The 72,089-nt window shown below is 42.7% G+C and overlaps 1 protein-coding gene and 1 pseudogene across 2 annotated transcripts in view; one reads left to right on the top strand and one right to left on the bottom strand.

Annotated features, from left to right (window-relative positions):
• Nucleotides 1-19,747: 19,747 nt before the first annotated feature.
• Nucleotides 19,748-57,511, bottom strand: LOC148526818 (uncharacterized; annotated as a pseudogene).
• An 11,871-nt stretch (nt 57,512-69,382) lies between these two features.
• Nucleotides 69,383-72,089, top strand: part of SNTG1 (syntrophin gamma 1) — a 709,317-nt gene continuing 706,610 nt past the window's right edge. For both annotated transcript variants that reach the window (XM_088469763.1, XM_088469762.1), the window contains exon 1: nt 69,383-69,692. The gene's annotated coding sequence lies outside the window, so the exon portion shown is untranslated. The remainder of the gene's footprint in view (nt 69,693-72,089) is intronic.

Below are 72,089 nucleotides of genomic sequence, written 5' to 3'. Positions count from 1 at the left end.
TAAGACAGACACTCCAATGGCAATAAAACAAATGAAAGAAGTGTAATAAAAATACACTGCTACATATCTTGTTTCATATTTGTTCCAGAGTTCATTTTCTCATATGCCTTGTAAAAAAGTATAAGCTTCCCCTAGGAATCATTGACCCCCATATATTCCATTGCTCTACTTCTGTCTTTTTATCATGCATTGAGAGAACACAAAGTACACACATCTATTACTCTTCTGCACACATGTCCTAAGAGGAAAAACACATTGCACCAAAATAGGCATATAAATAGCAAACAATGAAGAAATCATTATACAAATGCTTGACACATTGTTGTGAATAAGTGAATACAATTAATGTAGTATTTTACATAAAACATTATGCTGTGGTTTCTTTAACATCATTAGTTAACATAATATTTGGTAGCTCTAGTTTAACAATCGACACATCTAATGCAGAGATAGAAGCAGTTGTCCATTTAATTAATACATCAATGACACTGCCCTTAAGCAATACATAATTTACATTGTGATGTATAAGTTGAGTACAGACCACTATTAAACTAACAGTCATAAATATTAGCCATAAATAGAAGTGTACCGTGATAATTAAAATGTGTAACTCATGGTAAGGTTTAATAGTACATGTAGATCATTGGATACCACACAAGAGGCTAATGAAATACTTGGCCTATATTTGTTGTTGTACTTCTATGGTCTGTAGATTCACGAGCCAGATTTACTATGGAACAAATACAAATATTTTGGAGGAATATCAGTTGACCCCCTTATTAATTACTGACCTACAGTACTAACATTCCTGCAGTAGATTATGTATAATAAATGCACTAACCTAGATTAACAAGCAATTAGTATCTACTGTATTTAATGCAATTTAGAGAGTAAAATCTACTGATATGTTTCTTATATACATACCTATTTACACTTACATAATAACTAACCTCAATGAGTTTTGCATCTTGCCTCATGGATGTAGGGGCTGGAATTGGGCTACAGTAGCTAATTTGGAAATGTCAAGGTAAAAACCAGATCTACATTAAAAAACAGTATATTACAGACATTTCTTAATTTCCATCGTTATTTGCTTTCTCTCTTGACAAATGGCTAAAATAAAGCTTTTATACCCCTCAAAATGTGTCTTCAGTTGCTATAGCAATGTTCCTGATTTGTTGTGTGAGAGTCATGTTATTACCTTCATATTTATTTTGGAGAATTTTATGGGTTTATCTGTTTGTCTATTAATATGATTGTGCCTCATATAGATGATTATCACAAGCTATTTATACACATAAGCACTTCGACATCCTATACTAATATGTACACACATAAGCTAATCATTTTTTTTATGGTCGCAGTGAGATCTAACCAGATTACATAATAATTATTATATTATATTTAAATTAGATCTTGGTGGCTAAACCATGGGAAGGCCCAGGGTTGCAGCACCATTAGCTTCCTGTATGTTTTAATCCATCGGACACAGCATATTACAATATAGTTTTCCAATATCCCTTTTAGGTGTAATATCTGCAACCAGGGAATCCAGTTTAGTTTCCTGGTATTTATACAAAGAAAAAAAAACACATATAATAGTGGCGCTATAGGTCTACACAATCCTGTTGAAATTTAAATTTGAAAAAATTAAAATTAAAAATAAAATAGTAAAAAACAGACCTTGTCCAAAACTAGAAAATTAACTAAAAAGAGCCGTGTAGATGTTTATCATTAAACATTAATGTTTTTAATTTATTAATCACATAAAATGTTAAAAATTGTTTGACTGACAGCGCATTCCCCCTGAGTGGGATCCATATACAACGCACACTCCGAGGACTTCCTCCGTGATACCAGCGTGATGTGAGTGTATTGAGACCAAATGGGCCAGCGACGGTCGGTGTTTCTCTGGGGCAAACACATTACCAGACATCATATTCCCCCTACAAGAACGGGACATCAGTACACATCAGTACACCTCCGGTTACATCCTCCGTGTTACATATACACTTCAAACTGTGGGTGAGTTGGAACATAAACCCCACCCGCTTGCACCCTTTCCTGGAGTGGGACATTACCATACTGCACTGCTTCACCTAAATCGGTGCTGAGAGAGACACTACCACATCACACTCCTTTTCATTAAGTGTGAGTTATATATCTTAACACACACCGCCAATCACATTTCCATCATCGCTGAGCCCATGTTGTCTTATTCACGGAGCTACATCTTGCAATAATATTTCCATTAAGAATATTGTCTGTAATTACCGTCTTGACAGATATAATTATTGGACTTGATGAGGCAAAAATTATATTGATTGTGTGTGTGGTCTCTGGTCATTTTTATTTTCAGCTACATAAGTAGTTAACATTGATTCTACCTGAATAGGAATTGTTACCAAGTATCAGGATTGTAGCATGTGCATGGATCTAAAAGTTGCAGAACACTGATAAATGTTTTGAAGTAATTCCAGCTGTACAAACATTTTTCCTATATTGTTGTCTATGATATATGTGTATTTGTAACATTTTATGTGATTAATAAATTAAAAATATTAATGTTTAATGATAAACATCTACATGGCTCTTTTTAGTTAGTTTTCTAGTTTTGGACAAGGTCTATTTTTTATATTTTATTTTATTTAAAAAAAATGTATTTAAATTTCAACAGGATTGTGTAGACTTTATAGCGCCACTATTATATGTGTTTTTTTCGTGTAAGTACCAAACAAGAGACTATCTGGTTTTCTTAGGCTGCTCATAGGTATCTATTGCACACTTCTTGTTGTAATATCTGTGTGTATAGATCTACTCACCGCTAAAGTGCCCACATCTGTGCCCCCTATACCCATATTTCCTGGTATTTATACATTCTTAAGCTGCATACACAATGGCCAATACTGTGATCGATTACGATATTGTTCTCGTTCAATCATTCACAATATTGTCCAGTGTGTATGCAAGATATCATTAACGATGCTCCTGCGTATCATTAATGATATCTTTCATCACCAGAACATGCAATCCAACCTGACGATATCGTCAGGTTGTGCATGTTCAGGGATGCTGCCGGTGATGTCGGTGAATGATATCATTAACGACATCGTTCAGTGTATAGGCTCAATGTCATTAACGAGATTGAGTCTGGCAAATAACGATTCGCTCCATGCACCTATAGATTAGTCTTGTCTTGCTGCATTTCAGACTGAGGGCATGTAATAAAGCCACACAAACTAAATTGTATTGGATTAATTAGAAGTTTAAGTACAGTGTTTTCCCATAATTTAGTGTACATTTTTAAAATGTACTAAATTGCATTTTCCTCTTTTCATTTCCTCATTAAATTGTTTAGTACATAGGCGTCTTCATAATGGGTGCAAGGTGTGCGGTGCACATGGGCCCCTGGGTCCAGGGGGGCCCACACCGCACACCCTGCACCCATAAGTAATTATACTTACCTCAACGCCGATCCTGATGTGCTGCTCAGCAGCGCCATACTGGCGCTGCTGAGCAGCAAACACTCACTGGGAAAATGGCACCGACCATTTTCCCAGTGATCTGCGCATGCGCAGAAAAGATGTCCCCTGGAAAGTAGGCGCAGGCGCCATTTTCCCAGAGACCCGTGCATGCACTGTAGATTCTGGCATGAAGCCAGAAACTACAGCGCTCCCTGCCGCTGAGCCGCTGACAGGAGGGGGCCCAAACAGAGGCTGAACATGGGCCCCCTCCTCTCTTAAAACACACCTGCTTTACTAACACTCCATGCTATAATATGAGGCAACCACTGTCGGACTAAAGGATGAAGGGCCCACTGGGTGAAGGAAATGGCAGGGTCTATGCTTACGCAGTGTGGCCAGCCACCACAGTGGCTTGGCCAACGTTTGCAGAGGATATGGCCTGCAGACAACATAGATACTAAAATGCATGGTCTTTTCATCCATGTTCCTACTCTGCCATGTAACTAACCTTCTAATAAAGTAACAATGTATATTTTGAGTGCACTGTCTGAAACTTGACATTACAATAAAAGGTTGTGCCCTCAGGCAGTGGGGTTTACCAGGGATTTCCCCTGTGCCCCTGTGGGCCAGTCTGGCCCTGGCAGCAACTGGTTATCGTGTTTGCTTGTATTATATGAGCATATATGAATGCTGAATATTGAAGTTCTAGCTGTTTTTGCACTTGAAAAAAACATCTGGGCAAGCCTGGTGTGTTACGGACTGGAATTTTTGTGGACCCAGGGTGGAACCAGGAGTGGAAGCAGGGACAGATTTAAATTGGAAAGTTGGTTGTTTAATATGGATATTAATATTATATACAGATAATAACTAGAGTCCCAATGTAAATAAACTTAGAACCGGGGTATGTGGATGAAAGGTAACTGTAGTGGGAGAGAACAAAGTCAATGTTCAGAAAAGTGACCGAGATGTTTGAAATGAAATCCAGAAATCATGTAAATATGGCTGCATGAGATATTCTAATATCATGTAGAATGGCTGAATGAAATATCCTGATATCCTGTAGAATGGCTGAATGAGATATCCAGATATCCTGTAGAATGGCTGGGCGAGGGGTAATGACAGGTTCAGAACTCAGGAGTGGGGAACCTGTGGGAGACTAAGCAGTCACCACCAGACTCAAAGCTGTGGGACTGGACAGAGCAGTGCTGGAAGATCTGTGATAGCTGATTTAGCTGACAGGAGGCAGAGGTAGCACCGGAGCAGGAACAAGGCTTAGGAGCACAGGGAACTCTCTCACAGCAAGCTGTGAAACACGTTGCACTGGCAACTACAAGGAGCTCCAAACCCCCTTAAGTACCCAGCAGCAGAGCATGAGTGGCTGGGAGAGATCACCTGATGCATTAGAAGAGGCTCACTATGTCACATGCCATGAGGAAAAATGGCTGCACCCAGACACCTGCAGCGTGCAGATGCTGATAGCCATACCCCTGCCAGCATGACCCACCGACATCAGACCCCCGCACGCACCCATCGCCAGTCTCCAAGTACCAGCTCCCCCACTGGAAGGACCACGCCACATCATCCGCACTGGTAAGCACCGCAGGCGCCTGGGGAGAGATACCCTGGTCGTGATATGGTGTAATTAGAGAGCTGTATAACACTGATCATGTTTGGTAACAAGTATCAGCATTATTTTTATTTCAGAACACAGTGACGCTGATGCAGTGCAATACTTATATGCGATGGTGAAGACTGTTGTATACAGCCATGGCCAAAAGTTTTGAGAATGACACAAGTATTGGTTTTCACAAAGTTTGCTGCTTCAATGTTTTAGACCTTTTTGTCAGATGCTACTATGGTAAACTGAAGTAAAATTACAAGACTTTCATAAGTGTCAAAGGCTTTTATTGACAATTACATTAAGTTTATGCAAAGAGTCAATATTTGCAGTGTTGACCCTTCTTATTCAAGACCTCTGCAATTTGCACTGGCATGCTGTCAATCAACTTCTAGGCCACATAATGACTGATGGCCACCCATTCTTGCCTAATCAATGCTTGGAGTTTGTCAGAATTTGTATGTTTTTATTTGTCCACCCACCTCTTGAGGATTAACCACAAGTTCTCAATGGGATTAAGGTCTGGGGAGTTTCCTGGCCATGGACCCAAAATGTCAATGTTTTATTCTCCAAGCCACTTAGTTACACTTTTGTCTTATGGCAAGGTGTGCCATCATGCTGGAAAAGGCATTGTTTGTCACCAAACTGTTTTTGGACGGTTGGGAGAAGTTGCTCTTGGAGGATGTTTAGGTACCATTCTTTATTCATGGCTGTGTTCTTAGGCAAAACAACTTTACCCCAGTTCTCAGCAGTCCAATCCTTGTACCTTTTGCAGAATATCAGTCTGTCCCTGAAGTTTCTTCTGGAGAATAGTGGCTTCTTTGCTGCCCTTCTTGTCACCAGGCCATCCTCCAAAAGTCTTAGTCCTGTATCATGCCAACAGTAAAGCATTCTGAGACCATTAATGTGTGGGGTTGCTTCTCAGCCAATGGAGTGGGATTACTCACAATTTTCCCTAAGAACATAGCCATGAATAAAGAATGGTGCCAAAACATCCTCCAAGAGCAACTTCTCCCAGCCATCCAAGAACAGTTTGGTGACAAACAATGCCTTTTCCAGCATGATGGAGCACCTTGTCATAAGGCAAAGGTGATAACTAAGTTGCTCGGGCTTTGTGGCTAAAAATCCTGCATTTGCCCCTGCCTGTGGACAAGGAAGGGGGATGGCAGGGGACACAGAAAATATGGCTAGGGAGACAGAAGGAGAATGGCTGGGGAGACAGAATGTAATTATTCAGAAAATATGGAGGGAGGGGGGTGCTAGTCCATTACTTTGCCAGGGGCGCACAGACCCCTAGATACACCCCTGTGAACAGGATTCGAAATGGAAGTTGAATTACCCAGTATAAGGCAAGCACTAAATTAGTGACAAAGTAATCATATATGTATTGTAAATAATTTCCACATGGAGGTGAATATAGCCATTAATGATGGCGTGTACTATATTTGTGGAACATTTTAATGTTTCAGACATGTATAACCGGACCACAAAAAACATCAAAGGAGGTTTATTTGCTCCTCTTTAAGAAACCACTGTGTCTCTAAGCTATGGCAAGTGTTTCTGCAGAGTTACAGAATCCATTCTAAATAGATACAGTAAGACAAATCTTATGTTTTTATTTAGCTATTTATATCCTGACATATGCAGATTAAGTCTAGGATTTGCAAGTCCATGGAAAACTCGATGTATTAGTAAAAGCACAAAGAATGTTTTGCAGATAAAAAGAAAAATATGAAAATGAATCTAATGTGTGACTTGTGTCTATAAGTCTCTATTTCTGTACTGCCACTCCATAATGTCCCTGGCAGAGAATAAATGATTACATTATATTATGAGCAAGTGGCAAAAACAAAACCCCAACCTGCTTCTACAGTAGTTTAAGAATGATGTAGGTATATGGAGTGCAGTCCTGTGTTATCTTCATGAAACTGAACTGAAGCATCAGTCTTTTACCAAGATGGCGCCCCATCAGTGCTATTGCACATGCACCATGCCATCTTATCACTGTGTTTAAACGCCACAGTACTACATGGACGTGTAGTACTTACCTCCAGTGAGACCCTACTGTTTATCCCATACTACCACTGCACACACAACCAGATGGTCGGCAGTCTGCTGGTGTTACAGTGAGCACCAGTGGTACCTGCAGTGGGCATTTCTGAGTACCTAGAAACCACCCCTGATGGATCATATTTGTTTCACTGAAACAGAGACAGCTTTGCCTATATCTCTGCAATGGTCGTGGGACACCTGCGGGCGTGATGGAGCTGCAGCTTCTCAGACAGAGAGCTCTGATTGGCAGAGATTTCTGCACAGGATATGGCCAAGGGAGCTGCTTCAGATGCCGAGCAGCAGCATCTCTACTCACATGGACTCTGGCGGCAAGCCTCCTACTAGGGTGTGTATGTATGTTACTGTATGTGTAAGTATGCTTGTGTGTGTGTATGCAAGTATGCTTGTGTGTGTATGTATTGATGTATGCTGTGTGTAAGTATGCTTGTGTGTGTGTGTGTGTGTGTATGCAACCAATCAGATTCTAGCTACAGCATTATCTTCTATAAGATGCTTTATGTGTATGTATTGATGTATGCGGTGTGTAAGAATGCTTATGTGTGTGTGTATACAACCATGCCTGGCAACAGAGGGGCCCAGGGGTACAACTGTACCAGGTCCCAAGGTCCTAGGGGGTTAGGAGTGTAACTGCTACCTGTGCTGCTGCTGCAGTGATCAGCAGGGTGCAGGCATGTATGGGTCCCCTGCTGATTACTGCAGCAATTCAGGTAGCAGTCCAGGGTTCGTCCAGTGGGGCCACAGCTTGTAGTTGCTGAAGATACTGCTGCCCAGCCACAAACAGATCAGAGTGGCCGGGCAGTCGCTGCGGCCGCTAAATCAGTCACGTGACACGGCCGTCCCTCCAAGCTGTGCTGCTGTCACAGTGTGCACAGTGTTTGTACACTGTGGTGGATGCCTTATTACTCATTGGTGGATGACACTGGCCATCCACCAATCACTGTTTTGGAAATATCTAAGCACTGATAGGTGGATGGCTGGAGCTATGCACCATTCAGAGGAAACTGAAAATGAACTGGGAGCGGAAAATCCAGAGGGCACATCACAGCACAACAGGAGTAGATGGCAGGACCCATAGATCTGAGATCTGAATTTAAATGGGTTCTTTTTTGCAGGGAGGTAAGGAAGGGGAGAGGTATGGGCAATCGTGGTTATAGCTGTATGAAGAGGGGGAGTAATTATGGAACAATTGTTTGAGAAGGTGGACAATTATCAGACATAATTGATGGAGGAGGGTGCAGTTATGGGACATAATTAGTATTGTTGGAAGGGGCAGTTATGGGACATTATTGAGTAAGGAGGGGCAATTGTAGGAAATAATTGTGAGGAGGGGCAGTTATGAGTTAATTGTGTGAGGAGGGGGGCATTTATGGGTCATTATTATAGTTTGAAGACTGGCCTGTATCTGCCAGGGACCCAGGGATGGGGGGCCCCTAACAAAAATGGGTATACCGGGTCCCATGATTTCTGTTGCTACCCCTGCATACAACCAATCAGATTCTAGCTATTATTTTCTATAAGATGCTAAATGTGTATGTATTGATGTATGCGGTATGCAAAGGTGTAACTAGGGTCTTTGGAGCCCAGGGCAAGTTGAAGAACGGGGCCCCCCCTCCAAACACACAAACAGAAAATCTAAATTTGCGTGCCTTTGGTGCACAGCAAAAATGGGTGTGGTCACATATCAAAGGGGTCTGGCCACTAAAAATGGGGCGTGCCACCATTTCTCGTCACTCTGGGAACATTCTTTTCCATTCCATATGCACCTTACCTATACGGTAGCTTCTCACATTGTGGAACCTCTGAAGAAATGTATCCTCTCTGGGAATATGTCATCTTCAGTCGGTATTCACTAGTCATGCAGGTCACATTGTCCGGAAGATGCCTGTGTGTGTAGGAATATTAAGAAGGTCATCATCATACAACAGCGGTTCACCCAGACTCATTCCCACTGAGTAACTTCCTTCCCCCTGTGTCTCTCAGGCACACCATCACCTCCCCCTGCATCATCTCTCAGCCACACCATAGCCTCCCCTCCTACGTCGTCTCTCAGCACACCATCACCTCCCCCCCCTGCATCAGCTCTCAGATACACACACTGACACAGAAACACACACTGACACAGATACACTGACACAGATACACACACACTGACACTGACACAGAAACACACACACTGACACAGATACACACACTGACAGTGACACAGATACACACACTGACAGTGATACAGATACACACACTGACATAGATACAAACACAGTCACTGACACACACACTGACAAGACTGTGGCTGTACCTCTGGACCTCATTCAGAGCTGCTTGCAAAAAGCGAGCGCTCGCTCTGAATGAGGGCGGTCACTTCTTTTTTAAGAGCCGGGCTCCAGGCCACTCGCTAAGCTGTGGGTGACCACCAACAGCTTCAGTGAGTGACCAGGTGATGGTCGAGACTATCGCGACCATCGGGGCTTGCGATGAGACCCTTGCGGTAGGGTCTCATCTACCGCAAGTTCCAGGCAGCTTCCTGCTCTAACAGAGCAGGAAGCTCCCTACTGACATCACTGGTGATATCAGTAGGGCCGCCTACAAACGGAAGGCATTCTATCAGGAATGCCTCAGTTTGTCCGGCCACCCCCCCACCACGCCTACAAAACGGGGCAAGCTGTCGATCAACATTGACAAATTCACTCGCTCCGGGGCTCGCTACAAAAGGGGTGGCTGTCGCAGACCCTCACCATCGACCAGCTTGCGAGCGCATAGCGCTTGCGAGCGGGTCTGAATGAGGTCCTCTGTGCACTGCAAAAAGCCTAAACTCCTCATTAGGTCTCACTGCCTAATCTGCCTCAAATACTGAATCTACTGGTGTCTACATTATTCAATTTGCCTATATCATAAATCGTACACACATATCACTCCGAGCGATGTTCGCACATCTGCGCATGCGTATGGGTCATAATGCGCATGCGCCAACCAGTCAGTGCGGTCGGAAATTGAGCGCTCGCAAAATAGCAAGTGCCTGCTAATTTGAGGGACAGGATGAGGCGTATGTGGGTGGTAACAGGGGAAGGTGCTTGAAAACCGGGAGTGGTGATCCGAATGCAGGCGTGCCAAATGGTCAAAACGGGCGTTTTAAGGGTGTGCATAATGAACAAAGCAGCGTCATCGGCCACGTCACTTGGTTGTCTCTTAGCCTGAACTGTTCGCATGATTGCGGTAGGAAAATCCAACCACAAGCACTGCGAGCAGTTCAGACGCCTTTCGATGTACTCGATTAATCTAATAAATAGCGGAGATGACGTAGGATGCGAGCTGCCAGGGGGCGTCTTTACAATATAGCGAGCGCATGTTTCATTCGCTCGCTCACACATAGAGGCATCAACAGACCGCAAAGAGCGAGCGCTCAATTTAAATAGCCGGCCCCTTTTCTGAACGAGCGAGCGCAAATAGCGTCCGGCTCTGAATCAGGCCCACTGTTCTGAGAAGTATATTCTTTAGATTTCGGCTGCAGTGATCATTTTAATACAAGTGAAGTCTCATCTTACCAGGTATTTACAAAAGAATAATTCACAGCATTGTTTTCCCCATAATCAACTGCAAGCAATCAAAAGGTGCTTTTTGTTTTCTAGATTTATTAGTGTCTTAATTACTATTTACTGTACTATTGCTTTATTGGCAGGCATTAAACAAAACACTTTAAAGATATGTGACTGTATGACAACAGAAACTAATATACTGGAAAAACTGTTGTCAAACCTCATGATTCAACACCAAGCAGCGACAGAGCTCTGTGCTATCCAACAAATACCACAGGCATTTCATAGGGCATATATTGCTAGCAGCAGGCTCATATTATGAGTCATTACAGTTAGGGCAGTGCAAGGTTTCTGAGTGCCCTAGTCAACAATTCACCCACTTCCCCTACTCCCTCCAATTCATACTATGCCACAGATTAGTGACCCCAATTAATAATATGCTACACAGCAGTGTCCTAAATTCATAATATACGATATAGAAATGACCCAACTAATATGCTACACAGCAGAGCCCCAAATGTATTGTATGCCACATAGCCATAATTTATGATACACAATGCTCCCAATACACATGCCACACATGTGTATTGGGAGCATTGTGTATAAGATATACAGCTGTGCTTTCAATACATTATGCCATACAGTACATCCATGCCCAATACATATTCATGCCACACATCTGCCCCAAAATATATCAGCATACATTAACCCCCCCAAAAAACACACACTAACCCTTTCAGCACTCATTAACACACACACACTCAACCTGTCATCTCTCATTAACCCACACACACATACACTCACCCTGCCAGAACTCATTTAACACACACACATTGCCTTTGCATTAACCCCCAACACACTCACTCTGCCAGCACTTATTAACACCCCACACACACATACAGACACATTCTCCCTACCAGCACTTATTAAACCCCCTACACACCCTGCCAGCACTCTTTAACCACACACACACTCTCCCTGCCAGCACTCATTAAACACCCCCACCAACACACTCACTCTGCCAGAACTCATTAACCTCCCCACACACACTACCCTGTCAGCATTCAATAAAACCACCCCCCACACACACACACACTACCCTGTCAGCATTCAATAACAACACCCTCCCATGCACACACAATCACACACACACAAAGTCTGATTGCAACTCATAAACACAACATAAACTCCCACCCCTTAAACACACACTCATCCACTCACCCATTAATCCTTTCTACTTATCAAAAAGTCAAAACATACCTTACCAGGCTCCTTTAGTAGCAGCAGCTCCTTGTGTTTTCTAGGAGGGCGAAGCTTCTTATGTGAGTGACATGCTGGCACCCAAAGGAAAGTAAAGGACTGGAGGAGAGGGAAAGGGTGACCACCACTACTGCTGACTCTATCACAGTAACAAGTGAGAATGCAGTGCCGAGGGCTGGGGGAGTTCCTGTGTCAGCCTTGGTCATCAGTGGTCCCAGCCATGACTGAATGGGACATCCTTAATTATTTTATTATGTGACGTCAGCGGCACCCTCCAGTGGCCGGCGCCCTTAGGCAGCCACCAAAAGCTGCCTAATGGTAGCAATATATACTGTTATAGTGTATGATATTTGTGTTTTGGTATAAATGAATACTTGATTATCTTACTATAGGTAAAAGTCCCCACCTGATTGCCATCTACTCCTACTTTGTAATGGACTAATACTCTTTTGTTGTGATACGACTAGCAATACAAATCACCTATCTTTCATTGCCGGACTCGTTGCAAAGGGAGGTAGCTAATTAGTCAACATGCACAGTCAGAATTTTGACAGTGTTTTACCATCGTATTTTTAAGTTAGAATACAGACACAGTATAAATGTTTGAAATAACATTAGCAATGTGTCAGCATTCTCTGGTGAACATTACACTGTCAACATTCTGTCAACATTGTGTATTTTTACAGGTCATATCTCACCCTTTCCAAAAACACTGGCAATTATAATAGGCTTAAATTGCATGAATTAAATCAAGTCACTGCCATTTTCATAATACAATCTCTGACTACTAAATAGCACAAACAATATCTAATTTATATGAATTACTAAAATATCAGCAAAACAAATGACTGTTAATTGCAGGCCCAACCATATTACTATATTGCCTATTATTAGACTAAACTGTGGGAACAAAATTCAGCACTTCTCACTTGCAGCATATGTACTAGCCATCCAATGTTTTGGGAAAATACAGTATCTCTTTATGACCAAGGATTAGAAATTCCATCTCTGAATGTCAAAATATTGAGACAAAATTATAATTTTACAACAAACTCTAATCCAGAAATTTCTCAGGCAGTCTGACATTTGACTGCACACTGGGAGGCGCCATACTATTCCAAAAGCAGTCACTTATACTTACTGTACATGCCATTGCATACTGAATGAAAAACACTAACCGTATAACTGTGGTTCCACTTACTAAATGTAGTTTCTGACATCCTAAAAGAGTGTATACAATCTGATTTAGTATTGGACCTAGCATATGATACACAACATCCAACAAGTAAACATTATTGGCTACATAAGTTGATATTTATTATATTTCGTATAGCAAAATACAATACAATGATACATAAGAAATACACAGTGGAAAAACTAAATCAAGTTTTAATCACCTTTTTCTGATCTTATTATAACTTTTCTCGGTATATTTTATGTTCTATTATTTTGCTGATGGTATTAACAAAATTTATATTTTTTAATTAAAACAATAAAAGTAACATTTTAAATATTTCAGTGCACCAACATGAGAACATGAAAAATAGTACCGTGCTGCATCTGAAGGAACTGCTCCCCAAAGAATACATATTTTCCTGTTAGAAAATAATAATTGCAATAAAAAATTGTTTCTGGTATCTAAATAAATCTCCAGTGTTTATAAGTCAATGTAAATCATATTCTTTCTACTAGAGTGTGTATTTCAAAGAGGCAGCATATATTACTGTACTTACAGGTGTGGTTGTGTCCCCATCAGCTGTACCCCTAAAAATAATAATTGTAAAACAGACATGTTTTAATTCCCCCCAAAATTGCATTGTTTTATAATTCAATTTAAATCATATTATTTCCACTAGAGTGTGTATTTGTGAGATGCAGCACATATTACAGTACTTATGGGTGTGGTTGTCTCCCCCATCAGCTGAACATCAAAAAATAATACGTGCAAAATGCTTTTTTTTCTGGTGTAATTTTTTTTTAAATATATTCTTTCTATTAGATTGTGTGTTTCTAATAGGCTGCATTTATTACTGGTGTGGTCATCTCCCCATCAGCTGCATCCTAAACCAAAAATAAGTGCAAAAAAGGCATTTTTTTCTGGTGTAAACAAAAATGTGCAGTTTTTATCATTTAATTTTAATTATATTCTTTCTACTAGAGTATGCATTTTTGAGAGACAGCTGTACTTGCAGATGTGATTGTGTTCACTACAGCTGTCTCTAAAAAATAAGAAATGCAAAAAATATATTTTTTTTCTGGTTTTAAAAAAAAAACATTTCAAGACTTTTATATTAATAATTCAATTAAAATTCTATGCAATTATTTTAAAGAATGTATGTTTTGGAAAGTCAGTGTATATAACTATAGTTACTGGGTGTGGACATGTACCCATCAGCTGCACCCCAAAAATAATAGGTGGAAGACATTTATTTGCTGGTGTCAACTAAAATCTCCACTTTGTGCAATGGCAGTTAGTTTTACTTTTTACTCCTGTCCTAGTGTAATAAAAAATAAAATAAGTAATGAATCAGTTGATAGACATGTAGGAGCAACCCAGTACTCATGCTGGAAGCCATAGTACTTCTTTAACATCTACTAAAGAAGGTCTAGGGAAGAGTAAAATTCAGGGCACCTTCTATCTAAACAGTATTTCACAATCTTAAAGAAAACATCAACTCTATCAATGAAGGAAAAGGTTACTGCTAAAAAAACATAAAATGTCAACATTCCATACACCACATGCAGTGGCAAGGAAAGGCTATGACCATGGCCTTTCTTTGCAAGTGGTGGTCCTGCTACTGCTGTTTCATAACCTAATAGGCAGGACCGGAGTAGCAATGGGGCGGATGGAGCTACAGCTCCAGGCCGCCCATCAAAACAGGCTCACAGCACCGGATTGGTGTGCTGATGCAGACAGGAAACTTAATTTTCCTGTCTTTTTAGGAGCATAACAATCGCCTCCCGAAGCTCCACCTCTTAGAATCCCCACCAGGCTGTCACCACACAAACAAATCCCGGCCTCCCGGCCAGGCTGGGTGTCACACAGATGGCGGCGCAGCGGGAGGTTGCAAAAGCCCTCCCTGCACCGCATAGTGATCCAGCCTCTCCCCTGCGGCATGCGCACATTGCCCCGGTGACAGATAGGAGTGGGGTGCCAGCCGGTGAGTAGCTGCAACTGGGTCACTCTGCTCATTTAAAATTTAGTGTGATGATTGATGATCAATCATCATTACCCTTCATCGGCTCTTGTCTTCTGCCTCAGCTCACCTTTACAGCGCAGCCGTGTGCTCAGTCAGTCAGTGTGTCTTCTGTGTTGACACACTGACCGCGACGCAGACCCTCCTCTGCTGTCTTTATAATGGCATTAAAGGGAGCCAGGAGGAGGTAGGCAGGAGACAGAGATGTCCTGTTTAATCAGGCATTCTCTTGGTGAACAGCCTGACTGGAACCAGGACTCCCTAAATACCAATGGAGTGTGAGGTATGTGAATAAATTTGATTGAATGCTAACAAAAACTACCTGTTAAATCTGTAAAAATTGTAATTAAATAATGACCTCCATTAATTGAGCACTGATTATCTACCTATCTATATCATATCTATCTCATATCTATCTATCTCATATTTATCTATCAATCTCATATCTATCTATCGATCTCATATCTATCTATCGATCTCATATCTATCTATCGATCTCATATCTATCTATCGATCTCAAAATAATAGGTGGAAGACATTTATTTGCTGGTGTCAACTAAAATCTCCACTTTGTGCAATGGCAGTTAGTTTTACTTTTTACTCCTGTCCTAGTGTAATAAAAAATAAAATAAGTAATGAATCAGTTGATAGACATGTAGGAGCAACCCAGTACTCATGCTGGAAGCCATAGTACTTCTTTAACATCTACTAAAGAAGGTCTAGGGAAGAGTAAAATTCAGGGCACCTTCTATCTAAACAGTATTTCACAATCTTAAATCTATGTCATATCTATCTATCTCATATCTATCTATCTCATATCTATCTATCTATATATCTATCTATATATCTATCTATGTCATATCTATCTATCTCATATCTACAGTCAGGTCCATAAATATTGGGACATTGCCAGAATTTTCATATTTTGGCCTCTATTCACCACCACAATGGCTTTGAAATGAAACAAACAAGATGTGCTTTAACTGCAGACTTTCAGATTTAATTTGAGGGTAATTACATCCAAATCAGGTGAACGGTGTAGGAATTACAACGGTTTCTATTTGTGCCTCCCACTTTTTAAGGGGCCAAAAGTAATGGGACAAACTAAACAATCCTAAATCTAACTTTCACTTTTTAATACTTTGTTACAAATCCTTTGCAGACAATTACAGCCTGAGGTCTGGAACGCATAGACATCACCAGACGCTGGGTTTCATCTCTGGTGATGCTCTGCCAGGCCTCTACTGCAAATGTCTTCAGTTCCTGCTTGTTCTTGGGGCATTTTCCCTTCAGTTTTGTCTTCATCAAGTGAAATGCATGCTCAGTCGGATTCAGGTCAGGGGATTGACTAGGCCATTGCATAACATTCCACTTTTTAGCCTTAAAAAACTCTTTAGTTGCTTTTGCAGTATGCTTCAGGTCATTGTCCATCTGCACTGTGAAGCGCCGTCCAATGAGTTCTGAAGCATTTGACTGAATATGAGCATATAATATTGCCCAAAACACTTCAGAATTCATTCTGCTGCTTTTGTCAGCAGTCACATCATCAATAAATACAAGGGAACCAGTTCCATTGGCAGCCATACATGCCCACGCCATGACACTACATGTTTCACTGATGAGGTGGTATGTTTTGGATCATGAGCAGTTCCTTTCCTGCTCCATACTCTTCTCTTCCCATCACTCTGGTACAAGTTGATCTTTGTCTCATCTGTCCATAGGATGTTGTTCCAGAATTGTAATGGCTTTTTTAGATGTTTGGCAAACTCTAATCTGGTCTGTCTGTTTTTGTGGCTCACCAATGGTTTACATCTTGTGGTGAACCCTCTATATTCACTCTTGTGAAGTCTTCTCTTGATTGCTGACTTTGACACATATACACTTACCTCCTGGAGAGTGTTCTTGATTTGGCCAACTGTTGTGAAGGGGTTTTTCTTCACCAGGGAAATAATTCTTCTGTCAACCACAACAGTTGTTTTCCGTGGTCTTCCGGGTCTTTTGCTGTTGCTGAGCTCTCCGGTGCGTTCTTTCTTTTTCAGAATGTTCCAAACAGTTGATTTGGCCACACCTAATGTTTTTGCTATCTCTCTGATGGATTTGTTTTGATTTTTCAGCCTAATGATGGCTTGCTTCACTAATAGTGACAGCTCTTTGGATCTCATATTGAGAGTCGACAGCAACTGATTCCAAATGCAAATGTCACACCTAGAATCAAGTCCAGACCTTTTACCTGCTTAATTGATAATGAAATAACGAGGGAATAGCCCAGACCTGTCCATGAAATAGCTTTTGAGTTGATAGTCCCATTACTTTTGGCCCCTTAAAAAGTGGGAGGCACATATAGAAACCATTGTAATTCCTACACCGTTCACCTGATTTGGATGTAATTACCCTCAAATTAAATCTGAAAGGCTGCAGGCAAAGCACATCTTGTTTATTTAATTTCAAAGCCATTGTGGTCGTGAATAGAGGCCAAAATATGAAAATTCTGTCAATGTCTCAATATTTATGGACCTGACTGTATCTATCTCATATATATCTATCTAATATCTATATATAACTATCTAATATCTATATCTATCTATCTAATATCTATATCTATCTATCTCGTATCTATCTATCTCATATCTATCTATCTCATATCTATCTATCTATATATCTCATATCTATATCTATCTCATATCTATCTAATATCTCTATCTATCTAATATCTCTATCTACCTAACATCTCTATCTACCTAATATCTCTATCTATCTATCTATCTATCTATCTGCATGGGCGTGCTCCTGTCCCCCTCTCCCACCAGGACATAGAGTATTAAATAATAATTCCACTTCCATTAATTGAGCATTGATTTTATATATATATATATATATATATATATATCCATATATCCATAAAGGCGGCCCTCACGACGGCTTGAAATATGGCAAGAACCCTGTTGTATGGATCAACGTTTCAGGGTCTTTAATGGCCCTTTCGTCAGGATATAAAAAAAATATGTTATATCCTGATGAATGGGCCATTAAAGACTCTGAAACGTTGATCTACACAACGGGGTTCTTGTCATATTTCAAGCCGTCGTGAATGCCTCCTCTATGGATATATATATGCTCTCACCTAGAGAGGTAACTTGGAGGGCACCGGATGCAATTTACTGCATTGCAGCTTGGGAGTGCCGGCTATCTGTTCTATATATGTATATATAATGAAAATGCAATAAAAACCCTGTTTTGGCGTTACCCTACAGAAGTCTACATGGGCATCTACCTCATCGCGCTAGTGTGAGTGATCAGATCGGATCCCTCCCAGCATCCCCGTGGCCACCGCATCACTCTGCAAATGCGCAGATGTACTCCCGGGTCATAAACCCAGAAGTCCAGGGTGCAGCGCCGATCACAAAGGACAGCTCTTATTGGAAGAGCTGTCCTCTGCAGTACTGATCGCATGTGTTAGTGCATATGCGATCAGTACAAATGCAATGTCTGGTATGTACCACCATGTGTTAGTGCATCCCACCCTCTGTACAGACCACACACATACATAACTAGTCACACTTCCGTGGCATTGGACACACCCCCGGCGGCAGCATACAATAGGCCCTTCATAAATTTCAGCTCCAGGCCCATGTGGACCTTAATCTGGCACTGCTAATAGGCCCATTGCAGAAGCCAGGCCAAACACAGACAGGCATCTTCTGTAACCTCACATTCAACACCTTTTCACTCATGGTCTAGTTGAGTCACCTTTAAAATAGGAAAATCAGTGCATATAAAGAAAACTAATGGGGCCCATCCATCAGCAATGGATTGCCGCGATCCTGCGATGCAGCAACCTGGCATCGCAGAAATCCAACATGTTGTATTTTGACGATTTGACGATCGCGATAAAAAAATTATCGTGATTGTCAAATCAGGGACATTTAACATGTAATATTTCAGTGATCCTGCAACGGATTGCTGACCATCGATGTTGGCCGGCCGGCGTTTCCACCAGGCAGATCGGCATTTCGATCGCGTCACAGAATCGCGGAAATATCGGTCAGATGTATTGGCACCTTAAGTCTGAAGAACAACTTCTGTGTTTACAAACTTCACAGATCCATTATAATAGTTTAAGGGTGTCCAAGAGTGCTGTGTTTGAGTCTGATATTTCTGACATTGTGATCTTAGAGAAGCCTCTTTTCACCATTTCTCTGCAAATATTAGGATGGGTAGCAGTACAATTAATGATTATGACATAAAAATTAAGAATAGTATTTTGGAAGTGCAACCGGATGATGGGGATATTTGTGTATCTGATGCTAATGAGGATGTTGATGATGAATTTGTTGGACAAGAAGAAGTTGATAACATTCAGGAGGATGATGTTCTATGTTTCAAAATAAGTCAGCCATCAGTGCCAAAAGTTCCTGCTAGTGATGATAGGAAGAAGCACATTGTCATGCCTGGGCATAAGAAAAACCACTTCTTCTGTGTATACACATTTTTACCTAAATCTTGACCATATTTGTCAAGGCATCTGTGGCATTTGCAATGCCAAAGTAAGTAGAGGTAGAGACATTAACTATCTAGGCACCTCCTCCCTTTTATGTAATTTGCTAATTATTTAGCAAAATATGGAAAATCATATATATCAAGCAGTCCATTATCAAATACCAGCAGCATGGATAGATCCAAGCACATGCAACTTCCACCACCAACACCTTCATCATCAACCTCCACATTTATGATAAGAGGTAGTCCTGCACCCAATTTGGAAAAGTTAACTGACTCCTCTGCAATCCAGGAGTCCCAAGAAGAATCCTTGCATGCTAGTGCTGCTCCTGATGGAGGTAAATCTTCATCACAGAAGGGCAACAAGAAGCCTAGTAGTTTGAAATAACAATTAACTGTTAAACAATCATTTGCAAGAGGGACCATATATGACAGCCACCATCCTGTTGCACAACCGATCACTAAATCCTTGGTGTCTATATTATGATCAGATCTGCATCCAATATCCACTACTGATGCATCTGGTTTTAGCAAATTAGATGAGCTCATGAGTCAATGCTACCAAACTCCATCTCAATTCTATTTTGCCAGTACAGCAATTTCAAACCTGCACCAGGACATTAAAAAAAGTTATTCTTGGATTACAAAATGCCATTGTACCTACTATCCATTTAACTACTGGTCAAACTACAGATTACATGATTGTAACAGCCCACTGGGGAGTGTATCACCTAAAATAGCAGCAGTATCTAACACACAACAACAGCTCATTCACAGGCAGGCAACTCTCTGTAACACTGGCTTCATTAAGAGGCATGTCAGTGTCAGTCTATGGCTTACCCCAGTAAGACTCTCCTCAGGGTTTGTACTAGAGATGTGTGCCGACCCCCGTGTTTTGGTTTTGAATCTGGATCTACCTTGGTTTTGGATCTGTATTGGTTTTGCCAAAACCTCACCTCCGTGTTTTGTTTTCGTGTTTTAGTTTTGGATCTGGATTTTTTCTTTAAAAATCATAAAAACAGCTAAAAATCACATAAAATGGGCCTATTTTTGTTCCTACAGTATAATTAACCTCAATAACATTTATTTCCAGTAATTTCCAATCAATTTTGACCACCTCACAATATTATTTGCTTCATCTAGTTAAGGCCAAAAGGTTGCATCCAGCTAGCTGGCTGACTAAGCTAAGTGACACAGTGGGAGGCACTAACATGTGGCAGTTCAGTTTCAATTTCCAAAACAGATACAGTGTGTTATACAGTGTGGGTTGGATACACCAATAGTGCACTTACTGTGACAGCAGTGTTGGCAAAGCGGGGATGCTGACGGTGTCCTCAGTACATGGAATGGCAGTGCTGCGGTGCTGGCAGTATCCTTAGTGAAGGGTACCGGTGATTTTGGCAGTGTGGGGGCGCCAGCTGTGTCTTTAGTGCAGGTTTGCTGTCTGTGTGAGGAGTGCTGGGGTGCCAGTGGTGTCTTCGTGCAGGTTTGCAGGCGGTGTCTTTAGAGCAGGTTTGCTGGCTGTGTCGGCAGTGCGGGGGTGCCAGCGGTGTCCTCATTGCAGGTTTGCTGACTGTGTTGGCAGTGCAGGGGTGCTGGTGGTGTCCTCAGTGTGGGAGTGTCGGCAGTGTGGGGGTCGCTGACAATGTCCTCAGTATGTTGGGCAGCAGTGCAGGAGTGTTGGCTGCGGTGGTATCGGCAGCGGGGGATGCTGCCAGTGGGGGTGCTGGTGGTGTCAGCATCGGGGGGTGCCGGCAGTTTCAGGCGGCGGGGGATGGTGGGCGCCATTTATTTTTCCTCTTTTGTGTTGTTTTCAATGGGCTTAATGCTGATTGGCTAAGAGCCGTGACAGACGGCTCTCTTAGCCAATCAGCATTAAACCCGCTCAAAACAAAACCTCGCAACTCGACAGAGGGGTCGCAAGGTGTTGCCTCGGGTCAGGGATTCGGGGCAGGCAGGGAGAACCGAGCTGCACTCTGATCGCCCCTGGTCCCCGAAATTCTCAGAGATCCCAACATGCTCATCTCTAGTTTGTACTTTCCGATAATTCAAGAAACATTGTACAAGCATTACAACTGGGTGAATTTGAACACTTTCCATGTTTTGTGCACACAATAAACTGGGTAATTCAGAATTTATAAAAAAAATTACAGGGACATGCAGGGGATGCTGTTCATGGCCAGTAAAAGTTTTTTGCATATTCAACATTCAGCAACCGAAAGTAGAAGATTGCAGCAGCTGCAACAACAAGCCATGAGATAAAGAGAGGGGGTGGCATATTACCTTAGTCTAGGACAGTAGAGAATACTCTCTGTTTTATGCAAGCTACTGAAACCATTTGAAATTGTAACCAATGAAGTGAATTCAGAGACTGTGTGACATATTGTGAAATGGGGGCCTTACTGTGTGTTTAACACATTTGTGGTGCTGGAATTATTTACACATTGTCCTTTTTAATTGCATCACCAGCATCATATTGCCAATTTTATTGATAGGGGCCCCCTAAGTTAGTTGCCCTGGGACCACCACACAACTTTATCCAACCTTGTCTGCCACTGCAGAGCCACTATGTTTCCTAGATGTACTAAATCCTTTTACACTGCCATGTGTTTGTGCTAATGCTCTGTCACTTTGTTTAGTAAGTGAGCTTACTGCAGCCTTTGGTCAATATTGGCAAAAATAATATTGTGAGCTGTGAGGTGGTCAACATTGACTGTAAATTAATGTTACTGCAGTTAATAATACTGTAGGAACAAAACCTGGTCCAAATTACATACATTTCTAAAGAAAACCAAAACATTTGAGGGCAGTTTTTCCAAAACTAAAATCAAAACCAAATCACAATGAAGATTTAGATCCAAAACAGGGGGTCTGTGCACATCTGTAATTATTGTCCATTCCACTTTACCTCCCATTTATGTCAATTACAATAATTTAATCTCAAATACCACTTAATTACAAGATTACAATAATAATTGAATGGTGTGCTGACAATCTAATGGGTTTAGTATATTTTGTCAACAATCATCATATCATAATGTCGACATGAGAATGTTGACATGATAGTATAGTTGATAGGCAGAATGTATACTGTACGAGCTTGGCATGCTGACATTTTCCATGTTTACATGATAAGAATGTCGATAAAAATGTCCTGTTTGGTGACTTACCTGGTACAGTGGGTCTGGCGTCTCTAGCTATGTCTTCTGGGATCAATGGTCAGCTGATGAGGACTGATCCTGTGGTGCTTCCAGCAGTAAGTATCCCTAACCCCTAACACTAACCCTCCACCTAGTGTTTAAATCTAACTACCCGTCCAACACATAACCTTTAACCTTATCTCCCATAGCCTAACCCTAAACCCTCCATGGCAACCTAATGGTAACCCTCCAGTCTGTGCAGAATGTTGACATTTACAAGTGATGTGGACACAAGCAGGTGTGAACATGTTGCATGTTGACATTTCAGCAATGTCGACATCATAACTGACAACATTTTGATGTCGACATTATGATTGTCAACATCAAATGCATTCCCAATTTAATTTGTTTTGCAGACCCATATTCCCATGCATCTGTCCTGGCATCCATGTTATACTGCATTGTGCTCTATGTGATAGACAGGGGTGCCGAGAGAGGGGGGGAGCGGGTACTAATTACCCAGGCACTGCTGTGTGTTGGGCTGCACTGGGAAACTGCTCGTGGCTGCTAAAAAGCAGCCACAGAAGTCTCTTATGCTGGTGTGGGCAGCAATCAAGCTGATCGCACCCCCCACTGGTTATGCGCCGGGCTGATGGGGCTCACTGTTCCCCCCTTGCCAGTGCACAGCGCCGCAAAACTTATTTTTTTACCTAAGGGGGCGTAGCCACGAATACCGCAATTAGGCCACACCACCTTTTACCAGGGCCCAGCGCGGCACTTGGCAGGCCTGGTGATAGAACATTATAATGTACAGTAACTTAGGCAGCGGCAATGTAACTTTTTGTTTGTAACATCATATGACTGCCAATGGTTTTGTTCAAATTAAAATATGTGTTCTAAAGAATGATGTACCCTCTACGGCATAAAAAATAATAGAAGTCAAAGAATCCACAATCATAATTATTTAGTAATAATTTGTGGCAATAACAGAAATGTATTATTTTAAAAGTATATAGTACAATATTTAATTAATATTTTAAATGGCTCCTGCACCCCCAGCTTTTTATATATAGCGGAATATATATATATATATATATATATATATATATATATATATATATATATATATATGGTTCCCTTCAGAAGTCACTGATGTGGGAAGAACATCATTCTTTCACCTACTACAAACGTGCGCACGCACTACGAACGCAGTGCGCATATCCGCTCGGGGGTGCACGCATCTGTCTATTAATTTCCTTGTTATGAAGTGGTGCATATTACCTACAAAAAAGTCACAAAATATTAAAATATTTAAATACATATATACTGTATAATTAGTGAGTATTACAAAAAGCTTTAGGAGTTAATCATGCACTCTTACAATAAGCTTAGCCACAAAGATTTACATAAAAGATAAACAACATGGAAAGCAAAAAAGAACATTTGGTAGATATGAACTTAAGCCACTTAGTAGTCACCTGCAGTTCTAAATTCAAGGTAACTCCGCACATAAGAAATATTTACTGTTTTATACACGATCACAATCTTGTATGCATTTATTGCCCGTATTGAATCTGAAAACAAGATTGGAGTCACTCTGTCATATATCTGCTGTCACTGGCAAAATAGGCTCAGAAACATGATTAAATGGTTCTGGTAAAAAAACAAAAAATCAGCAGAGACAATAAAACAACAGAGAGTTGGGCATCTTATCATTTTAAATAACTTTGGCATTTTCCACTTTTGTATTATAGGAACATAGCCTGGCACTAATTTTAATTTTACTTATTTTTAAAGAAAAGCAGACATTAGCTGAAAAGAACACAAAACAGGATGGATGATCTGTGAACTACAATATATGGACTAGAATCAATACGTTATCCATTTGTATTACAAATAATGATCATTTACCTGCACCTGTACAAAATTATATTCTGCAATAAGAAAGTGATATTGTAAATAATACATTGTAATTATCTACTACCTTTTCTGTATTTGTAGCAAATTCTGATTTGGATTATGAAAGTGCTATAATAAATAATACATGATAATTATCTATCACCATGTCTGTGTCCCATATGGTGATGGCTTCATCAGTCCCCTCATTCAAGATCCAGCCTCTTCTTATCTCAGCTGTGTCACACATTGTGGTCCAGGTCCACGTTACCGGGTCTGGCGGTGTCAGTTTACTGCCATCTGGGTCCTTGCTGGCCGCCTGCGACCTCCCTGAGACTTGTGGTCACTTATCTGCAACTTGCAGTTCCTGCTGTTTTGCTGTTCTGCATCATGGGTACTGCCATCTTAGATAGTATCACATGATAAACAAGTCAACAACGGTTACATGATTCATTCAGCCTATCAGTTCCTAGGGGGGTCCCGTGCCCTATATTTGTTCCATGGGAGTGTTAGGGACCTGCCTGATAGAGGTCACCTGGATGTGGTGGGCAGGCCCATAATTATGGCCATTATTATGCAAAGAACCTCTTTGATGCTATTAAGCAGTTATATTATTAGGTTCAGCATGGTTAGAGTGTGCACTTGCATATGTCTCTTTATGCTTACAGCACTACAAGTCTCAGCAGGTAGCACCTCACAACAGACCTCATTCAGAGTCGGTCGTTGCGGCCGCTCGGTCGTAAGGTAAAAGGGGCCGGATATGCAAATAAAGCGCTCGCAAGTTGCGTCGTTAAGATGGGATCGTTAGATGGACAAGAGAGTGGAGGATGCGGCCGTAAGACTAAAAACACGCCCCCTTCTCATTCGCAATACACGTCATCTCCGGGCATATAAGGATTAATCGAGACCATCGGGAACCATCGGAGCTGGTCGTAGAGCTTAAGGTTGACCATACCCTCTCTTAAGCACTACGATCAAGTCAGTGTCAAAACCTCCCATGTCACATGTGCCATGACACTACTTAGTTAATTATGCACTCCCATAAAATGCCATTCGCATAGTCAGGCACGCCTGCGTTCGGATCTCCACTCCCCCGTTCACAAGCACCTTCCCCTGTTACCACCCACAAACGCCTCATCCTGTCACTCAAACTAACGACCTGGCTGTGCTCAAGGAGAGAGCAATTTCTGATCGCAGTAGCTAGTTTATGCACGTGCATTGCAAATTTTACGCATGCACAGTTTAGCAAACATCGTTGGTGTACGACCGAGCACCCGCTACAACCGACTCTGAATGAGGTCCAATGTGCTTAGGGTGTGCAATCGAGGGCCCCTCCCCCTATATATTTGTACTGTGCATATGTATGTACACTGGAAGGATGAGACTCCTCCCACCTTGATTAACACCCCTCCCACTTGTTCCTGGGTGTTTTTAATTAGCAAGGAGTCCTTGCACTCCAAGACTGCACATCTAATGAGGCACACTGAGGGTAAGACCTAATATATATATATATATATATATATGCTGTGTCAGTTTTGGGACTGGTATTGAGGTGCGGGTCTCTCTGGGCTGGTGTGGCTGGACTGCTTCATAGCATCATAATGTACACTTTTTTAGTTTTTTTTTTTTTATATGTAGCACTTTATACACTTTTTATTATAACCTCCTACATAGGTAGGACTTAACACATAGGCTTTCTTTATTATTCTTTAACCCTCACTTTTAATCTCACACTAGTGTGATGCCATGGGGCGGTTCTGCTGGGTTAGCCTGGGGGGTCCCGTGCCCTATATTTTTTCAATGGGAGTGTTAGGGACCTGCCTGATAGATGTCACCTGGATGTGGTGGGCAGGCCCATAATTATGGCTATTATTATGCAAAGAACCTCTTTGATGCTATTAAGCAGTTATATTATTAGGTTCAGCATGGTTAGAGTGTGCACTTGCATTTGTCTCTTTATGCTTACAGCACTACAAGTCTCAGCAGGTAGCACCTCACATTGTGCTTAGGGTGTGCAATCTAGGGACCCTCCCCCTATATACAGTTCCTAGGGCACCCTATTTAAACTAGAAAATGCTAAATGCTCCTAGCCAGAACAATATCTCTCTCTGATGATTAGAACTCAGGCTCTTGGTTCAGTATCTGCTTCAGTTTTGCTTCACATCATTCTGCTCCAGTGCTATCTAAAATACCTGCTTCAATATTGCTTCACAGCATTCAGCTACAGTGCTACCCAGAAATTTGCTCCAATATTGCTTCAAAGCAGGGCTGCCATCAGAAATTGTGGGGCCCATAAACGACAAAATAGGCAGCCTCCCCGTGTTTCTGCAACTCCAGCCATGCAGTTTCACTCCAGTTCCAGCTGGCCCCCTTCTGTTTCTCCCCAGTCAGCCTCCTTTCTGTGTCTCTCCAGCGAGCCCCCTTCAATGTCTCCTCAGCCAGCCCCCCTACTGTGTCTCCTCAGCCAGCCCCTCTTCTGTGTCTCTCAGTCAGAACACTTTCTGTGTCTCCCCAGTCAGACCCCCTTCTATGTCTCCCCAGCCAGCCCCCCTTCAGCGGGCAGGGGTGTAGGCCAATGATGCAGTGAGCAGGCAGCAGGATTTTGGGCAGGCCCCTTCTCTGTCTGGGCCTGTGACTCTAGTCCCAGCAGTCCTCCCTTGATGGTGGCCCTGTCTGTGACCATTACATACCTTAATCTGACCTTGGATCAAGGGGGTCAAGCACATGATGCTGAGGCAGTTTTAATTCAACCTGGTCAAGTTTTTCAAGCACAATTAGCAGCAATGTATGCACCTTAGTTTGGATGAAATTTGGGCTGCCAATATTCAAAAACCCCTAGCAGCCGAGGGGACAGGGCCATCTGCTTATAAAGAGCATAACAGAGGTCAGGCCCAATATAGGCAATTTATGGCACAATGTAATTTAGAATTTCAAATGTACCCCTGCACATACATCAGTAATGAAGAAATTAGACAGAAGACAACTCTTGACTTATAAAGATAAACAAAAAGGAAATGACGCAGGTGAAAACCCCCTTTTCATTATTAACAACTCAGGACATAACAGAAACAAGGAGAAGATTTTAACAAAACACTGGCATATCCTCATGGCGGACGAAGAGATGAGACCAATTCTACCAAAGAAACCAAAGGTAGTGTACATAAGAGCACTAACCATAAGGATGACCCTTGTAAAAAGCCATCTAAAAGACAAAATAACAAAGAATGTAGGAGAGAAAATGAATACCTGGATGAGTTCAGGAATACCTGGGTTCTACAAATGCAGGGCATGTACAGCATGCAAGAAAAACAAAAAAAGTAAGGGAATGGATATAATTAATGATGGAAGCCATAATAAAATTAAAGAAGTCAAATAATTTTCAAATGGCTAATTATTTAAAATAAAAGAAAAATTTACGTGCCATACAAAGGTGTCATCTACTTACTGTACTGCCCATGTAGCCTACAGTATATAGGCAAAACAATAAGAAAACTGCATACAAGAATCCAAGAGCATCTATGCAATATTAAGAATGGGAAAGAAAATCATAGTATCCTAGCTCATTTTAAAGAGATGCTTAAAAGTAATCCACAGGAACTAAGCTTTATTGGCCTCAAAAAGTGTCTAAATAATGGAAAGGAGGTGACTTTGATCTAACATTAACTACAAAGGAAACAAGTATGATTTTAATTTAGGAACTTTAACACCAAAAGGTCTAAATATAGACTCCTTTTTTGGGGTGTGGCCTGGGAAGCATCCTGGCTGTTTTCTCTGGCTCATCGGGGTCTACCGCCCCTGCACAGCTCTTCGGAATGACTGGTGACCTTGGGCACCTTCAGTTATCACTCAGATGCTGCAAGGTCTCACTCGCTGTGGGTCCAGGAATCGGGGTCAAACTCAGCTCTGAGGCCGTGGCATGTGTTGATGGGTAATTGCTGCTTCATTCACCTGCAGCTGCATTGGAGACCGTACTCTCCACTGTCCACACTGCTGCTGCTCTGCCCACTACTCTACACTCCCTGATTCCAGGGGACCTCTTGCTCCACAAAATGCAGAGGCCTCTTGCCAACTCTAGACACAGCACACCCAGCCGCCATTTTGAGATCTCTCTTTGGCTGCACATCAGACCCTTGGGTTTGTGGGACCATGTTTTGTCCTCACTTTGCACATCTGTGGTTTGAGATCACCTTATTTACATCCATGTGAAGATATAGGTCCTGTGCCCCTGATACTCCACAAAGGCCAACAGCTCCCTCCTCACTGCTAATTTACTCATTGTGCTACTATGATCATGTAATTATTTCAAGCTGGTGCCTTTCATCTGCAACATAATACCACTGCTCACAATGTCTCCCTCGTTGGGCTGACTACCACTACACCCATGCAGTAATACCTAAGTGACTGGATATGCTAATGTCTGTCCTCTGATTACCTAGTTCTCCTCTCAGTTTCATATCATAACAATTATCTATCATCATGCCAATAAAGCGGGGGGGGGGGGTGAAACTCCTCGTCTGCCTGCTCGTATTCAATTTCCTAAGACACCTGCTTCTGGGCAAAAACCCCTACACACACACTGGTGAAGTCTTCAGGATCTTCTTTAATGCCTTTAGCTATGGGTTCCATCTCCCTGGCCAGGGTGGGCTTGGATTTAGACTCATTGGCTCCCCTCACTACTCAAACAATGCTTCAGCTGTTTACCACTTTTCACACCAATATCCTTTTGGGTATGGAAACATCGGTCCAAACACTCTTATCACCTGGAGGGCAAGATGCAAGAACTGGTGGCATCACATAACGACCTCACAGCCCACTTTGAGTTACAAGCTGAGATGGCCTCCATGCAGGACAAGCTAACAACCTCAAGAATAGAGGCAGTCCAAATTCCATTGCACCAGTAGAGCTTCAGGAATATGTTACCAAATTATTCCAGAAACTCTTCCCCTCGGTGATGGAGCAAGAATTGCTTATTGATCGAGTGCATCGTTTACCAAGGCTGAGGGGAGGATCTACTAATTTTTCCATAGGCACTCTGATGAGGATTCTTTTCTTTCATGCAAAAAAGAACATCCTAAATGTAGCTAGACTGGCTGAATGCTCTGGTGTCTTGGGTGGACAACAAATCTTCCCAGACTTGTCACCATACACTTTTGTCAGAGATTATATTTCATGCCATAACCGCTTTACTTTGAGACAATGATATTGTTGGGGATTCCCTGTCAAGATCCTTGTACTATATTACTCCTCCACCCATATGATGTCCTCAATTGAACCAGGTGTTAAATTATTGGCAGACTGGGACATTGCCTTTGCAACCACTGTTTCTGCCTCTTCAGATCACGTGTCCCCTGGCTACTATCCTTATTGTAGGAATTTACTAGGATGTCTTCAGATATTTATTTGGTTGGAGATTTTCTTAATAAGTTTTCACATTCACAGGTTCTCCAAAATTAAATTTTTTAAGTGATAGATGTTTCTTGATTTTTGTCTATCTGTCTTTTGCTCCGTATTACTCCTTTATGCTATGGATTAATGCTTTAGAGTCTGAACTCTTAGATACTCTGGGAATATCCCTTCTCTCCTTTTTGTACTCTTCCACTCTCCCTTTGTGATTCATATTTTCTATATCTGGTTCTATTACAGACACTCTCATTACGCAGGACGTAGGAGAGCGAGTCTGCACTGATTTATATCACCAGACTCGCATCCCATATATCCTGTCTAACAGCAGATGTCTATATCTTACTTCTATCTCCATGCATAGGAAGATCTCTGATCACATGGTGTTCAATGCATCAGTATAACACCCTGCAGCAGCAATTTCTCCCGAGCACAAGTGGAGAGACTTACATCTTTTGTTCTATTATTCCAATATCTACTACAACTTGAACTATATCTAGCAGAAAATCAGGAGGGGATGTGTATCCACCAATGAATATATATGGTTTACATTCAGGAATCCGTTTGTTTACAATGGGTGATCATCTAGTTATGTATGCACTAATTGCTCAATTGTCTAACCAACCTTGATTTAGATTTATCCAATAACTAATCACTGGATTCTAATTATATTCATATGACTTACCTGTTTAACAAACCTGTGCTCGTGTACCAAGGTATCAGTTCTTGCACTATCACAGGACATTATTTCATGTTTCCAGAATAATTAAGAAGGAACTTTATGTCTATTGTGTGTGCTCTAATAACCAGACTTATAACTATGTTATTACATTCCCACGTGATGATGCTATGCATGGACTTGATCTAAGAATAACATAGTGAGTTTCACCCTGAATTTCAGGGGATGAAGTCAATAGCCGCCTATATTTACACTGAAGGGTATATATTTGTGAAAATATCTATCCCTCCAAAATATATTTTCGCCACTTTATTTGACCATAGTGTCTTTATTCGTGTGTCTGACCCACTATTCTGGGTAATTGAATATGGACACATAGTTGCCCTTACCTATTTTTCTTCTTTCAGGCACACATTTCGGGACCTATTGTGGCCCGTACTCAATGTTATGGTTTGTTTGTCTGTTTTGTTGTATGTATACTAATATCTATTTCCTGGATATCATTATTTTATTGATTTAAGAATAAAAGTTATATTTTACAGTATTACTTTAGTAGGTTGAGCGCACCATAAAATAGAGTATTCTTTCTTCCTTTTTTCTTCTTTACACACAATCTACTCCCACGGTTGCACCTCCGTACAGAGACTCCATTTGGATTGGATCCAGTTATAATATTTACTTTGGAAAATACCTACTACATCCAACTTTAAAAGTAGTCCAACCAGTGCTTAGGATATCTCCTCTTTCCCCCTTTTTTCCCCTTACACATTTCAAGTTTTCACAATCACAGGTTCTCCAAAATTACATTTGTTAAGTGATAGATATGTTTCTTGATTTTTGTATATCTGTCTTTTGCTCAGTATTACTCCTTTATGCTATGGATTAATGCTTTAGAGTCTGAACTCTTAGATACTCTGGGAATTGATTTTGGTTTAATCAGTACTGTGTTTGCCTACAATGTTTGCAGCGTTATCTTTGCTTATTCCAGGTAACTGGACACATTCCATTCCCAGTCGGTTTCAATTTTAATTGTTTAGTTGTAATAGAGAATTTTCCTGCTACTATTTTATAGGATTGCTCCTACTAGAGTATGTTGTCCGGGCATGTGTTTAACATAATATTAGGTTATATAATATTTTGATTACTGCTTGGGTGGGTCCCAATTTGGTCTGCCTCCCTAATGTTTTTTTTTTGTTTTGTTGCCAAGGTTCCCCAGTTGACAAACACTATAGCCCTATTTTTTTGGGGGGCTACATGAATATTTTTATATTCTATGCCCCTATGCCCTGTTTCCCCATACTCTCTTGTTTTCTTTCCCCTCCTCCCTTGGAAATCTAGATTTGAGACTAATTACATGCCTTTATTTTTTATTACTATACTATGATTAATTTTTATTCATTAAATACCCACAGTCTTAATTTCCCCAATAAAAGGCGCCTAGCCCTAGATACATTCCATAAAGAGAAGGTGAAGGTAGTCCCTCTTCAGGAAACCCACTTTTCATCTCTAGCCCCCCTATTATGCTTAACTCCCGATGCCCTACTGCCTATTACGCCAATGGCCCCTTCAAAAGAAACAGAGTAGCCATCCTGTTCCATCGCTCGGTAAAATTTGAATTGATATCTCAGTTTGTCTTATAAAGATGGTCACTATCTCAATTTAGTAGGGAAGCTGGAAGATAGAGAGATGACTTTAGTTTCTGTGTATGCCCCTAATACATGCCAAGTGCCTTTCTTACGCAAGTTGCTAGTGACCCTTCAAACAGTTCAACAAGGTCATCTGGTACTCATTGGCAACTTAAATTTAGTGTTAGATGATAAGCTAGATAAAACACCAATTGGTTGTGGCTCTACAGAGGGACAGATCTCTTCTGGTGGCTTGCATCTTCTTCTTTCAGAGTTTGACCTATATGAGGTCTGGCGGATTCATTCCCCTTTAGTTAAAGACTATACCTATTTTTCTCATGTGTATAATTCTTAGTCATGTATTGATTTAATATTGCTTGACAATTAGACGCTGCAACACACCCGTCAATCCAACATTACTCCGGTGGTATGGTCTGACCATGCCGCAGTGACTTGGACTTGGAATTGTTCCCACTGTAAAATTCCTCCTAGGCCATGCCTATTCCCAGAATATCTGCTGTCCTCCCCTGAAGCAGTTGCAGCTTTATCTCATGCCTTATCTACCTATTTGGCGACTAACTCCCCCCTTGATATGTCAATTCTAATATTTTGGTGTTCACATAAAGGAGTGCAAATGGGTGTATCCATTCAGACAGGGTCTAGAGTACAGAGACAATCCTCAGCCTTTAGGTTTCTTTGGAAGAGCGCCTTCAGCAAGTGGAATCGTTGAATAGAACTCGACCCCCAATTGCTTACTTAAAAGGGAGTTGGTTTCTATTAGGAACCAGCTTCATAAGTTGTTTATGACTCACATGCAATCTGCATATACTAAACTGCAACAAAAATTGGGCAATTTTCTAGCTAGCAAACTTTGCGCTCATTACATTAGGAATAGAATTAAAGCTCTACGGTCTCTTTATTAAACTCTTATATTAAACCTTATATTGCTAGAGCGTTTTCTAGCTATTATGAGAAATTATATAATTTGAAATGTGATTCCTTGGTCCCCCAACCTACAGCTGCCCTATGAAAGAGGAGGACTTTGAATCCCTCAATTCCCCATAGATTGTTGAGGAAGTCTTTGGGGGTTATTAGGTATGTACACTCGGGTAAGGCTCCTGGTCCAGATGGATTCACCAACTCCTTTTATAAGAAATTTTCAGCTGACCTAGCCCCCACACTTAATAGTCTTTTTACATGCACCACTGAACATGGTTCCCTCCCCAGGGAAATGCTACCAGCTCAGATTAACAATATTCACAAACAAGGGAAAGTTCCCTCTTTATGTCAAAGCTATAGGCCGATTGTCCTGCTTAATACAGACGTGAACATTTTTTCCAAACTAATTGCTAACAGATTGTCCCAATACGTATATCCCTCAACTTATCCATCTGTATCAGGCAGGTTTTGTACAGGGTAGACAGGCATCCAATAATACCCAAAGAGTTTTTGACCTAGCCGAGCTACGCACAAAAGAGAACCATAAATCTATACTTCTTTCCCTAGACACAGAAAAGGCATCTGATCGCCTCAACTGGGATTTTCTGAATGCGGTTTTATAGAGATTTGGATTGCAGGGTGAGATAGTGACCTCTATTTCTCCACTTTATAACTGTCCTACTGCTTCCGGACTGAGTAATGGTTTTGTATTTCCAATTTTTGTAATCTCAAATGGTACTAGCCAAAGGGTGCTCCCTTTCGCCATTTATGTATGTTCTTGCTATTGAACCATTTGCTGATACTATTCGCGACTCCTTATCTTTTCCTGGTATTTGGGTAGGCACATCTCCGCACAAATTGAGTTTGTTTACAGACAATGTGATTCTTTCTATCACTGACCCTATCTCCTCTCTTCCTACACTACATAATATTATTGAGCAATATAGTGCAGTGTCCTTCTACAAACTCAACACCACCAATACTGAGGCCTTACCATTCCATTGGCTTGAAACCCTGATCAGACTGAAGACTCATTATAAATATATTTGGAAGAAGGACTCCATTTCTTATTTAGGTATCCACATCTCTAATAATGTAACCGCAAACAACAAAAAATTATCAGACTGGCGCTGGTATGTTAATTAAAATAGACCAAAGAGACAGCTGCACACACCTATGGCTCTCTGTACCTCAAATTAGTACCTCCGGAGGATGGTCAGAAGAATTGAATAAAAAAAGATACGGAGTTGCGCTAGTATTGTAAAAATCTAAATTAAAAAGACGACTAAATATGGCAAAAAAAATAAAAAAAACATGTTCAAGACAACAAAGATAATAAAAGAATCATCATTCTTTATACAGATAATAAACCTGAATACAAAATAGCATATACTAAAATATTACAATCAATCTGCAGAGAAATTAACACAAAATAAAAAATACTTCTGAATATGAATCAAGCAGTGTGTACACACAAATAACTATAATAGCCACTACATAGCTAGGCTAATCAAATGCTATAGAGATCTCACCGGATAATAGTCCCAAATTACAAAAAAGAAAGAGAGTCCTATGTCCACAATTGACGCTTGGGAGACTGAAGTTTTAATAGATCTCCATATGAAAGTGAGTGGTATTAGTGTGCTACAGTCCAAGTCTTATGTAAGCACTTACTTAGCTCCATATAGCACGGCTTGAATCTTGTCTCTCCAAATGAGCCGCTGCAATGATGACCTCCAGGTCTTTACAAATTGCAGCTTTGCTGCTCCGTAATTCAAGTGACAGGTGCCGTACTGGAGAGAACCCCAAACCCCATTTTCATTATACTCTTTGATAAAGCTTCATGAAAGAGGAGCCAAACGCATTAGAGGGATATTATACAACACTGAAGTCTGTTGCTCAGACTGCCGGACATTGGCATTTTCTCTTCAGGGAATCAGGAGTTACTGGGTCTGCTTACCCATTCATCTGCAGGACCGGGTCTGTCACGGAGGAAGGTACAGAGAGAAAGGCGTTCAACAGCAGCCTTAGACAACATCTCCTCTTCCACCTCATTCTCTACTTACCTGTCCCTGCCCTGTTTGGGGTTCTTAACAGTATGGCCCATGTCACTTGAATTATAGAGCAGTGAAGCTGCAGTTTTTAAAGACCTGTTTTATTTATTAGTCGGTATGGACCTACTTGGGAAAACCCAAATTTAATTAGAAATTATACTAAGGTAATGGGATGACAATATATCTAATTTATAGAGATGAGCGGGTTCGGATATCAGAGATCTGAACCCACCCGAATTTCGGGGATCTGGGGCGATCTGTGCGACGCTTGGATCTCCCTGCCTGAACCGGATCCCCCACCCGAGGCAAAACCTCACGAGCCCACTGTCGGGTCGCAAGGTTTGGTTTTGAGTGGGCTTAACGCTGATTGGCTGAGAGAGCCGTCTGTCACAGCTCTCAGCCAATCAGCGTTAAGCCCATTGAAAATGCACTGAGAGAAAAAGAAGATGGCAACCGCCATCCCCCGCGACCTGACACTGCCTACACCACAGCTGCCGACACTCCTGCACTGCTGCCCCATGTACTGAGGACACCGTCAGTGACCCCCACACTGCCGACACTCCCACACTGAGGACAGCACCAGCACCCCTGCACTGCCGACACTATCAGCACACATGCACTGAGGACACCGCTGGCAACTCCGCTCTGCTGACACCGCCAGCACCCTGCATTAAGAACACCCCTGCACTGCCGACTCAGTCAACAAACCTACACTGCCAACACCGCTGGCACCCTGCATTGAGAACACCCCTGCACTGCCGACACAGTCAGCAAACCTGCATGGAGGACACCGCTGGCACCCCTGCTCTGCAGACACAGCCAGCAAACCCGCACTAAAGACACTGCTGGCACCCTCACACTGCCATTCAATGTACTGAGGACACCGCCAGCAACCACCACACTGCCGACACAGCCAGCAAACCTGCACTAAAGACACCGCTGGCACCCCTGCACTGCCATCACAGCCAGAAAAACCTGCACTAAAGACACCGCTGGCACCCCCGCACTAAAGACACAGCCAGCAAACTTACACTAAAGACACCACTGGCACCCCCGTACTGCCAACACAGCCAGCAAATCTGCACTAAAGACAATGCTGGCACCCCCGCACTGCGACACAGCCAGCAAACCTGCATTAAAGACACAGCTGGCACCCCTGCACTGCCAGCATCACTGGTACCCTTCACTGAGGACACTGCCAGCACCGCAGCACTGCCATTCCATGTACTGAGGACACCGTCAGCAACCCCGCTCTGCCGACACTGCTGTCACAGTAAGTGCACTATTGGTGAATCCAACCCACACTGTATAACACACTGTATCTGTGTTGGAAATTAGAAACTGAACTGCCACATGTTAGTGCCTCCCACTGAGTCACTTAGCTTAGTCAGCCAGCTAGCTGGATGCAACCTTTTGGCATTAACTAGATGAAGCAAATAATATTGTGAGGTGGTCAAAATTGATTGGAAATTACTGGAAATAAATGTTATTGAGGTTAACTATACTGTAGGAACAAAAACAGGCCCATTTTATGTGATTTTAGCTGTTTTTATGGTTTTTTAAGAAAAAAATCTAGATCCAAAACCAAAACACGAAAACAAAACACGGAGGTGAGGTCTTGGCAAAACCAATCCAGATCCAAAACCAGGGGGGATCCAGATCCAAAACCAAATCACGAGGGTCGGCGCACATCTCTAGATAAAATTATACCTTCTGAAAATACCTTCTTCCTTATACCTTGCAGATATCTAGAAACTCTTTTATAAAGGCAAGTAAGCACACATTAGAGGTATAGGTGTTAAAGTATTGTATGTATTTATACTGTAAACATAACCCAATTGTCACATGGCGATAACAGATGTGGCATTCAGCGATAGTGTTAATCAACAGTAAACTTTTAGGGAAGAGTATTAGGTATTAATGTACAATTACTTAGACTGTATACTGTAGAGGGATGACAATAACAGTTAATATTTTTCAGATTTAATAGATGACTCTTATGACAAGCTTCTGTAGTTCCTTCGTTAATTTTAGTCATGCAAGGCTAATTTTCATTGTAACTTGCGGTCATCCTAGTTAAAGAACTTTAACCTGGTTTTCCTGTTATCTACTGGATGCTGCTAACGGTAAACTGAATACCAGCGGGCATTACACAATTCCGAACATATGAATTTAATTAGTTTGTACTAAACCAGTTATGTTCCTCTTACAGCAATTAAACAGGAAAACATAGAGTTTGTAAAAGTCTCATATAAAATGTAATTATGCAGTGGAGATAATGGAACGTGAATTAATAGTACTAATTCCACAGCCTGTCACAGGGCCTGATTCAGCAAGGATAGCTATTGCGATCATGGTAGCAATTGCGCATGCAGTTCTACTGCGAAAGTATGCTAATAATTGCAATCGCAAAGCACTCTCACTGACAATAAGTAGACACCCACTTCCCCTCTTGCAGATCCGTAATACTTTGCAATCCAGCCAAAACATTGGTAACAATGAAGTACATTGGAGCCACTTGCACATTTAAGGCAGATCTGACCCTACAACTAAATTGCTAACCTTCCTGCACGCAGTGCAAGCCCAAGCTGCGTATGCCATTGCAGTGGATAATTTATGCATGCTCCTGCAATAGTGTTCAAACATTCTGGCACGCCTGCATTTCTTCAAACCCCCCCCGTCACCACCCCTAAATTGTGCTTCCTGTCAATCACACTGCGATGGGTCTGCGTAGTCAGTGGTGCCTTTGTGCACGCACACTGCGATGCATACGCATGCACAGTGCCATCTACGTACGCATGAGCAGTTGCAATCCATGCTGAATCAGGCCCACAGTTCTCCAAATAACTCATGAGAAATAAATATAAATACATATCCCTGTGTTAATATCACTCCCCCAACTCTCTGCATGTTCCTCCCACTGACATGGTGCACTGAGTTCTTTACAGTCAGGGCTTGTGTAAATATAATATATATATATATATATATATACACACACACACACACACACACACACACTTATCTCTCCTAAAAGTACAGTCCGCCCTCCTGTCTGGAAGCTGTGCATGCTCTAGTTGTGGGAAATAGCTAATGACGACTTGAACCTTTTGCCACCCTTTTTCGGCCTACTCATCACCTACTGTATGCTTCTGTGCCTTTGCATAGTAGACTTGGTCCAGCCAGGGGCTGGTTATCCTGACTCCCAATCACTGCTAAGCATTCCTGCTGATGCTCCCTCCTGCCACAGTCCATCGCTGCCAGCTCTGCCCTCACTGCGCTGCCCCGCTGCAGTCTACTACAACCAGCCCTACCTCCACTTCACAGCCTCCTCTGCTGTATTTCCTGGGTGCCTCAGCTTGGGCTCTGCCTGCCATTTCTAGACACAGCCTCTGGGTGGCTACAGGTAAGTTATCCACCCTGCTACCAATGGGAATCCGAGCCCACTGCCAAGTCCACCAAGCTCCATCTCTGGCTCCACCTTCCTGCGCCTGGCATCCTTTATACCAGTGACGTGCAGTGAGGTAAATGGCTGGGAAGGCACTGGCTAGCATCAGAGTCTGATTTACAGATACATATATGAATCCGATGGTTCATGTGGGCATTATACAAAGGTGCAGCCTCACCTGCCATACACTTTTTACTCCAAAGTTTTGACTATAAAAATGATTAGAATTTTACAAAGATATTTATAATATTTTCTTTATATTTTCTTATAATTTTTATAGTAAAAACTGTGGAGAATACCTAAGTATGACAGGAAAGGCTCTGCCTCACCTTACCGCACATCAATGCTTTATACCACTCAGCTGCCACTCAGTACACAAGAGGGTGAGCACTGGAGGGAGTGATCCACAGACTGGCTGGCAGCTGCTACCAACTGCCTTTATATACTCTGCCTAAAGTGGCACACAATCCCTACCTGTTTCCCATCTGCAGCGTGAGCTCCCTCACATGCTATGCTATGTTAGCAGGGGAAATTTTCCACTGAGTAGGCTCGTGCCATTCTGGGTACCTTCCATTAGCAGCTCTTGCTGCATTGGCTTTTACCTCTGGCAATGTACACAAGCACTATACAGTATACAATAAATTTCCACAATACCACAATAGCATGCCCATACACATTATAAAGTCCAATAAATATGCATATAAATATATTGTAATAAATGACAACGCAAGAAGAGATCTTTTGAAATGTGGTCATGGTATACTAGATGATTTAGCACTGTGCTACTGGTGCTAAGGTTGTATTTTAGTCTACTCAAAAAAGGAAAAATACTTTTGCCAAACAGATTACAATTGCTCAAAAATGTACATAAACAGAATGAGAATATTTTATGATTGAATGTATTTCTTTTGTATCGCACTGTATCTATTTGACATTCATTTTTCTATGTATACATTAATAAAAGTTATGTTTTAATGTATTCATATTTACAATTAGAGTGCCCCTAGTCCTGTTTCACTTTCCCATCCATTTGTATTTATGACATGTTAAGTTACATTGTCACTATGTATATTCTTGGATAGCGCTTCAGAGACTTTTTGGTGACTTAAAAATCCTCAGCAGAGATGAGACTCATTGTATCTTCTGGCCTCCAATATCTTCACACAATATCACCCATGGGTCTGGTCATTGGATGTTCATTGCAGCTGATGATTGAGAGTAATAGGGCTAAGATATTGAGAGGAAGTATTATTCTTCTAACAATTCCACTCCATTTACCAGGGCTGATGCAGAGCTGATCACAAGTCAGCTGTAATTGCTCCCGCACTGTGGGGCTGATCCAGACCCGCTCGCGAGCGCTGAGCACTCGCAAGCTAGTCGATGTTGGCCCAGTGTGCATGCGCACGATGGAGGCGGCTCCGTCGTGCGCATATGTGAGACCCAGATAGCGACGTGCAAGCCGTCGCTCCGTGTCTCGCTACAAAGGGGGTGTGCTGTCGATGTTGAGTGACAGCACACCCCCTTTGGTGAGCGGGTCGGGGGCATGGCTGCCCAGACGGAGGCGTTCCCATGGGAACACCTACCTTCTAGGGCCGGCCCCACTGACATCACAAGTGATGTCAGTGGAAGTGCTTGCGGCAACGAGACCCTACCGCAAGGGTCTCATCGCAAGCCCGATGGTCGCGATGGTCTTGACCATCGCGACCATCTTCCTGGCTGCTCGCTATAGCTGTGGGTGGTCACCCACAGCTATGCAAGCGACCAGGAGGCCGCTCTAAAAAAAGAGAAGGATGGCCCTGATTCAGAGCGAGTGTTCTGTCAGAGCGTCCGGCTCTGAATCAGGGCCTGTGTGTGCACATGACTAAATGCATATAATCCCCTTGAATATAGAGATGTATGCATCTCAGCAGCTGGATCATGTCCATCTGAATGTGGTGCTTCATATCTGTCATCATCAGTATGCACTTGCAGCAGCCCTATCCCTAGTGCAAAACATCTGTCTGGAAACAGGTGTAATTACACATGCACACATCTCTACATAACCCACAGTTCTGTCAAAACGGCTGCTCTGAACTTTGCCTAGTTGGCAAACGTCTTTTTACAATACCTGAATTGCATACAACTCTGCATCACCCTTACTTGGGTATATTAGACTCCAGTGCATGTGGGTATACTAGACTCCAGTGCATGTACAGTGCAAAAGTGGGCAAGATATGTTTGGCAAACCAACTCTGCACCAATATTACTGTGTAAGTAGCCATGCTTGATCCTGCAGTGAGCGACTGCTGAAGGAGCTTCATGAGGCCAGCAACATACCTACATACATGTCTTTAGATCTTACTGTGGGATAAATTCTTGTTTTTCTGCATATAAAAGCCACGTTATTAAGTACACCTAATATATCTTATTAAATTATGCACATATCTAGCAAGCCAATCATATGGCAGCAATCCAAAGCATACAACTATTCAGATATGATGAAGGGTTTAATTATTGTTCCAACTAAACACCTGATTGTAGAAGAAATGTGATCTAATTGACTGACATGGAATGATTGTTGGTGCCAGACAGGGAGGGATTACCACACATAGTAGTCTCTAGAGTTTACAGAGAATACAGAAAAATCCAGTGATTAGCAGTCCTGTGGGTGAAAATACCTTTTTAAATGAGAGAGGTTAGTTCCACATTTGTCAACTAAGAACAGGAAACAGGCGATAGTGGCACAGGCTCACCAAAACTGGACAGCATATGGGAAATATCTAGCCCATTCTTGAGAATCTCAATTTCTGCTGTGACATGCAGATGATAGGATTGGGTTGGGTATGAAATCCCGGTAGCTGAATAGCCGCCGGGTGAAATGCCAATGCTGGAAGCCCAAACAAGCTGAATCCCAATGGCTAAGGTAAGCACCCTCTCCCTACCCCTCTCCCCCTTATCCCTAACCCTCCCTTAGGGGTACCTAACCCTAAAACCCCTGGGGTGGTGCCTAACCCTAAGTTCACCCCGGGGGTCCCTAAACTTAACCCCTCCTTCCTGTACCCTAAACCTAACCTTACCAGGGGGGTGCCTAACCCTAACCCCCCTTTCCCTAGCCTAACCCTAACCCTCCCTGGGGGGTGTCTAAACCTAAGTCCCCCCAGGGTACCTAAACCTAAACCCCCCCCTCGCGGCTAATGCTAACCCTGCCCCTGCTTACCTTAGTTCGGGAAGCCGTCTGTCTCCTGGCTAAAGATAGGCATCTAAATCTGACACATATCTTTAGTCCTAAATTGGGATTTTGACACCGGGATTCCGTCAGATGGCTTCCTGGGTGTTGGTATTCTGACCAGCGGCGACTCCTACCCTCTTTGATGAGGGGGGCTGCCGCTGCTGAAAATGACGGGGTCACTCACCAGCTCCTGCCTCCTCCTGGCAGGTCCCAGCACCTGCACAATTGATCTGTCAGGGACCGGGACCTGCACATGTGCACTAGTGGTGGGGAGCCGCGAACGCGAGTGTCACCAGCTTCAAAAGGGCTGCATTGTCTGCAGCACCAAAGATCCGGGTAGGGCTGGCAGAAAGGCAGAGTAGTGGCTTCCTGCTGGATGCCGCTCTCTACTAATAGCAGGGCAGACTGGCAATCCCAGGGGTAGGAGACACCTCCCCCTGGGGCTACCTGTTGTAAATGTGACTGGCAGATGGTGCTACCAATAGGAACCCACTGCCAGTCACAGTGTAGAGAGTGCAGTCACCGACTGCGCTGACTACACTGAGGTGATGGATTTTGCTGGGGGAGGGGAAGGGCTGCAGCCGCACAGCCCGTAGGCAAAATCTGCCACTGATTCTGACTACATCCCGATAGGATCATACATCAGCTTAAACAACATGGATCTATAGATCCATCCTGCATTTTGTCAAAAGGTTTGAGCTGGTGATGGTGGTGTAATGTTGTGAGGAATATTTTCTTTGTATACATTAAGCTCCTTAATACAAAATGAGTATGATGCTACTTTTTTAACATAGACCAGAATTTCCAAGGAATGTTTCCAGTAACTTGTTGATTACATCCCTCAAAGAATTCTGGCTATTCTGGGAAAAAGGGAATTCTTACCCATTACTAGAAAGGTTTCCCGAATACAACTGTACAAAATATGACTTTTTTATCTTGAGAAATTTACAAGTAACAAAAAAAACGTACTCCTTTTTTTCCTTGCAATTCCAAAACAATAGTGATATAAAAGAAAATATAAAACAATCACAATTTGTATAATAAATAAATTGAACCTACCAGACATGTTTTGTTTTTGCATATCAATATTGTCAGCCAGAATCTTATTATATTTTTAAATCTGTACTTAAGAAAAAAGTATAACACAGTGTTCAGCATACTGTTGACTAAATGGTCTCTCTGTATGGATGCATAGCACTCCAGTGCATCAAATACTGTTTGAAATAGAGAGTACAATCCATAGCTCATCTGAATTCAGAAGAACATATCTGTGCTACACAGTATACAATTTGCAGATGATTGCTTTAGTTATCAATCATCAGTGAAAAACATATAGCAAAGGTGGCACTTAAACAGTGGTCTTCTAACAAGTGCCAATTTATTTTGTTAAGGTGAACATAAATGCAAAACATGTCAATATAGTACTCCCCCTACCACATGCAAGTTACAAAAACACTAACAGGCATTAACAGACACATTTATCAACATTGCTTTTGCTAAAATAATGTTTTCACACCCTGTTCACAAGTTTCTAATATCACTTAAAATTATTAAAGGGTTTTTGGAGCAGTTTTCATTAAAAAACTACTCCAAGCCCTTAAATTTGCATTATTTTAGTAAGCAGATCACATTTCCCATACTTGTAATGGGAATGTGATATGCTCAAATTTATTAAAATAAAATTTTTTAAAAAATAATGAGAATTGGTGTTATTAGGGCTTTCACCAGACAGAGCTGGAAGCTGGTGCCTGTGATCAGCCTTGTTTGTCTAAAGCTGGGTACACACCTAAAGATTTTCTGTCCAACCATCCAACTAGTTGATTGGTTGGAATGAAAATCTGGTTGTCAGGACTGCAACTATTTCAGTACATAAAGATAGATCACTTTTCCAAAGTTCCTTTGTGGTTGTTGGAGGAGTGATCCTGCTTGCAGGCGTTCTTCACATACCGGGAATAGAGAGTTAAAGTGATCATCTGTTTCCAAGGTGTTGTCAGGTTGTGGGATTCCTAGATTGCTCATTATTTCAAACCTGATTCCATTTGGGTCACATGTTCTGAACTTCCTATGGATCACAGACCTCTAGTATAAAGCATGTTACTAAATGTGTCTCAGTGTCTGTGCAACGTTACTTTCAGGTCTTTCTTGGACTCCTGACAGATCCCTGTTGTGCCTGTGGGTTGCTGTGGACTTTGCTATATCTCCATCTCATGTTCCAGCTAAACTTCTGATGCCAGTTACCAGCCACACTACAGAGCTCAGCATAGCCATTGCCTAAGTGTTACTTTTTGCTCCACTGCTGTGGTTTCACCTTTTGCTGCACTATTTACTTTGCCTGTTGCCTCTCACTCCTGTGGACACCAAACCCATCTTCTTTACAGTTGTCAACTGCACCATTACAGATATCATCACGGCATTGCGGGACTCAACCCCATTCCGGATTCTAGTCATACTGCAGGGCTCAACCCTGCTTTACCTTCATTACATCACGGGGCTCAACCCCGCTCCGGATTCTAGTTACACCTCAGGGCTCAACCCTGTTCTGGAACCACACCGCTTCATAGGGCTCAACCCTGCTTCAACCTGATTGCATCACAGGGCTCAACCCTGCTCCGACTTCATTGCATCACAGGGCTCAACACCTGCTCCGACTTCATCGCATCACAGGGCTCAACCCTGCTTCGACCTCACCACATCACAGGGCTCAACCCTGCTCTGACCTCACCACATCACAGGGCTCAACCCTGTTTCAACCTCACAGTGTCACAGGGCTCAACCCTGCTCCGTCTTTCACCACATCACAGGGCTCACTCTGCTCCGGATCTACATCACTACAGGGTTCCGCCCAGATGAAGCACCTCTATACCATCCTGAGGTGTTAGCCTCATATTGGACTCGGGGTTACCTACCATATTAACTTTTCTGTGTTAAAGACTATATGGGGGTTTTTCTCCTATACTCATTATTGCTTATGTGAACCTCAGTGTTGTTGAGACTTTATGTGAGACGTTGCTATTATATTTCTCCTGTGAATAAATTCTATTAACTTTTATTCCGTGCTATCAAGATTTCATGAAAAGGTCATTCCTAAAGCCACCCCAGTTTATTGTGCCTAGTAGGTCTGCATCCTCCCACGAGTCTCAAGTGTTGGCAGCCACGACACTGGTAAAGAATGGGAGTAGCTGATGATCAGCAATTTGCTCCTAGATGCCAGAAAACAGATGAAAATGGACGTCAGACAAGTTTGTTAAATGTTTGATCTAAACAATTTGTTCAAACAACAGTATTTGTCCATTTTCTGGTGTTTGGGAGCAATTTGCTGATTGTCATTTGCTTTCATACCTTACCAGATTTCATTCCAACCAATCAACTAATTGGATGGTTGGACAGAAAATCTTTAGGTGTGTACCCAGCTTAAATAGACCTCAGGCTGATCACTGAAAAAAAATATTTAAAGAAAAAACTTTTACCTACACCCAAGGACCAGTGATCACTGATCTGGTGAGTTTCTCTGTGACTCCAGTCAGCTGATTGCCGGACTTTTGCCCTTTGATCTCAGTCAGCTGCTTTGTGCTGTAAACTAAAATGCCGGCCGGGGTAAGATGAGATAAGCAGAGGTCACCAATCACTGGTCTCTGGTTGCAGGTACTGTAAAGGTGGGTACCCACAGATACAAGGGTTGTTTAAAAAGTAATGCCTAAATGCTCATAGCTCTGAAATAATACACAACATTTATTTGAAACTTTGTCAGTTTGTACTTTAATATGTCTGCTAACTATATATGTAGTTTTGTTTAGGTAGTCCAAGAAATGCCATGGAATCCAAGATGAAACAAAGAGCCGTCATTGAATTTCTGGAAAAAGAAGGCAGCAGTGCTACAGAAATCCACAGAAGACTGAAAGAAGGTTATGGTGAGCGTGCAATTGACTATAGCAATGCCAGAAGGTGGACAATGCATTTTCAATTGGGAGAATCGTCCGTGTGCGACAAACCTCGTGGTGGCAGACCATCAACTGCAGTGACAGCAGAGTACCAACACAAAGTTGATGCCATGATTCAGAAAGACCGTCATGTGACCATCAGAGATATCAGTGATGAACTTGAATGTAGCCATAGCACTGTAGAAACACTAATCAATGATTTGGGATATCTTAAAGTGTGTGCTAAATGGGTTCCAAAGCAATTAACCAGGGATCATAAGGCTCAGAGGATGTGCAATGACCTTTTGACCAACTTTGAAGCCAACCCTGAGACATTTTTGGAATATGTCATTACAGGAGATGAGACCTGGGTATTACTTTATGACCCAGAAACAAAGGCCAAATCAAAGCAATGGAAACACCCAAGTTCACCTAGGCCAAAAAAGTTTAAATCACAGCAATCCATAAACAAAAAGTCATGGCCATATTCTTCTGGGATTGCCAAGGTGTTATTCTCATCGATTACTTGGAACCAAACCAATCAATCAACAGTGATCAAAACATTATTACACTTAAGAAGCCAAAAGAAACCATCCACAAAAAAAGGTCAACAATTCCACTGTCAAATGTCATCTTACACCACGACAATGCCAGACCTCACACTTCGATGGCAACATCTGCGGCCATTGCCAAAATGGGGCGGGCAATAATGCCACATTCACCATACAGTCCTGATTTGGCCCCTTCTGACTTTCATCTGTTTGGCCCTCTCAAATACTATCTCCGGGGTCAACATTTTGAAGACATAGAGGTTGTTAAAAACGCCATATGTTCCTGGGTCAAACACCAACCACTGGAATTTTTCCAAAGTGGATTCACAGCTTGGGTTGAGAGGTAGAGACAATGTTTGAGGGCAGATGGGGAATTTTTTGAGTAGAGTCATTCTGTTACTAAGACTTCAAAGTATTTTACTGCAAATTTTCAAATCTGTATCTATAATAAAATTTGACTTGTGAGCATTTAGGCATTACTTTTTGAACAACCCTCATATATCTACAGATGATGGTCGTTCATACACACTGAATGACCATCATCTGCATGCTGCAGTGGGTCAGCCTGGGGGTGGGTAGGGGGCATGGCCTAATCACGGCAGGCATGGCCACGTCCCTTTCAGAAAAAAAAGAAAAAATAATTGGGATCACGGCGGTGTGTGCTGGGGAGGGGGGTGCTGTGTGCCCCTCAGCCCGGTGCACAGCCAATGAGGGGCCCGATCAGCATGATCGCTCGCCTTCTTTGTCATAGGAGTCTACTCCAGCTGCTGTTTTAGCAGCCTCGGATAGTCTCCCAGTGCAGCCCAGCACACAGCAGCATGTGCTGGGCTGCTGTGCCCTAAGAGGGAGGGGAGCAGTGCCGGACCCAGGTAATTAGTCCCTGCTCCCCCCCCTCTCGGTCCCCCTGTGTACGGGCGATCAGCTGATCGCCCATACACACTTGCCGATGGACAGGTATGTCTGCAGACATATCTTTTCATTGGCTGTGCAGCACAGCCAATTCGATATGTCTGTGAACGACGTTGTTCAGACATATCGTCTGTATACACTGACCAACGGGGGCAGTAGCAAATGCAGGATTTCTAGAGGGGGTTTTCCAAATGCTTGATTTTAGCGTGAGTGTGGTCTGTCCATTAAGAGGGCATAATTAGCACTTCTCCAGCTTTAATATGTTACATACACAAAGTATATTGTGTTGCATAATTCCAGCATATACAGGACCAGCGATCACAGTATGCCATTAGATGCGGCAGTAGGTCCATCCTGTCTGAGCAGAATGGTTTTTTTCAGATGTGGGCACCATTCCTGAGCATTAGAACAAGTCCGGGAGTCTGAGGGAGCAGCAGAAGAATTTAGCACTGCCCTGGACATATATGTACATATCGGTCTCCTTATGTACTGGATAGTGTATTATTATACAGTATTAATTATTAACCCTATTGATGGTCTATACCAGTGCACCCATAACAGTGCATGTTTTTCACATCTCCTAGTTGGTGCACAGGTATATTTATTACTGGTTGACACATTTTAAAAGATCCACAGTTGGTGATAATCATTTCATTTGTGATACTGAGAAGAACATGCAGCACTAGTAACATTCTATTATATTACTATTTATATTGTGGTCATAGTGTGTGATGGTGAGGGGGGTTTCCACGCAGATGGAAACCCCCCCTGCGTTTGCCTATGGGGGGCACGATATATTGGGTGATCAATTGATTGGCCAGTGTGTACCCAGCATAAGCCCTAGCTTAGCAGGGAGAGGTGGGATCATGGGGAGGTGGGGGAATACTGGGGGGGAGAGTCACACAAAGGTAGCAGATGATATATGTGCAGTCACACTCTCAGGATATTTTTTTGTGAAAAGTACCCTGAGAAGTGTGGGGAAGAGATTTGCAGGGATAGGGCTTTCTCGCAAGCTCAGTACCTGCATGTGATATTTGATACATCCTTGCAATGTATTGAAATATCGCATTGCAATTTTGGGTGAATTTATCACATCCCACCCATCAGGGCTGTTTCTAAGGTCTGAGGCTCCCTGTGCGAATAGTCAAAATGCGCCCCCCCACCCAAGAAACAGTATATCGGATAGGGAGTATGGCCTCATAGTGAGGTGGTGTGGTCTCACAGTAAGGGGGCGTGGTCTCAAAAGACCACAGAATGTCAGCCGCTGGCCTGCTGAGCCAAGGGGTGGCTAGCCACTCAGAGGCAAAAAGCCCAAAAATATCTGTGGTTAAAGAAAAGAGCTGACTGCATGCGCACGCTGGAGGCGACCTCTCACAAAGGGGTGTGGCCTAGCTGTCACAAGGCCACACCGCATTTTTGTGTGCACGCTTTTGATATGACATTTGCAGGAGCATGACCTTGTGTCACACCCATGTTTTTAGTCGCGCTGGGGGCGAGTCCAGCACAATGAAAATACAAGCCAGATCCACATAAAATACACTAAAACATGTCAGATCCACATACAGTAAAATTCACTGAAACAAGCCAGATCCACATAAAATACACTTCCACATAAAAAAATTGAAAAAGCAAGAGCCACATAAAATTTGTTTTAAAAACCACATCCATATAAAATATATTTTGAAATCCAGGACAACATAAAATACATTGAAAAAACAAGATTGACATAATACACTCCAGCCCCCTCCCTTACCATTCCAGCCCAACAGGTCTCAGGCTGCTCCCCCACTGGAATTCAGTCAAAAGTGCCCCTTATGCAGTGCCCCCAGGCTGAAGTAGTGTCCCTTATGCAGTGCCCCCAGGCTGGTCCCTTATGCAGTGCTCCCAGGCTGGCGCCATATGCAGTGCCCCCAGGCTGGCCCCTTATGTCGTGCCCCTAGGCTGGTCCCTTATGCAGTGCCCCCAGGCTGGCCCCATATGCAGTGCCCCCAGGCTGGCACCTTATGCAGTGCCCCCAGGCTGGCCCCTTATGCAGTGTTCCCAGGCTGGCCCCTTATGCAGTGCCCCCAGGCTGGCCCCTTATGCAGTGTTCCCAGGCAGGCCCCTTATGCAGTGCCCCCAGGCTGGCCCCTTTTGCAGTGTCCCCAAACTGGCCCCTTATGCTGAGCCCCCAAGCTGGCCCCACATGCAGTGCCCCCAGGCTGACCCTTTATGCAGTGCCCCCAGGCAGGTCCCAGCCCAGTACAGTACTTACCTGAACATCGGTATCGGCGATCCCACTCCCGCTGCTTCTGCCTCAATCTGACTGGATCTGACTAGATCCAGCATGTGCGCAGGGCAGGCTCCTCATGTTGCAGGTGATGTCATGACGTCACCCGCGTAGTACATCTCTTGCAACGCTTGCCTCTGAAGTGATCGGAGGCTTGTTCAGCCTCCAGTCGCTTCAGAGGCCAGCATTCCACATCACGGGCCGCCTGCCCCTAGAAACGTCCCTGCCACCCGTATCTGAGATGCGGATTGTGATAAATATACACAAAAATAACAGTATGTATCTGGTGAAGAGAGAGGTTTATTTGAAATAAACATTTACATGAAAATGTCAACATAACATAAAAGAAAAGACAATTTATATGACAGCCATTGTAAGCACAATTACTAAAGAAGGATAGACATTTCATCTTTATCATGAAAGCCAGTTCCCAATGTAACATCCAGGCACCCTTTCATTACAGCAATATATTATAGTGATTACCTAATGTATTAGTTGTTAAAACATGTTTAAACTATACAACATAAAATATTTAGATCACCTGCATGAACCTCATTAAAGTGTGGCGTTCATCTAGGTGCACTTGTTCCATTTAGAGCAGTCCCCCTAGGTTTCTGTATCCAATCCAACTAATGCCACTAAAAAAAATAAAAAAGCAATAAGGGGAAGAGAGAGTATGCACAATATATTTGATCCTAGATGCAAAAGGCTTGAATGTGAATGCAAGAATTCATCCATATTCAAACCTTAAATCTAGTTACAAACCCAAATAGCATCTTAAATTAAGATGTGGTCTCTTGCTGAATGTCTGCATAATCAGAGAAACTGCCTGGAGGGAATGTCATTTTTTGTGTGGTATGGATGATAGTCATTAAAATAAAGAAATGTAGAGGGATGGCTTTGCTTTTCAGCTGAGAGCATGTAAGTGTATGGTATGCAGTCGGGAAACCGGCTGCCTTAATACCGACAGCCGGCTTCCAGGTTGCTTTATCCCAGCATGGTCTAGACGCCTGTCATTTACCTGATGCCAGGAGACCGGTGCCCAGAATCCAGATCGAAGGGATGCCGGGTGCCACTGGCAGACAGCCGAGGGGGGGAAAGGTTAGGTTTAGGGCACCCGGGGGGGACTTAGGGTTAGGCACCCCCCCGGGAGGGTTAGGGTTAGGCTAGGGGGAGGGAGGGTTAGGGTTAGGCACCCCCGGGGGGAGGTTAGGGTTAAGCACTTAGAGGGGGGATTAGGGTTAGGCACTTGGGGGGAGGTTAGAGTTAGGCACCCCTGAGGAGGGTTAGGGGGTTAGGTTAGGTTAGTTTATACTTACCTTAGGGATGATCAGGATTTCCAGCACTGTCGGGCTTCCGCTGCCAGGCTTTGCTGATCTATCGGGCTGCCGCTGCCGGGAATCAAACTGCCGGCCATGCGGCAGCCGGGATTCCATACTGATTCCATTGTATGCTGCTCCATTAAATTTGAGTACTAATAATTAATTTAGGTCTTATTCTGATTAAACACCATTTTGATTTTCACACATCTAGTCTGGAACCTGGCTACCTGCTGCCTAAACATCTACTGAAAAATATGCCATCTGTCATCTGGATCAGGCAACATGATCATCACCAGAATGGGGACCACTAGGTCTTCTATAAACTTAATAAGGCATAGAACAGCAGGGAATTGAAACAGAAGGCCAAAGCATTAGTACAACATAGAATGAGTTATTGAAGACACATGATCGTAAAACTACAGAATAAATAGCTGCAAGAGAATAAGCACAATTCATAATTTCTGCATAAAGCAGGCCAGCATCAGATGTCCAGGATCAGTTCAAACTTGTGCTTCAGAAATAGACTACACGATCATTCATTTCCAAGTCAGCCCAGAAAATAATTTCAAATAATTAGAAATTTCCCCTTCTGTGTCACGCCTGTCTGTCTGCCCCTCCCCTTAGAATGTAAGCTCTCATGAGCAGGGACCTCTTCCCTCATGTGCTTCTCTTTACATTTTCTTCTACTCTCTACTCCCCATTAGGGCACCTAACATGGGACCGCCAACTCCCGGCAGCTTATTGTGAGTGCTTTAATCACTATTTCAGCAATGTATATAAGTTGTCTCCTTGTCCTGCACTGTAATGTACTGTAAGTTACTTGTTTCTTGTTCACTTATTAGTTCTATGTACTATGTAAGGCGCTGCGGAACACTTGTGGCGCCATATAAATAAAGGATAATAATAATAATAATAAATTTGTGGTTCAGTTCTAAAGAACTCAGATTCCACTCAAGGCTCTGATCTGTGGAGATCGGGACAGATCCGAGTCTGATCTTCCCGCAATTCAGAATTCAGATTTTAAATCTGATTTTCAGGTTTTGGATTGCAAAAATGATATATTTTTTTCTGTTTTTAAAACTTTTTAGCATTTTTTTTAAATAAACCCCAGATCCAAAACCAAACACTTGAGGGTGGTATTGCAAAACCAAAACACAAAGCTGAATCCAAATTTAAAACCAAAGGTCAGCACACATCTCTAGAAATAATGCCACTGAGATAAACTCTTAGGCCCTCATTCAGAGCCGCTCGTTAGCGGCAGTACGCTCGTTCCGAGCGATGTTTGCACATCTGCGCATGCGTACGGTTTTTAGTACGCATGCGCGAACCAGTCAGTGCGGCCGAAATTCATTGGTACGCAATATAGCGAGTGCCTGCTATTTTGAATGACAGAATGAGGCGTATGTGGGTGGTAACAGGGGAAGGTGCTTGAAAATGGGGAGTGGAGATCCGAACGCAGGCGTGCTTAAAGGTCAAAACGGGCGTTTTATGGGTGTGGATATTTAAAACAGCAGCGTCATTGTTCACGTCACTGGGTTATTTTATAGCCAGAACTGCTCGCAAATTTGTGGTAGCAAACACCAACCACAAGAATAGCGAGCAGTTCATACGCTGGTCGATGTACTCGATTAATCTAATAAATAGCGGACATGACGTAGGATGCGAGCGGCCAGGGGGCGTTTTTAAGAAATAAACGAGCGTATGTTTTGCTCGCTCGTTCAGACTTAGAGGTGTGAACAGACTGCAATGTGCGTACGGATCATTTGAATAGCCACCCCTTGTTTTTAAACGAACGACCGCAAATAGCGAACGGCTCTGAATGAGGGCCTTAGTTTGTACAGAATGGCACTTGAGTTAAATGACACACAAATGTCAAAATGTATATTAATGGAGATTCACAGTCTGCAGTATTTACTGTAGCACAATTGTAAGTGGCTGTATATATATCTTTCTGATGGACTTAATTCATCTAAGAAGAGAAGTTTTCACTTAAAACATGTTGGGACTATAACATTTATTTTATTGGGTTACAAGAGATACAATTTTTAGCAGCATTCCCTTCATGCATTTCTGACATTCTACTCAAATGTATTTCTCAAACAAGGCTGTTAAGAAAAGGTATAAGTTTTAAAGCCAAACTTAAAAGAATACAGGACAAATCAGGGTCATTACTTAATGTTAGTACTATATGTAATGTGTCTTTCCCTTTGGTTAATTTGTATACACCAAACACAAAGCAAATTACAATTTTGCAATTAACTTTGTTTCCTCAATACATACAGAACTAATGATAATTATTGAAGACTTTAATTTAACCACAGCTCTAAATTGAAAGAAATCCCAGGGACTATCAGAAGTCCTCAAGTAAATTAAGATTTGATATCTCAACCCTTCTAACTCAATATGGCCTTTATTATCACTAGAGTGATATACAAAAGGTTTATACCTTCCTATTTCATATACACATTCCATACTCACAAATATTTACTTTTTCCTTCTTCTGAAGTATGTATTACAACCTATGTCTTAAGCAAATATACTATATACCCCATTACATGATCAGACTAGTGCTCAGTGAGCAGAGCCGTCATCAGTTGGGAAAAGTCAGTACTCCTGTACATGGCCCAACAGAGTTAATTAATAAACTTTTGCACATGTTAGTGCTGGCCGGAGATTTATATGGATGACTCATCACAGAGCTAAGCTGCGTGTAAAGAGTCATTCATTAATTAACTCACCAGCCAACGCTAACAGCACAGGAGCTAGCACTGTAAGATGTTGGATTCCCTGCAGATCTATGAGCCTCGCTGGAGCCTGGCGGTCAGCAGTTCAGGCAGTGGCACACTGCACACAGCCCAGGAAGAATTCTCCAGACACAGCATAGTAAGTACAGGATCTCACGTCTTGTGTCTGCAGCTCTATCCCCTTCCTACCACCATGATGTCTGTCCCTGTCTCTCTCCCCTGTCTGTACTTTATATTTTTCTCTACACTATGTAGCTTAGTATGTGTGCCTCACCTCTCTCCTTCCCTCCCCACCCCATGGGTGACTCTGCCTCACATCTCCATGAGTATCTCTAAACCCTCCATTCCCCATGAGTGCCTCTGCCTCCCACTTCACATCCCATGTGCGCCATTGCCCCTTTTTCCACTTCCCATGTGTGCCTCTGCCCCCTTCTACCCTCATGTGTATCTCTGCCTAACAGTACACTCCCCATGTGTGCCTATGCACCTCCTTCCCTCCCTATGAGTGCCTCTGCCCCTCATCCATACCACTTGTGTGCCTATGAAAATCCTTCCCTCCCTCTGCCCCTCCTCTCCACTTGTGTGCCTCTGAATCTGTCACTTGCTTTCCTCCTCTATATTATGTTTCAGGCCTGGCAAATTTGTGGCTCTCCAGTCATTGTAAAACTACAAATACCAGCATGCCCTCTCACCAATCAGCTGGTAAAGTATGCTAGGACTTGTAGTTTCACAACAGCTGGAAAGGTTGTCCAGGTCTGCATTATCCCATCTTTCTCTCCATCCCATATGTTATCCCACCTTCTTCTCTTATCTGCCCTCACCATTCACTTTCCTCATATGCCACACCTGTCTACCCCCTCATCTTCCACTTCTCCAATCTTTATGTCTTTCCATTCTCATCTTCTGAATGTACTCCATAGAACCATGGCCATTGGCTGGCAATCAGAAGAGGCATGGATGAAGAGAAGTGCAACCAAGTTCAATGCCACATAATTTAATCTAAGGATTGCAGGTAAGTACAGTTCTCATTTATTAAATCACTCAGCACTCGCGATTGGTATGAAATAATGACAGTCCTGGCGGTCAGAATCCCAATGCTGGGATCCCGACAGGGTTAACATACCAACACTTGTTGTTCAGGATACAAACTCTCCCCCTCTCCATACCCTAACCCCCTGTCTTTGGTGCCTAACCATAACATCCCCCTAGTGCCTGATCCTAATCTCCCCCTCCCAACACCCTAAACCTAACCCTCCTCCCTTAGTGCCTAACCCTAACCCTCCCCCTAGTGCCTAACCCTAACCCTTAAACCTAATCCTCCCCCATACCCCACTACTTACTTTTGGCATCCCGGCGGTCGGGATGATGGCACCAGGATTCTGACCGGTGTCGGTATTCTGTGGCCAGTAATGTAAACATTGGCATCCTAACCACCAGGATGCCAAATGAATCTCCTCTACATATTTGCACCCTCTGGGCTATGGGAGGAGAAGGGCCCTGCATGATCCTCTAGTACTGGGCTCCATGTATCCTGTTGGCTGCCCTGTCAGTGAGCATAAATTATAAGAAATCTCCTAATAGTAATGGGCCAAAAACTTGGTTCTATGCTTATTAGTACAGAATCCTTAGTTGCACTGATGACCAAAACATCGATCATGGTCTACCGGTCAACCACAGACATGCGAGTTGTAAATCACAGTCAACGTCCACTGCTGTCTATTCCATTTGCTGGGCGCCCACTGACATCAGCAGGCACTAAGGGCAATGCATAAGGGGCACTCCTATTGGTTGCTGGCCCACGAGCCGTGTTCGGCTCACACCCAGAGCCATACACCCGCCAATGTAACCAGGCTGCTGGGTGGCGGACTACAATAAGCCCACACCCAGAGCCAAGTATGGAGCAACGCACCCGATGCTTGACTGGCGCTGGGAAAAGATACTCCATTCCAGCGTCGGCTACCCGCAGCCTCTGCTTACCCGGAACTGGGAGCATACACAGCATCCTAGCGCCGGACGCTGATGTGTCCTGCATGGGACACATGACTTCTTGTGCCGATGCTGGGATCAGCCTCTTGATCCCAGCATGGCTCTCCACATTAATCACCCCTTTTTCTTTTGTAGTCCCTACAAAGTATTCTTCCATCTCCATCGTCCGCGGGTCAGGGTATTCTATGGTCCCTTTTTGCGAGGATCTGTTCGAGGGCCCAGCCGGGACCGACTATGACCCCACATTCCTTCTTCACTGGCTCCGGGCTCTCCATCTTCGTACCTCCTGACTTCAGTCTGTGGATCCTCTGTGGGAGTGGCAACTCAGAAGTGCCACTCACGATGGGCCACCATGGGGAATTTCCTTCTAAGGGTGCTGCAGCCACCCACTCTTCTTCCAACTTGTCTGGGGCATCTTCACTGTATTCAGGGTGTGGCACTAACCACCACCCAATAGTGGATTCCTCTGGGGCATCCTCTTCCTCCCGGGTATCTGCCGATATTTTCCGCAAATCCTCATTGGCCATCACCAACTGTCCCGTATCCTCTTCGGGAACTGGTCCTCCCACGGCATCACAATCATCTCCTTCCCCGTCCGTACAGACCACCACTCCTGGCTGGTCGTCACACTCAAGGACTTCCTCCTCCGCTTCACAGAGGGCAATCGCCTGTGAGCACAGCTCCATTAGATCCTGCCATTTGCACTCCTGGGCACTCACTTTGCCTGGGTCTCCATCCACCTTCTCTTGATGGGCTGGACTATTATGGCCGTTGTCTTTGAGTTTGGATTCTTCCAGCATGGAGAGATCTTGGACTTCTTTGTCACTGGGTCTTCACACTCTTCCTTATAGCACGGCATCTTCACCTCCTAGTCATCCACATCCATCCTGTGTGGGCAAGGATTCTTCTCCACTGGGGCCTCTTTGGGGCATAAAAGTGCCACTGCATCTTCACAGGGCCACTTATGGGCCAAGTGTCCCTGCCACCAACACTTCCAGCATGGGGGTGCTATTGCCACCTTCTTCAATGGGCATTCTGTCACCATCTCCTTCACAAAGGGATCTCTCCTCTTCAGTGGGCACCTGCGAACGTACTGCCAGCAGGCTCTTCTGCTCCATTTCCCTGGCTTCTTCTAGCCATTTCAGGGCTCGGCCATCCAAGATCATACGGTCTTCGTCCCACGGACAATCTTGAAGCTCATGTCCCTTCTGCTTACAGAGCTCACACACTGGCTCCTTGGTCACCTTGTTCCAGAGTTCTCGGTGTTGCTCCACCTGCCATGACACAGAAGATATTTCTGCTTTCTTCGGTGTTTCCACCCAGGGACAATCCGGGAGCTCATGCTCTCGATCTCCACATCCTTCACACCGGAATTCTTCATCCTCCTGGTGCCACTCTTCATCACGTGGACAGCTATTATGCTCATGCTCATAGGTTCCACAGAGCATACACCAGGGTCCCCTTTTCACCGGGTTCTTCTGACCACATCTTTGAACCGCTTGCTGTCTCCAATGGGGGCATTTTTTCATCTTCTGTCACCATAACCTCACGCCAGGGACATTCACTGGCATAATGTCCCAGCTTCTGACACGTCTTGTAGGGGGTCACAGAGGCTTTCTTGCGCCCCTTCTCATGGCGCTCTTCCTTGCCACGCTGTACCGACCACTGCACCATCTTCATGATGTCTTCTTCTGACACCATAATCCAGTCACTCTTATCCTCACACATCTGGGCATAGTTCTGCTCCGGAGCTGTCAGTAGGGGGGTCCTCTTGGTGTTGGTCCACATTGTGTCCACTGTCCGTGATCCTGCCGACTATGCAAAATGTAAGAGGAGTGCGGTGCAGTGCCTGCTGCCATGCAGGTGTACTTCCATTCCTTATTTTGCATTGCACCCTCTCACCTTCAGGCCGTGTGTTGAACAGACAGTCCTGGAACCCCCAAACAGGACTAGGACACGATGACCTATGAGGAAGGAGACGATGTGAGTACCGTCCTTCCTCATGTCGACCGACACACCCTACCAAACCAAGGGATAAATTCAGGTTTTAAGTGAAGAACATCACTGGCATTTTTGGCCTCAGATCCCGAGTTTTCACCTATCGGTACTCACGCACCAGGTGAAGACCCGTCCTTGCACCAGGATGCAAGGTTCACTGTCTGCCCTGAAGGAAGGAAGTATAGGTAGTGACAAACAAACAGGGAGAGACAGTACACACAGATATTTCTCACCATGTCCACTCTTGCTCTTCCTCTGCTCACTCACCTACAGTTCCCTGTAAGGAGATACACACCCCAGCCATGCAGGGCCTAAACCTATGTCTCACAACTAGACATACTAAGACAACATAGCCCTCAACCTACAGTGTGTGTATGCAACATGTATACCAACAACTAAATTTTTACCCTGCACGGAACACCAATCACATACTACTAGTACACAAGTGCAAAACACGGTGCTGTCCCTTTAAATGCCTGCTACCTGCCTTTCCAGAGCTGGCCAACTCCTCTTCTTAGTGACTGGGGAAACACTACCTTATTGGTGGGAGCCTGACAGTGCTCCACAACTGCTCACACCTCTAATCAATTACACAGGGGCTGCCTTTCTATACCAGTGTACACTCTTAATGGGCTCAGGCATTTAAGCCTGCCTAATACAGGGCATAGGAGGGACTTGGGCCTACTGCCCAGAGTCCCCTTTCTATATTGTGGCTCAGGCCTATGGGCCTGCTTGATTGGCTCTGGCAGTGGCCTGGGCCTAATGCCCAGCGCCACTTTATATGAGGCTCAGGCCTATGGGCCTGCCTAATTGTGGGGCTCACTTAGTGTCCTGGGCCTAATACCCAGGCCACTTTATAGTTTTGGTGGCTCGGGCAGGCAGCCCGCCAACTTTTCCCAATAGAGACCTGGGCCTAGTACCCAGGTCACTCACACCTAATTAAGGGTAAATCCTTTTATAGGTCCTACTGCCCACTACTGAGCCTGGGCCTTGTGCCCACCTATTTGCCCATGGGCCTAGTGCCTGACAACCCTGGTGGTCTAGGGAGGGGGTATATGGTAGGCCTCACGGAAAGCCTACCTGCTCCATTGGAAGAGGCTGCGGGGGGGAGCTTCGTTCGCTCTTTTACTTCCCACACGGCAGTTTTGGTCGCATTGTTCACAAGTCGTGTAATGGATAGGCTGCAAACGTCCAGCGACGCGCACTCCCGCTGACGACTTTTGAAGACACTTGTCATTCCAACATGCTGGTCAATTTCTGCATATTGATGAACAACTTTAGAAAGTCGTTCAGTGGATATGCAGTGAATGGCCCATGGTGAACTACAAACGACTTCTTTAATGAATATTCACTGCACTCATTAAAAATGTTCACTCCCTTGTCTTTTCAGCGACAATCCTTTGGTCCTTGGTCTATAAAGAAATTGTTCACAAAAGTCTGTCATGTTTGTGAAAGATATCTGCATGAAAGACTTTTTGTTGGCAGGAAAAGTCTTTGGTCTTTGACGAAAAAAATCTTCTAATTGATAGGCCCCTTTAGATCAATGAAACACTTGAAAGTTTGTATCCAGGTGTATCCACTTTCATAAAGCATCAATACTGAGGTTCGTCTAAAGAACAATATAGTGGAATTAACCCTCCATGAGCAGTTCTGATGGCAAGTGTTCCGACATGTAAACTATAGTTAAAAATATATGAAATGGTTAGTCAGCTGTAATTGTGCAAAATATCAATCTATTGTCCTGCAGCCGTGACTGGCTCTGGCAAAACACCTCTTTATGTCAGCGGGTGAGGAGTGAAAGCTCCCTCGTGTAGTGAAGCGGTAGCTCCTGATGGACTAGCTTAGTGTGAATGGACACCCTCCATTATGTCATGTAGCGGTGATCGCTGTGGTGGTGGAATGATCTCACTGCTCAAATGAGGCTCAATCCTCTCTGGCTGTGGACTCTTCGTCTAGCTGTTGGCTGCCAATGTAAATGCTAGCGGCACGTTTGATGTGAGCACAGGCCAGTCGGGTCCCGTGCTTTACAGCAGCTGCATGAGTGGAGTCAGAAATGCTGGGATACTTTCAGGCTGCGGACAAGAAGTACTTCTGGCTAACGCGTTTCTTCCCAGACAGGGATTTCCTCCACTAACTCTGGGGGATCAAAATGAACATCATCATCCTCCTCACTGCTCCCCTGATGCTCCTTCCACCTCTATGTAGTCATCTTGCAACAACCCAAACACAGCACACTGTCTAGCCTTGCTCCACCTTCACAAAGCCTAGAGGTGAGATCAGTGCAAAAGTGATACTTTTATAGGGAAAATATCATTGAACTTTGAAAGACCAATTGCTAAACCATTTTCAAAGCCAAAAGTCTGCATATAATGAAACTCGCTTTGTTATTTGCACGATTTTCACCTGTCTCACACAAAACTCGCACAAAAAAAATCATACATTTCCCCCATATCAACTTAGTCCAAAAGATACAATTTCTTGCAAAAGTATTCAGTCCCTTAAAGAGTCAAAAGATTTGTCTGTATTACAATGTACACTTTTAAAAATTGTTTCAAACAGTAATTTAAATGTGAACCAATAGACTCTTAAAGTGAATTTTAAAACTCATAATTCATTATTTGTCTACTTTACATATTTTTTTTTTTAAATAGAAACTGAAAAACGCTTCTTGCATTTTTCATAATGCAAGCAGTATTGTGAAATATAAAAATATATTTTTGCCCACTGCGCAGTAAAATCCAGCTTCACTTAGGGGCATATTTATTATGTTAATTATCGGGGTCCTGACAGCCCTTGATATTAACCAGTGGTGGCGCCAGAGGTGGGTCTGCAACGTGGTCCAAAATTCAAATAGGGGAGTCACACCAACTGTAACCCCAAATGCTGCCAATCATCACCAGCAGTTGGTGTGGCTCCCCTATTTGAATTATAGACCGTGCTGCAGCCCCCCACCACTGGAACCGCTGCTGTAATTAACATTCTATCTCGCTGCTTCGGCACAGAGACAGTTGATCCAAAGATCAGCTTTCCCCGTGAATATCTGGTGAACACTGGGGTTCATCCAGGTGCATAAAGCCCTGGCACCTGGTGGAAGGAACTAGGCATTACCGGAGGGATCCAAATAAATCCTTCTTTGCTACCTGGGACTGGGTGCAGAGAAAAATACAATCTGAAGATGGCGAATGTTCCTGCAGTCAAGCTCCAAATATATAGTATTTTTGGAGCTTGATGAGTTTAGGTCTCCATACTAGAGTATGGGGACAGCGGGTCACATTGTGGCTAATAGGTAAGCAGGAGATATCAGTGAAATCTCATGTGTACTTTTATAATGAATGGGCCTGATCCTTAATTTATACAAAAGTAGGTGACAATGTTAATTTTCACCTGCTTTTGTATATATTAAGTCATGATGAATAGACCCCTTAGACTTATAACTTGCACTGACATCCCTTATTGTTAGAGAGGTGGATTGATACTGTGTAAGTTGAGTAGAAATAGGGTGTGCACATGTAAGTGTAGCATACTCCCTGTTTTTGATGCCAAATTAGACTTGGCAGCATTATTTGTTTATGTTTATATAGCACCTGCATATTATGAAATGATTTACAGCATGCATTTAATCATTCACTTGAGTCCCTGCCTCCATGGCACTTCCAAAGTACATCCCCTAATACACAGACACATATACACACTAGGGTTAATTTTGTAAGCAGAAAATTAACTTTCAACAGTAAGTGAAAACCACAAAGATACAGTAAGTGAAAACCACAAAGAGCAATGATTTAAATCACTCTTGACCCCCAGCACTAAAGCAACAAAGCTCATGGTATCTAGACAAAATGTTGACATTGTGAATGTCAACAGCTAGAATGTCAGCACCAGATTTTAGGGTTAAGGTTATATTAGGGATACATGTAGGATGCAATTAAGGTTAAGGTTGGATTAGGTTTAGTGTTAAGTTTAGGCTGCAGTTAGGCTCAGAGTAAAAGTGAAGGGGAAATCACATTACTGACATGATGACTGTCAACATTAACAATGTAGGCATTCTGGCATATGTTGACATCATGTCAGCATTGACATTATGAATGTCAACAGTTGACATTCAGAACATAATGTTGACAATCTGAATGTTGACAAAATGTACCACACCAATGCAAAACTCTTTGCCACTGTTCTGCCCATCATTGATACAGCCTGCAGCATGATTTATAGAGCTACAAATAAGCTAACACATTGTGCATTGTCAATGTCTGCAAGGATATACTGGTACATGCGGAATTACAAGCACCAACATGCCCTAACAGACATGGCCTGCTTGATGGTGTTGTTATAAAACAATACCTAACCAATACCCAATATCGATACATAACCAATACCCCAACACAGGCTCTTGCCACTACAATCCATTATGAATGCAGCTGCGAGGCATATCTTTCTCGCCAAACGTCCATCGTCTGCTGCTCCACTCTGTCAGTCCCTCCATTGGTTACTGGTTTTCTACCGTATTCAAAACAAAGTACTTTTACTTACACCACACCAACATACATCTCTTCACTCATCTCAAAATATTTCCCAAACCGACATCTCCGCTCAGCACAAGATCTACGTCTCTCATCCACATGCATTACTTTCTCCCATTTACAGTTACAGGATTTTTGGGGGGCAGCCCTCACTCTCTGGAATGTCCTCCCATGCACATTAAGACTTTCATCTAGTCTCAAAACCCTCAAGCTTTCCCTGAAAATGCATCTCTTCAGACAAGCTTATCAGATTCCAGAACCGCCCACACAAGCTTCATAGCTTCCATATATAATTATATCCCCTCTTACAGTCCACACATAACCTCACACATAGTATTTTTTTCACATCCTCCTGACCTTTGGCCGACATTCCTGTGTGACTGGATCATGCAGCCCACCAAGAAACTCTGCAATCTGGCTGGACCAAAATGCTAAATATAGCACCTATCCTTGAGCAGCAATGCCTATTTCCCTATAGTTTGTAAGCTTGTCAGCAGGGCCTTCTTACCTCTATGTTTGTCTGTTATTAGTACCCAGTTTTGTTCTTTTAATGTTTCATTGTGAAGCTCAACAAAATATGTTGGGCTATATAAGCAACTATTAATAAATAAATACAATTAAATATTGTTCAATTAAAATAAAGACTACTCTAAATACCTCATTTAAATTTTCATACAATCCTAAATCCTTTGGGGAACTACTTTCCTTTATTCCTAAAATTGTCCAGTGGGATTAAAAATAAACCATAAAAGAACGAAGTTCCTTGTAATGTGTGCCCAACAAAAGCAAATGAAGAATTAATTATGCAATCATTCAGGGCATCTTATGTCACATGTGCTGTAAGGGCACAACTTGTGAGTCATTCTATCGACGTGTGATATATCGCAAGTGTATCGGAGGGTGTGTACAGCCGATATGTCTGTGAAGGATGTAGTTCACAGACATACCAGGTCAGCCCTGCAGCACAACAAATGCCAAAATATCTGAAAGATGTATCGGTGTATTTGGCTGTGTGTATAGGTGACCCGACGACCACCCGTACACTTGTTACAGGGACAGTGACATCACAACTGGGCTGGCATTTAAATGTCAGCTGCAGTAGCACATGCAAGGGGGGTTTCTGAGTACCCAGAACCCACCATGACAGATTGGAGTGCAGGCAACATGTTCTTAAGCCCCGCCCCCTTGTTGCAATTCTGCCGTGATTCGCGGGTCAATATGGAGGAGGCGGTGCCAATATGATGCAATTTAATTAGATTCAAGTCATTGGCCCCACCTCCTCCAGATTGACCCACGGGACTTAAGAAAATGGTGCCAGCCTGCTAGATCCTGTCCCTATCAGATCTGCTGCACGGTAAGTTTTTTGTAATGTTCGTGACATGTTTGTGTGTGTAAGTATGTGTGACATATGTATGTGTGTATTTATATATGTGTGTGTCTATATATAGATATATATATAGTATGTGTATGTATATATGTGTGTATATCACATATGTATGTATGTATACAAATATACATATATAGATTTATACAGTTTAAAACATATATACTGTGTGTATATATAAATATATATATATATATATATATATATGTATACATATATATATATATATATATATATATATATATATATACACACATCATATATAATAATTTAAGAGGACTGCACTCAGTGTCTGATCCAAAAATCTTTGGGGTGCTCCATTAAAGACACTATGATCCAATGTGTAGCAAAAAACTTTTGGGCACTCACCGTTCAGTAGAAAAGATAATTTATTTAGTCATGGATACATTTTCACAGTCGACGTTTTGGACCCCAAAGGTCCTTTGTCAAGACAACCCAACCTCAACAAAGCTACCACCAGGAAAACTATCCTGGTGTTAGCTTTGTGGAGGTTGTGTTGTGTTGAGAAAGGACCTTTGGGGTCCGAAATGTCGACTGTAAAAATGTATCCATGAGTAAATAATCTTTTCTACTGAACGGTGAGTGCCCAAAAGTTTTTAGCTATATATATATATATATATATATATATATATATATATATTAGGGATGTGCAGGCTCGGTTCTACTCGGTTCCGTTCGTTTTTTTTTACCGAATCTTATTGGCTATCCAAAACTCGTGACAGCTGAAACCCAATAAGATTCGGTAAAAAAAACCGAACGGAACCGAGTAGAACCGAGCCTGCACATCCCTAAAATATATATATATCTCGTCGTGAAAGGAGTGTGAGGGTAGCGCACAGTAAAAGATGATACCCTTATTAATACAAATGACAGTGTAACTAGTGCAAATATGTGAACGGTAAAGGAGTTGATTCAAAGTCACTGATCCTTAATTAAAAGGTGGCTGCAGTCCTCTTGGGGTCCGTTTTGGCTAGCGGGTGAAGTGGTTCTGAAGAAGTCCTGAAGGGACAAAACGCGTTGAGGCCAGCAGACCCAGGCTTTCTGTATCCTTGGTTATGTAAAGAGGACTGGGAACCCTTATATAAGATAAGCCATTTTTTTCTTCTTTTATATCTTGTTTTATGTTCCCCCATACCCTGTAAACCTAATAAAATCCCCTGTTTGGAATATACTGACGAGAGATTGCATATGTATTCAGCTCTCATACACAGAACTAGGGATGTGCAGGCTCGGTTCTACTCGGTTCCGTTCGTTTTTTTTCCCCGAATCTTATTGGGTTTCTGCTGTCACGAGTTTTGGATAGCCAATAAGATTCTGTAAAAAAAAACGAATGGAACCGAGTAGAACCGAGCCTGCACATCCCTACACTGAACATCCAAGCACCTAAGAGGGATTCCTAGAGGGTATTAGGTGGTCCCTGGAGGAGAACATACTATGGGCTATTTATTCAGCATTATCCGGTACGCAGCCTCTACTTATAATTATTATATCATTTGCAAAAATATACTACACTATATATACTCTCTCTCCTATGAGCTTATACAAGCTCCCCCTAAGGTGATCAAGTTGATGACATCCCATCTAAACTTATCCAGTGTGGACTACTCATCCCTGGAACACAGATAAGCTTAAAAGTGTTTATTTTTGGTATGCACACTTATTCTTACGAGCACTCGGTACTATTCTTTTAAATACTACACTATCAGGCGCATGTCTTGTTAAACCTCTTCTCCATATATATATTGTGATAGGATCACTGGTAAAGTGGTCTGTGACAGGGACATTTATCCCAGATTCCTGTCTTATGTGTTTAAATCCCCAGGAGAAAGTCTGCAGTGTAGCAGGCTTGAGTTTTGGCTTTTTGAAAAGCCGGTTTGGGACCAGGGGGTTGTGTGTGAGAGGAGAGGGAGGGCTCCACCCATGGCCACTCCAGGTTTTGGTTCTCTTAGCCTGGTAACAGGCTTGTTAGGGTTTCCACCTGAGAGTGGCCAATATAAGCCTAGTGTGTTTAGGGCTGAGTGTCTCACCTGGGAGAGCAGACAGGGAGTTTGCTCAGAGACACTGGAAAAACCTAACTGTGAGTGTTGTGCTGTGCCTTTGTTGCTGGCAAGGGCATTAGGCCCTGCCAGGTTCTGGTAGTGAGGGAACCACCTGTAAAGTTAGAGCCCGGCCAGGGCTAGGATTTATGTTTATGGTTTCTTTTGTTGTTTCTGTTTTGCACAATAAAGACTGGCGCCGACCAGCTTGTACTCGAATCCAGTCTGGCGTACTGTTTCCCAGCAGCTGTGTGTGTAAGGAAGGAGTCCCCTACCCAGGAGAGGGACCTCCTAATCTGACTGTGTCACAATATATATATAAATATATAAATTACCCCCCCCCATAAAAATCCTGCATTTGCCCCTGAGCCCAGACACATCAAGCATCCGATTGTTAAGTGTTTAGCTTAACAATCATTCACTCTAATGCCGGTTTTGCTGACCGATCTGATGTCTCAATGTGTGTACCCTGAATTAGGTTGCAAAATTGCTGCCAGTTTTAAATCAGGACCTAGTGATTAAATGATGATCCATATCCAGTAAAGAAATGACACACTGCTGCTTCCTTAGAGCAGTGGACTGATTTGTAACTAGAGATGTGCACCAGACCATTTTTGCTGATTTTAGTTTTGGTTCTAATTCGTCATCCTGTTTTGGTTTAAACGCTGTAACTGGTTTTGTTTTTTTTCCCAAAATTTACAAAAAAATCTAGATTCACATAATTTGGGACCTTTTTTGTTCCTAGAGTATTGTTAACCTCAATAACACTAGTTTCTAGTCATTTCCACTTATTTTTGGCCACCTCTCAGCTCAAATTAGTAATATGATCAAAATCTCCCCAACCATTAAAACAGCATTCCATGCCTGTGGGTTAGATACAGTGTGGGTCGCATACAATGCAGGATACAGTGTGGGTTGGATACAGTTCTAGTTGCATACATTGCGGGATACTTTGTGGGTTGGATACAGTGCAGGTTGGATACAGTGTGGGTCGGACACAGTGTGGGTCAGATACAGTGTAGGATACAGTTTGGGACGGATACAGTGTGGTTTGGATACAGTGTGGGACAGATACAGCGTGGGTCGCAAACAGTCCTGGTCGCATACAGTGCAGGATACATTGTGGGCTGGATAGAGTACGGGTTGGATACAGTGTGAGTCAGATACAGTGTGGGTCGGATACAGTGCAGGTTACAGTGCAGGTCGAATACAGTGCGGGTTGGATACAATGCAAGTTGGATACACCAATGGTGCACTTATTGTGACAGAGGGTGCTGGCGTTGTCCTTAGTGCAGGAGTGATGGCAGTGTCGGCCATGCGGGGGTAACGGCAGTGTCCTCAGTGCAGGAGTGCTGGTGGTGTTGGCAGTTTGGTGGTGCTGGTGGTGTGTGCAGTTCAGGAGTGGCAACGATGTCCTCTGTGCAGGAGTGCAGTCAGTGTCAGCAGTGTAGGAGTGTTGACAGTGTTCTCAGTGCAGGTGTGCCAGCAGTGTCCTGAGTGCGGGGTTGCTGGCAGTGCCAGCAGTGCCAGGGTGCAGCGGTGTCAGCACTGCGGGGGGTGCTGGCAGTGTCTACACTGCGGGTGTTGTCCTCGGTGTGATTGGGGTCACCATCTTGCGCACGGCATCCATTCACTGATGGGAAAGGGCTGGGGGAAGCCCAGCCAGTGATGGAGGGATGGGCTTTACCCCCAGCCTGACATTATTTGGAGGCGTGCCATGCGGACATGCCTCCAAATAATATCACATAGTGGGCGTGGCATATGGTAATGAGGCCATTCCCCCAATTTCGGTCGCACGCGGGATTGCAGGGATTTGCTTACCGGGCCAGCACAGGGTGATCAGTCCCCTGAAGCCAGCCCTGGTGTCATCTCTCTACTACATCTAGGGCTATCATGCTCCATTTTTCTCACCCAAAGGATCTGACTCTGAGTCACGCGTATCCACGGCTACTTACTGTACTTCCTTATGCTAATGCGAGAATCGGCCCATATATATGCCATATATATGCCAAACAATCCAGGCAACTGCATGTGGAAGCCTATCACGCCCATTATATTTACTGTATGTCTGGAGCAGCAACCATCGTCATTAGTATCTGGACTTGCAACTATCTCATTCTGGGTGCAAAAGATCGATCTGAAACATGCATCCAATTTCCATACGCACTATATAATCGAGCACGGAAGCCGCCATGCATGCCCACAACACTCCCACAAGATGGAACATGGTCGATGGCCAGTTACTGCACAGAAATGTCCATTACAGGGAAAGTGAGGTCTGTCGATAGACAGATCCATCCATATGCACTAACCATCTCCGTCCATGTGCATATGACTGTGCATGCACAGTTCCTTACGCTAGCGCATGCACAGTTTGCTGAAATCTGTGAGGAGCATCCGTATTTCCACTTACGTCCAACTCAGGCCCAAAATCTTTAACTCATAATGCTTAGTTTATCATGACTCAAAGATTAACAAACGTGGATAGATATCGCTCTACATTTTTCCTTATTTAGCAACCTGCAGCTCACAATGCCAGCAGTAAAAATCCTGGTGCTGGAATCCCAACAGCAGTCAAAATCTCAGCTCCAAAATCCAGACGACTGCGATCCTGATGGTAAGTATTAGGGTTAGGGTTAGGCACTACGGAGAGAGTTAGGGTTAGTCTACAGGAGGGGAATGTTAAGCTCAGGCTATGGAGGGGGAGGTTTAGGATTAAGCTGTGGGAAAGGTGGGTTAGGGGTAGTGGTAGGTTTAGGGGAACGGTTATGATACCTACCTGCATGCTTTGGGATTTTCACTACTGGGATTATGCTGCCGGGATTCTGACCGCCAGCATTATCAGTGCCGGGATCGCTTACTCAACCCAACTTATATATACTGTTCACTTACCATGTGCCACTTACCATGTGCCACTTACCATGTGCCACTTACCATGTGCTTTTGTCATGTGACTGTCTGCATGTACTGTACATTATAAAGAATATAACGGGTACATTTGGATTGTGTGTGCATTCCTATCAGCACCTAGACTTTGATGTCTTCATGTGACTGTTGTGAACCTACTGCACATCACATATCTGAAATGAATATCATATATTATGAATTTTACCAATTACAAATTGCGCTATCCAGCTTTACAGTAGATGGGACGTCAAGGTAAAATGTAAAACAGCATAAAGCACTAGCAATATACTAAAACAATGCAGATATAAGTTGTAGAAAATCTAGAACACTCTTTCCACTATACCAGTGAGCTCATATTTGTGAGAGTTGGCATCCATGATCACTGGAGTACTGACACCATCATCACAGCTCTTAATTAGATTAGGTCATTAACATCAGTGTTATTAGTAAGCGTAATTACTGTATACTGTTGCGATTGCAGCCAGAATGACATGACTGACACAGCAGACACAAAAACCTGTGCTGCAGTCCAACAAATAAAAATGAAAATCTCTCAGAAGTGCCTCATAGATATATTGTACAGTATAAAGCAATGTAATAATTAATGGCAATTTAACAATGACATGTTAACATTAGTATATGTATGCAGAAGCCCTGCAGATGCAGGAATGATTGCTCACTGCTGTCACAGTCCATGTCACGTTTTGTGGGCTGCTACTGGAGGCGTGTGCCTGCCTGTAGATGGAGAGGGAAGGCAGGGAGAGCTGTGTAGCTGAGTTGGTGCTGATGCTGTTGCTGTGTGCTGCTGCTGAATACAGTACAATGAGATGGCCAGGAGTACTGCTCGCATCTCCTGGCTGGGGCTGTGAATGGCCGGGGTCTATTCTCCAGTGAATTGAGCAGCAACTTCCAAGAAACAATTTATCACAGTTCCGGAAAAGGGCAGCCCTGACTGAGAATGGATTTCACAGGGTAAATCAAGCTCCCAGTGATCAGGATGAGGCTGAACACGTTTTGGGATGATTAGTTTACCCCGGCTATAGGAGTGTATGTTGTCACCTCTTTTCCAGGATTGCTATATTATCACCGTATGCAACTAACTGGTAAGTGCAAGTGATTATAGTCATTTTCAGCTGTGTAGCTGCCTCTTCATTGCATTAGGGAATCATGCACATCACATTCATGTTTACACCACTAAATACAGCACACTTTTACCATCTGACTACTGTTTAGAAACATGATGTAGGATCAAGTCAGCATACAAATGCATTGATTGTACCCTACCACCCTAGCAATAGTTCTAGTTTTCTTTAAACACAACAGGGACATTCATCTACAACATTAGAGCTGCTTGTTCTGTAAGCAAATTTGCATCTAGTACATTGACTATAAATGAATGCATACTTATTGCATGTCCTGAAATGTAATAATCACTTTTGCACACCTGTGTATTTCATGCTCTATCTTACTAAAATAAAACACTATACATAAAGTTTTTTTTAGTGTTTTATATTCTAAATTCCTATTTTAGTCATTGCTCAATAATGTATTGTATACAGTAAAGCAGGTGTATACAATGTATCACGTTCATGATCTGCCACAATAATGTTATATAGTTGTCTGTACATAAGCTCCTCATCCTTGTTACATACTCAGTTGAAAATATTAAGCCATAGCAAGTAAAGCAGTAATGCAGATTTATAGTGCACCAGTGACATTATACTAAGAGCTTGATCAATTCCAATCATTTCTGTGTAGGAGGTGGGAGAGAGGGGTGGCTGGCTCCTATGGGTTTTATAAACTTAGGAAATGATTTCTCTTTCTGACACTAAATTGCAGTGCACCACAATGCAGAGTGTAAAGATATATTTATGGAGTATATATATATATATATATATATATATATATATATACATGCCAGAATTTTAATGATTTACTATATAACATTGAGTTGCTTTGGAAAAGTACTGAAGTGAAATATACATGATGTGCTTTTTACTTTGCATGTTAAATGGTTGTTATTTCAATGATATCAATTTCCAAATTTAGCACTTCTTTTGTAGAAAAGCTAAGAGGTAATACAGTAGATCATTGCATTCAGATTTAAAAATTCCTATTCAACCAGTGACATGATGCTTGCAAACATATCCTGAGAATATACTGTATGTGAATGGATTGTCTGTTAGCTGAGAATTTCCTTGAGGCATATACAGAGACCCTAATGAAAATGTTAGCGCTGTGAAACTTGCCCCACTCTTTTACTGGGGGTCATCAGGTGAAACATCTATTACAAATGGAAATCTTCTTTAGACAGGCAGAGTAAGTACGCATCGCAGGCTGCTGATTTAATAAATGATAATCCAAGAATCTGGCTGCATTATGCTCTGTCTAGTAAAATATTTAATATGGTTAAATATTTAAATTTAGCTGTTATCTATCGAATATGACCACATATTGTTCTCCTGATCATTTTCACATTAATTTAAGCAATTTGTTTTTAAAGGAGAAAAAGACACATAAATGTCTTAATACAACCATATACTACTGTATTTATTTTTTTCTGTAATCTGAGAGGAGTACTGGTATGCCAAATGGCCTTTATTAAATAGAGAATAAATTAAGTTCTTATACATGTGCCTTTAAAATGTAATACTTTTTTTGTTTAGTGAAATATGTTCTACCTGCAAATCTCTGTTTAGATTCTATTGATTATACATTAATTTGACTTTTTCTTTTGAAATGGGACACACTGTTATATTGGATTCTATTAATGTGCTGTCCAAATCTAAAAAGCTGGAAAAACTGAACCAAGGCTGTGTCATCAATCATTCAAATGAATTCTATTGAATTTCTTAATCACATGCATATTATTGTCGCCAGTGGTGCTAATCAGATGCTTTGTAGTTTGAATAAACATCATGGCATGTATGTAAGCATACATTTCTGTACATGTTTATTAGCACATAGACTTATCTTGGTGAAAGGAGAGTGGAGGTCATTTTTCTATGTGTCATAGGATTTCTTCTGTAGTTCAGCTGTTAATTTGTGTGCACGGGCATGCTGACCATGACTCCTCCATCAATCTCACTTCTATAGCGATTGTTTTACACGTACTCCACAAATTATGTCATCGCCAGACATTCTTGCATGTGGAACCGTGGACAACTTTTCATTTAATGACATCACATTCCCTCAAGTAAAGAAATAGACTGACATAACCAGGAGGTGATTTTTCAAACATTGCCTTCATTGGAAGTGGGAAAAATTCTAATGGTGGGATTAGAGAGCAGCAAAACTGCAAAGCATAACCACTTGAATGCTGCTTAAAAATTCATAATAAATCTGAGAAGATTAACAAAAAAAAAAAAGCTGAAATAGCTTTAACAATTTTGGCAATAAAAATGCAAAGTGTGACAGCAAAAATTACTCCAGAGTTTAGAAATGAAGATATATTTTTACTAGAAACAATGTTGAAACCAGTCAGGACACTTCAGTAGAAT

The sequence above is a fragment of the Taudactylus pleione genome, unplaced genomic scaffold (assembly GCF_031769625.1).
Source record: "Taudactylus pleione unplaced genomic scaffold, aTauple2 ptg000093l, whole genome shotgun sequence".
Lineage (NCBI taxonomy): Eukaryota > Metazoa > Chordata > Amphibia > Anura > Myobatrachidae > Taudactylus > Taudactylus pleione.
Note: the sequence above shows the minus strand (reverse complement) of the source record. Positions and strands in the feature narration are given on the sequence as shown.